At 37.3% G+C, this 72,089-nt stretch overlaps 2 protein-coding genes across 2 annotated transcripts; both read right to left on the reverse strand.

The window, feature by feature from the left end:
- Nucleotides 1-322: 322 nt before the first annotated feature.
- On the reverse strand, nucleotides 323-35,238 carry LOC139744614 (uncharacterized). Its single transcript, XM_071655044.1, has 11 exons — nucleotides 34,922-35,238; nucleotides 30,994-31,335; nucleotides 29,242-29,373; nucleotides 28,644-28,718; nucleotides 27,150-28,289; nucleotides 26,742-26,944; nucleotides 25,025-25,186; nucleotides 23,688-23,693; nucleotides 17,081-17,263; nucleotides 2,010-2,078; nucleotides 323-391 (listed from the first exon to the last, which is right to left on the reverse strand). The coding sequence occupies exons 1-11, from the start codon at nucleotides 35,142-35,144 to the stop codon at nucleotides 323-325; spliced, it is 2,604 nt and encodes an 867-aa protein (XP_071511145.1). The 5' UTR covers nucleotides 35,145-35,238.
- A 13,829-nt stretch (nucleotides 35,239-49,067) lies between these two features.
- On the reverse strand, nucleotides 49,068-62,289 carry LOC139744615 (uncharacterized). Its single transcript, XM_071655045.1, has 7 exons — nucleotides 62,208-62,289; nucleotides 57,133-57,291; nucleotides 54,359-54,639; nucleotides 52,651-52,741; nucleotides 51,967-52,107; nucleotides 51,159-51,258; nucleotides 49,068-50,637 (listed from the first exon to the last, which is right to left on the reverse strand). The coding sequence occupies exons 1-7, from the start codon at nucleotides 62,287-62,289 to the stop codon at nucleotides 49,068-49,070; spliced, it is 2,424 nt and encodes an 807-aa protein (XP_071511146.1).
- Between the last annotated feature and the right edge of the window lie 9,800 nt (nucleotides 62,290-72,089).

Here is a 72,089-nt window from a genome sequence, read left to right on the forward strand (position 1 = left end):
TGCATTCTCATGTTCTCATTCTCTCCCTTCCCTTATTTCCTTTCTTCACCTCCTCCCCCCCCCCCCCCCCCCCCCCCCCCCCCCCCCCAACCCACCCACCCCCTTCGGTGGCTTGTCTATCAATGTCTAAGAACTTTTCAATGACGTTTAACATTAGTTAGTTTCCCTCTCCAGCATTGAATTCACTCTGTGGGTTTGTTTGCTTCTTACTCTTGCATGATTATGTCCATCGTTTTTCTGGTCCTCTGAAAGAAACCAACTCCGTGAATAGGAACATGCTTCATTAACTTTTTGTTTCAGATTTATCCGGAGAGTGCACGTTTTACTGCCAAAACCCCTGGTCAGTTTCGCAGCTGCTGTCGCCTTCTGAGTCGTTTCCGTCACTGGGTGTCTATTGGAGAGTGAGAGGAGATTGAATAGAATGACCAAGTTTTGTCAGATAGTTATGGATGACTTGTAAATTTTCGTCTGATCCAAACAGGTACAATATGTAAATACCTCGTTTACGTGAACTCTTATTGTCAGCATTGCTAGTGTTAATCATGTGATATTATCTTTAAAGTTCAGCCAAATTTGTTCGCTTACGAAACTCCGCACTGCTGTCATTAATACGCAAATATGCGGTGTTGCATGTCGTCACTCAAAATAACTTACCTTTTACAGGGTATACACTGCGTATGATATCTGAAACTGAAGTTAGCAACCTACTTTTGCGCAAATTTGAAAGCACCAAAATAAGAAGGCTAATTCCATTTATATTTTGCGTAGGCAGCAGCGCATGTGGAGAAGATCTCGAAAAGCGAATGTTTTCAGCAACAACATGCGAGTTGACGTCAATACATCTCTTTTGGGTTACCCACGTCATTTCCGAAACTAGGCTTTGCTGGAGATGACTGTTTCTATACCATCATGATACACAACAAATTGAAATGTTTCGTCTCCCTTCTACTAAGTATATTGTTTGATACATTTCTTCCAATTCATGCTAAGCATTTTACCTCCTAGAACTCATTATTTTTTGGAATGGAACACATTTCTTTAACTGCAGTGTATTATGTAATTATGTTTTGCTTTTGTTTTTGACTTCTGAAGTTACTGACATTACGTCGTTAAAAAATGTAGGCCTTGATATCAATGAGAAGGATATATTGATATATAATGTAAAAGCATGAAACGCAACGTTGCTGTATTTTACCTTTTTCTTTTCTTTTTCTCACCTTAACTTTCTCTTTGTTCCCTTCACTGATCACCATTGCGATATTGATATACTTATGTTAGAAAGAATCAATTGTACTGGGTTAAGACTGCAAATCCAAATGAAATTCCTGAAATTATCCTGAACAAATGGAAAATACGATACTGAGAATATACTGTCTAAATCGAGTCGGAAACGTGATACGAGTATGCAATTAAAAGTACAAACTATTATTCTTTGGCCGACTGTCGCTTCAGCACGTGTCTGGTAGCGATTTGCAATAATTCACTTTTGAAGTCACCCGTATTTCCTAATGTCATGTTCGTACCCATTGTGACTTAGGTTTGAAACATTTTCGAAGTTGAAACTAAAGGTGTGCCCTGACATAAAAATCTCAAAGGTGCATAGAAAGCCACGGCCCAGTCTTGATACGTGAATTTGGCAGACAAATAATGTCAAAAATTAAGTTGTGAATAAAAATGGGCGAACTGCATTAATGATCAACAGCAATGCAATAGAGATCAATTTATTGGACGGGATCTTCAAGACGTATTCTGTAGTGCCAAACATGATGTCGTCATCACAGCATGGCACAACACAGATTCTTTACTGAGAAAAAATATGGCTATCAAAAATAAAATTCACGAAACTGTCTCATGTACAGAGGTTGGTAGATGAAATGGGTTCAATTAATGTGTGCCCTTTTTTAACATAGCATTTGCTTTGATTTTTGTTTTGTTTGTCAAGCTAGGCAATGCTAGTTCATAATTGATAAGGTATAATAATTGATGAGATAAAAACACAATATGTATACCTCAGTGCCTCCTTGATAGCCACCCAGCAACTCGTTTAACGGCTTGTCACTGATGGTGATGCATTCCACCTGTAGCATGATGGAAAGAATAAACAAAAGGCTCATATATATATATATATATATAAATAAAGAGAGAGAGAGAGAGAGAGAGAGAGAGAGAGAGGGAGGGAGAGAGAGAGAGGGAGGGAGAGAGAGAGGGAGATGGAGAGGGAGAGCTTACTTCCAAAAGGAGCTAAAATCATCATTTTTCAATGGATTTAGCGCCTTTTGATAGTAAGCTCTTTAATTATAGATAGATAAATGTTGATATTCTCCAAAGGAAATCGTTTCATAGGTAGCATACTGAACATTTGAATCACATGTTTATACCAATATAGAATGGCACATCCACATTCAATGCAATTGGTTGACAAATCGCCCTAAATAAGTAATAAAATAAACACTGTATTGATCAGTGATTTAGTAGTAGCCATGATAAAAAAAAAAAAAGTATGGGCGTATTTAGTCGAGCAGGACTCGAACCGACGACCTCTCCGGACAGGCGTCATCTCCACTAGACCACCAAGCTTTCGCCCGACAGCAAGCGGTGGTTCCAATCCTTATAGCATTCAGCGGGTACTGCGTAATTATTCAAAATTTGTAGGTTCGAATCCTGCTCGAATTATACGCTCATGTTTCTTTTTTTTAATCATGGCTAACTACTGACTACTAAAACACTGATCAATTCAGTGCTTATCTACGTCGATGTAGATCAAATTGTCAATCAGTTGCATGAAAAGCACCTCGACGGAAGAATTTCATGAATTTGAACATCCACCTTCGTTGCAAAGAAGTGTTCATTTTGATACATTTTCTTTTACAAAACTTTCATTGATTGGCGAGCGTCAGTACGGATTGAGATTACACATGATTCAAATGGCAATGCTTGAAACGTTTCCTTCTTATTTCAAACTTTACAACATCTTACATTGGAATTGGGGAAGTATGCGACTATACACTCAACGAAAAATATAAGTGCCCCCCCCCCCCAGCATTTGGGATATATTATGTAATTCTCGGGAATTTCTTCAGGGACAATGTGCTTCTCCCTATTTAAGAGATGTTATGCATACTTTTTAAACAATACGCCTTTTCAATAAAGAAGGAAGACTGACCTTGTCAAGTACAACTTTGGAGCCATTGAATAACAACTCTGACATAACATCTGTTTAATAAGGAATCACATCGTCCCTGAAGAAATTCCCGAGAATTACGTAACAATCTAAAAAGGTCATTTGCTAACTTGCATAGGTAATGTACAAAATATACTTCATAATGTGACTGTGCACCACAGAACAAACAAAAAGTCGCACCCCTTGATTTTAAGTGTGGACTCAAAAAAGCGAAATGGTTCAACCAAGTCAATCTTGAGTTTTTCATATTTTCTAAAAGAGCTATCCTTCTTCTACATTATTCTTCAGTTTTATATCTTAACATGAATGGGAAAGTGTGTTTTTAGCAGTTTTCCAAAATTCACTCCAATTTCACTCTGAATTCACTCTTTTTTGCATTCACTCCTTTAAGAGTGAATATTTTCACTCGATTTTTTTTAGAGAGTAGGGGAGTCTATATGAATTGTGTTATACATCATTTTAAAGCTTAGAGTCTGCTCTTTCAGAATCTGCCCTTAACTAAAAAATCCATGTATAGCGACGTTTTGTTTGTTTTGTGGTGCAGGGTCACATACAACCTTAAGTGCAACTTTTTCCATGCATTTTGACATAAAATGCATTTTTTTTTTCCACACCAATAATGACATCTGGTGGCAGTGATATGTCATTCATGTTATGAGTAATAAGATTCCCTATCCACTCCGGTTTGAATTATGGAAATCGGTGAAACAATTTTTTAGATATATCCAAAAATGTTAGGGGGAACTTACTTTTTTGGTCGAGTGTATATTATTTTCATCTATGAAATTGGCGGATGTCGTCAATCAATGCCACCAGATAGCCATAACTGCATGGTGAAATAAATTGAAATATCATGCTGAAGGTAATTGATGCCCCCCCCCCCCCATTTTGAACAAGAAAGTGTGGATATAATATGACAATTACTGATTCTTACTCTACAGTGTGAAGCCTGAGAGGCAATTGTCCAGAAGAATGTCCTTGGCAGGTTACGCGTATTGAGATTGGCACGTGTAAGATGGGGCAGACAACACAGAAATTCAGCCAGGTTTGCTGCAGCTGAATCTGAGACGAATATTCCCTTTGACAAGGCAGCCGAATTACCTATGTCAAATTCGCGGATCTGTAACAGAAAGAGAGAGAGAAAAAAAAAAGTCACAAAATTTTTAAACACTACCGACCCATTGTCCATCTTTAGTTTTTGATTGTCTCTTTCTCTCTCTCTCTCTCTCTCTCTCTCTCCCTCTCTCCCTCTGAGCAATTTTCTGAGCATTGGTAGCGTATTATACACGTTACTAGGACTCCGTTTACAGTCAGTGAAAAGGCCGGGCCCGGCCGCGGTCGAGCCCAGCCTTCATTTCACTGTAAACGAGCAAAAGGTACAATGCAGTACCAAAATACGCCGCGCATTTGACCAAGTTCTGGAGATAGTTTCGAACGCGGCTCAGCCTTTACTCACTGTAAACGCAAACTGGGCTAAATGGGGTACCAAATTGCGACCGGCGCTCTCCCGTTTTTTGTTTTGTTTTATTTTGTTTTTTTGTTTGTTTTTTTTTTACAAGTAGAGCGCCACTATACGACAAAATATTGAAAGGTTAGAATTAAAAGCCCGGGCCGGGCCCGGTACTGTAAACGGACAAAATTGCGGGGCTGAGTACCGCAATTGAGGCCGGGTTCGGCCGCGGCTCGGCCCGGCCCTGTACTGTAATCGGGGTCATTGTTAGAAATAAGTTATTTTGTTACGATCTTCGCGGTGGAACACATCGCAATGATAATAATCAGTCTCTAGCGTAGATGATAAGGATTCATCACTTACAACAACAACAAAAAAATCAAACAAACAAACGAACAAACAAACGAACAAACAAACAAAAATCACAACGTCTGGTATATTGAGCTACATTATTGAGTAATGCTACGCGACATGGAATTCTTGCAGCAAAGTTAACATTCTCTATGACTAATGGTCAATGACAGCAGCATGAAACAATTAATGTAAAGCCTGGAGAGAATAAACTTTTGACAGATGATAGGAAGTCGTATCATAGTAACTGTATGACTCGGCGTCCGCATATAGAGTCATAGACACATGAGTAACCTTCGCGTTACGGTATAATGCTTCCGTCTAGATCCAAATAATGAGTTGTGACTTACGAACGCAAATTACTGCTCCACCACCTTGCTTTTTGATGGAATCTTTGCCAGCGGATGTGATTACAAACACCTATCACATTTTCGCAAACAGAGTCCTCCACTGTCATTCTCGGTCAGGTTGTCTCTAAGTATCTTTAGGCACCACAGAAAAACCTGATAGAGAGATATCTTCGTCGCGACGATGTCGCATTGTGCATGTTTGATGATTTGCATATGAACAGTCGTCACGTGCATATGAATAAGCAACCGTGCATATGAATACACGTACTTTCTATTCATACCTTTGTTTATTCGTCCCGACGATAAGCGACGATAGAGAAAGGATTCCCTTTCACTAATCGTCGCTCTTCGTCCCGACTTACTAGCTATTTTCAAAGTTCGGCTTCTATTGTGCCTTGCGTTTCTTTTGTTAAAAACGTCGCATATCGTTCCCGACGAATCATTGTTCAACCGTCGGGAGACGTTCTGACTATATGGCTTCGTTTCAATGCCGTTCGTGTTCAAGTTTATGTTTTGTTCAGCTTTACTTGTCACAGCATAAAGCCTGTTATCCGTGTGATCTAAAACGTCGCATATCGTCCCCGACGAATTACCATTACTGTACCACCGAAATTCCGTCTCTGTTCCATCGTCGAGCAACGTCCAAAACGCGTGGCTACAGCTAATCCGCTGGGTGATATGATTCGCAATGCCGAGTACGATAATGAATGGGAAGTTTTGTGTTTTCACGAGAAAAAAAAAAGTATTCTCGCTGCTATAGATAATTGTGAATAACAGGCTGACTTTCCGTCTTTTGTGCAAATGGTAGTTACGGCGATGTGAAAGGAGACTTGACCGCAGTCGATAGACATTGAATTTGTATTATCTTGTCTTTACGCGTAGGAAACACGGCGGAGAGATTTTGTCCGGTTTACAAACGAAAACTTGACCATCGTTGCAAAACTTATTTGATGGTCGCCGTTCGTTGTCAAACTCCGACAACTTCTGTCATATTTTTTGCTGTAGAATACATTGATTTTTTTTTTTTTTTTGTTATTTGACACAACATTGAATCAAATATTTGTATTTTAACAACGTGTTTACCTATTTATCCTGTTGCGGCATTTACTTCAACTGGTCGTCGGCCTTCGCGTGGTTGTAATCATTGTTAACATTTATGTCGTCTTGTAAAATTTTAGAGCGGGCGGAGAGATTCTGTCCAGCGTTCAAACGGGAATTCGACTGCAGAACTTGTTTCAGCTGTCAATCCCTGCTGACTGTTCTCACTGTTTGTTATGCTAAAAAAGGGATATTGATTTCATGTTGTCAACATACCAAAAATGTCAGCTGCATTCGCCTTTTAACCTTACTGTAAAGGCGGATTTTTTTTTTCACCCACTTTGCGCAACCAGAAACCAGCGCAAAAAGAAAATTATGCGAATGTTTTCACTTGCCATTATGTTTCAGGAGATGATGTCTTGGTTTCGGTAAAATACGAAACTCTCTTTCACGGCCAAGTGCGAAGAATTGGTCACTAAGATGGTTGATGGTAGCTACGACGACTTGTAAGGAAACTTGACTGTTATCGAATTAATTGTTAAGCTTCAGGTGGAGAGATTTTGTCCGACTTCCAAACGGGAACTAGACTAACATTCTTATACTTATTTCAGCTGGTTGTCTTTCTTTGTTAAACTCCGTTGACTTCTGTCATTTTTGTAGCTGCATAGAATACATTGATTTCTGTGTTCTTTGACACATCATTGAATCAAATCTGTGTATTTCAATACCAGGTTTACCTTTTTTACTTTGTTGCGGCATTTACTTCAACTGGTCGTCGGCCTTCGTCATGGTTGCAATATAATTGTTAAAATTTATGTCGTCCTGTAAAATTTTAGAGCGGGAGGAGAGATTCCGTCCAGTTTTCGAACGGGAATTCGACTGAAGAACTTGTTTCAGCTGTCCATCCCGCTTTTGTCGATCCCTGTTAACTGTTCTTATTGTTTGTTATTCTTAGAAAAAGAAACAAAGCAAAGAAAAAAATGCTTTCATGTTGTCAACATACCATAGAATGTCATCTGCGTTCGCCTTTTAACTTTACTGTAAAGGCGGATTTGTTTTTTTTTTTTCGCCCACTTTCCGCAACCAGAAACTAGCACCAAAGGAAAATTATGCAAATGTTTTCACTTGCAATTATGTTTCGGGAGATGATGTCTTCGGGAACACACACACACACATACAAAATAAACCACACACACACACACACACACACACACACACACACATACACACACACACACGGAACTCTTTTTTTCACGGCCGAGTGCGAAGAATTGGTCGCTATAAGCCCCTTTTACACTTTCACGGATTGCATCACGGATGACCACGGATCGTCGGTCAGGGATCATCCGTACTATTTTCGGCATGACCGTGTTGACTTCGTGAAGTCATCCGACATTATCCTTGATCATCCGGCATGTCCGCCGAAAAAAAAAAAAATGAGCTTGCGTAATTTTTCATCCCGGACATCACGGATGGAAATCAATACAAACTCTTCCTTGTCGGCACCGTCTACTCTGTGTTGCATCCGTATTCCTTCCTTGTAGGCACCGGCTACTCCGTGTTGCCTCCGTGAAGACATCGGAACGTCCGTATTAGCATTGGCTCCATCCGGGATGAGAAATTCGTGTATATTTTGCCAATACAAGCTCAGAAAGTCAATGAAATTTGCTCACATCTTCACCCATCAGTACAGCCAATCGACTCCTCTAGTAGGTTTATATCGCATGAGAATCTTCAAGTGACCCACACACATCTTCTTGCTGTTTTTTTTTTTTTTTTTTTTTGGGGGGGGGTTGATTTGTCTTAGTTTGTTTTGCTTTGTTTATGTTGTTATGTTCCCGCAAAATGAGATTTTGCAACAAAGAGATATGCCTTTATGATGTCGACAAGCAGATGCGTATGTAATCTGCTGTAGATTTTCTGGTGTGCTTGTTACATATTACTTAGCTCTGGAAGCATGTCGCCCAAGAATGATAAAGTATCAAAAGAAAAAGCAAATGTAATGTGTCAACTTTTTGGGGATATCCGCGTAAACACCGCGAAGGGACCCAGTTGCATCCGTGCTCTTCCTTGATATCCGTGTTAGCTCCGTATCGTTTCCGCTGTGGTCCGCGTTCATTCCTTGTCTGTCCGTGTAGGCACCGTACTTGTCCTTGTAGCTTCCGTACTTGTCCGTGTAGACAACCAGTTGGGACTGTATTCACACCGGCATTGAAAGGAAAATCGATATTTTGCATGCCGGAACACCACGGATAACGATCCGTGGTCATCCGTGAAGCAATCCGTGAAAGTGTAAAAAGGGGCTTGTGATGATATTAAAAGATGGTAGCTACGAGTTGTAAGGAAACTTGACTGTTAGTGATATAACATTGTTTGGCATCAGGTGGTGAGATTTTGTCCGACTTCCAAACGGGAACTAGACTAACATTCTAATACTTATTTCAGCTGGTCGTCGTTCTTTGTCAAACTCCGTTAACTTCTGTCATTTTTGTTGCTGTAGAATACATTGATATTTGTGTTCTTTGACACACCATTGAATCAAATCTTTGTATTTTAACACCGGGTTTGCCTTTTTATTCTGTTGCGGCATTTATTTCAACTGGTCGTCGGCCTTCGTGATGGTTGTAATATAATTGCTAAAATCTATGTCGTCCTGTAATACTTAAGAGCTGGAGGATAGATTCTGTCCAGCTTTCAAACGGGAATTCGACTGCAGAACTTGTTTCAGCTGTCCTTTCACGGCTGAGTGCGAAGAAATGGTCGCCAAGAAGGTTGATGGTAGCTACGACGAGTTGTAAAGAAACTTGACTGTTATTGATATAACAATATATTGTTAAGCTTCAGGTGGAGAGATTTCTCCTATTTCCAATGGTTTGTTTCATTACATATTAAAGATATTTTCTTTCAGTTACATGCATTCTTTCAAACGTTGGGGTAAGTTTACAATTATGAATGAGTATCTTATGCTTTGAATTGCACCATGTGCCCATTTCTATGCAAGAGCCAAATTTTCCTTTTCTTGAACTTGTTGGACACCTCAGTGTCTATATAGAATAGTTATTTCAGGCTAGAGAGGCGCATCAATTTTGAACTTTGTGTTGGAAAGGCTATTGTCATCTTAAAGACGACTTATAATGTCGCTCAAATCGACTGGAGCAAGCCCTCTTACGATGCATGCTCGGATCTACAAAGACTTTATGGTCTAGTGCTCCGACATACCCAACAAAGAGACGGGACGAAAAGCATCGATGTCTGTTTTCTCTGTTCTGTCCTCACCCTTTCCTCTATTCTTCTATCATCCCTCCTCTTCCATGATATCCCGCCTATCATATAGGCTAACACTAGAGGCGCCTGCCCCCGGGAAAGGCCGAGACTTCACCGGCGTCGGCGGGCGGGTCCTCTACCTGCTTGCCGACGGGAACGGCGTAACCCTGCGTGTCGGTGCAGGAGTATAGGCAGGCGATATCTTTTCTTAAAACGTGTCCCCTTTCTTTCTCTGTAAATATCTCGTTTGTAAATATATATATATATATATATATATATTATTATTATTATTATTATTATCATTATTAGATTTTGTGAATAATTAGAAGTACAGTGTAGGTTTTTATAATTGAATTTAAGTGTATATTTAAATTGAATATATTTTTTGGAGTAAATTGCCCACCCGGCACACCCGGCACACCCGGCAGAGAGCTTCACAAAACTAAAAGAACAACATCAGCATCGGTGGTACACAGGATGTGGTTGCTTAGGCGACGCTTTCTATTGTCGGGATGGGGATGATGATGTAGGCGACGCTTTCTATTGTCCGGATGGGGATGAAGAAGGTTCTTTTATAACGTGAAACGTTCAGCGTAGCAAACTTAATCTCCTGAAAGTAGATAGCGGGAGTCCATTCAAAAAGAAACTGCCGCGTACTGTTGACGTGCTTGTACATTATACGAAAAAGCTATTCTTGCTTGTTGTGATGACTACACGCTGGCACAGAGGTATTCACACTGTTGCTGATCACTTGATGATCTGACAATTAACCTACATGTTGCATAATATTTTAAATGGGCAAGTGGAAGTTTGACGGAAATTTGTATACATTGCTAACCATTCTCCTTTCGTCCGTGTATATGAACTCGTCAACATAGAATGAAATTTGAAGATTTGGCGCCTAATATATTTGAACCGAATTTTGGAATATAGTGCTTCAGGTTCTCTTCCTGCAGATGTTAATCCCACAATGTCGATCAAATTATAAGACAGTTAATCTTTCTGAAGCGGTGGACACACAAAATTGTCATGTCAGTGATCATCCTAAGAATGATGTGTAAAGAAGACGAAGTTTAACCTTGCCTTTGGTTTTGTATTGTTTTACCGCTTAAGTTGCAACATGCGAACACAAGGTTTTACTGTAAAACGAGGAATAATTGCGTGCATGATAATTTTGCAAATTTCCCGAGAACCAAGAGATTAGCATGCAAGTGGAAGTTCTTGCCTACACTATATGCATTGAATGCCAGCGACAATAAGCATAATTATTATTTATGCCACGGATACTTTAATGATATTAAGAATCGCAAATCTTCAGTATTGCAGGGATGAACCATAAAAATCAAGCATAATCATGACTGTTTTATGCCAAATAACGTTTTTTTTCTTTTTTTTTTTTGTTTGGGTGTTTTTTGGTTTTCCTCTTTTTTTTTGGGGGGGGGGGGGGGGCGAGGGCATCGTGGCACGGTGGATATTTAAGCTTCACGACTCCCAGTCGAAGGACCCGAGTTCAATTCCCTCCCCGCAGCGATTACGTCCTATTCCGTCCTATAGCAACTCTATATACGATAATAATGTCAGGCGGGCCCTCTGATAGCTAGAGCACTGATAGCATTGAAGAGGCTACTCTAAATAGAGAAGACTTTTTTGCAATTATCATCGTTGTTATCGTTATTGTTATTATTATGATTATTGCGGGGTTGGTTTTTTTTTTTGGGGGGGGGGGAGGGTACTATTGCTACAATATCATTAGTCTTGCATGAATGCGGTTAGGATATGTTCTACCTCCTATCTCTTTGTAACATTCATCTATCATCTTCACAACAAATTTCAAGACATCATTATGTTTGTGTCATGTACTGTAAAAGTGGATATTTTCGCGCGACTAATTTTTCGCGTTTGGCTGGGTAAGAAGAGATTCGCGTGTTTTTAATTCCGCGGAATAAAGACATCACGCACAGGAACATACAGCAAGCAAAAAATATTCACGTGCTTTTATTTTCACGCTAGTTTCTGGTTGCGCGAAATTCGCGAAAATTTCAACACCGCGAAAATTTCCACTTTTACAGGTAGTAACTAGTTAGTAGGGATATTCATTTCACTTTGAAATACTGCGATAGTAATTGACATAATCAGACAATGATTATTTTTTTTTTAGTATGGCAGGAAGGGCTCATCGTGAATCCAAAACCCAAAGAGAAGTGCGATTTGAAATGGCTGAGATATAGGTGCCCGCCTTTTACAAGAATCGCTATGTTTCACTTTGTTTCTGGACATCTCTACCATTTCAGAACCGATCTTCACCAAATGAAATTTGATTTCCTGTCAGAATTGTATGCTCTTTAATATTTCTTTCTTTTCAAAGTATGTTGTATCTGTAAAAAGGCTAATAGCTGAATCCTCATCTCAACCAATTATACTATTTCATGCTTAACACCTTGAATATGCTTCTCTGCCCCTCGAAAAAAAAAATGCGGACAGTTCATCAGCATGTAGCACATTGATTTGAAATAACTGCAATACTGAGGCTGTACTTTTTTACATGTTTAGATTGGTTTCTTTTTGATAGCAGCGGAATAGTGTGCAATGAAAGCCGATTTATGGATGTTATCATAATAAGTTATCGAGTCTTATACGATACACTGTTACCTGTAATCTTTAATTATAATTTTGCGATTTTCGTCTTTTACGTTAACTTTCAGTATATATATTATGTATCAAAATGGACATGCGCCATTTTAGATATTGAATAGAGTTATTCTTGACTTTAGATATCAAATAGAGTTATTCTTGACAACGGTTTGTTACATTAAACATATTCAAAGTGCTTTTTTTCAGTACCATGCATTCTATCAAATGTCTAGTAAGTTTACAACTAAGAATTAGTATGCTTAGAATTGCACCATTGGCCCATTTTTATGCAAGAGCCAAATTTCCCTCTTTTTTGTACGCGGTGGACACCTCAGTGTCTATATAGAATATGAGAATGATAGTTATTTCAGGCTAGAGGGGCGCATCAATTTTGAACTTTGTGTTTGAAAGGCTATTGTCATCTTAAAGACGACTAATGATGTCGCTCAAATCAACTGGAGCAAGCCCTCTTATGATTCATGCTCGGATCTATAAAGACTTTATGGTCTAGACATTCCCAGTAGTATACGCGAAAGAGACGGGACGAAAAGCATCGGTGGTACACAGGATGTGGTTGCTTAGGCGACGCTTTCTATTTGTCGGGATGGGGATGAAGAAGGTTCTTTTATTATGTGAAACGTTAAGCGCGTGGTCATCTTAATCTCCTGAAAGTAGCTAGTACAATATAGGAGTCCATTCAAAAAGAAACTGCCGCGTACCATTGAATTGTATATCAGAGAGGCTTACAACCTGTTTCTTTTCTCGGACGAAACGCTAAAGCAGTCCTGCTTAGCGACGGCGTTCACGCTCCATCTCACGCACTACCTTGAGAAGGAATAGCGATACCACGCATGATACATGAAAACATGTTTAAAAGGCGAGAAAACTAATGAAGTTTAAAGTTGACTTCTCCTTCCTCTTTCAATGAAAACAGAATAATTGAATAGATCTATTGAAGCGGATTGTCACTGCTGCGAACGATCGCCATAGCATCGTTAGTCTTGCGAGCAAATCGAAATCCTAATACTTTTATTTTTGCCTGATAATATGAGTAGTAACCCTTTAAAGGACTCGTAAATTCGACGTTTCAAACAGTATAGTAAAACAATGAAATGTATTTCAAAAACATTTGGATGCGTTGGGTGTTAGCATTTAATAGCATCCATCTGCATTTTATTTTCCGTCCGTATTGCACACAGAAACGCAAGCAAACATTATACTGTGAATACGCTGTAAAGCATCGTATCATTATTAAAAGTGTATTCATTCTTCTTTTATTTTCAGCCTGCTTGAAGTAGTAGTCAAACCATGTGATCAGTTAGGCAGCCTATGTATAAAGATAGTCGTTACTCAATATTCGTTTGATTTGTTACTGTGTGGTTACGATTACGAACGTTGGTTATGAGTCCGAAACACTCGTTCATATTGAACTACATGTATAAAGGTCAAAGCTGTTTCGATAGTATAGCTCGGTACGAGTTCAAAACGCAATCGAAATCATCAGAATGCTATCATAGGCGGAAATTATACCTGTGGAAAACTTGTATTAAATATAGGTCAATAAAGATTGCCACATCCAATCTCCGTAAAAAGTTTTGATTCATGCCATCCTCTGAGCATTTTGAGATATTTTGCTTGTGTTTTGATTATGTTACGATTTAGGTTTGAACTATGAAAATTGAAAGGTTTGGTTACCTCAACGATGTCGCAGTTCCATTAACCATGATGTATGGGTAAAGGGAATTCATGACTTTATAAGACTAATCCTTGCTAAATTGAAGATCAATTCTTTAAACCATCACTTATGTCTTGTAAATAGATACGTCTGTAATCATAACCAAAATGCCTTAGGAGACAAAAATCATCAAACGTTTATAAGCGTCATCCGACAAATTTACAATTGACAATGCGAATGTATGATTGCCCCATTTGCATGTAGCTGTAAGCTATCTTTACGTTGAAGTTAACTTCCCTCCTTGAGAAAAAGAAAAAAAAGTCGGGTTTTCGCCAGAGGTACTTATTAGGAAACGGTATAAAAACAATTATCAAGAGATAACCTATACAAACATGAAACAAACGCATATTCTGTTCGTTATATGCATGGATCTGTTTATTTGTTTGTTTGGTCATTATTTTAATGGCATTGATCTTGTTTTTTTAATGGCATCGGTCTTGGTCGGGGAAAGATAACAAAAAAAAAAAAAATGTATCACTCTGTTATCAGATCAGGATGATTGCGAGAAGGGTGTACATGTATTCCCGCCTTTTTTTTATACAGGCAAACAATAAAAGCTTTGTATGCTATTATAAAAGCCTGGAGGCAAAAGGCAGTTTCAACGTTCAACTTATAGTAACCATAATTTATCCAGGGCTCGACACTAACGGTGGCCCGGTGGCCCGGGGCCATCAAAAACGCACATCGGGCCACCAAAATTTCAGAAATGAAGACTTTGGTGGCCTGATCGGGCCACCAAAAAAGGACGGATGTTTACCTTTGGGCCACCAAAAATAAAAGTTAGTGTGGAGCCCTGGTTTATAGGACATAAAGTAAGTTAGCGTCTCACTGACTGTGGTTCTTTTGTTTTGGCAAAACATGAACACAAAGGGGGTCTGAATTTTTTTTGTACATAGTACTTGTAGCAGACATTTATGCAGATTCTCCAACAGCATCGCTCCATTACGTCACTTCCTGCTATCAATGGAGAAGAAAGGATGATGGCTGCTTGATTATCCATTCCTTGAGATTGCAGGAAGCTCACCTTTCTTGTGTGTGTGTTTCGTTGTGTGTGGTTCTGTGGTACTCTGTTACAAGGCGTGAAGTTCCGAGTCTTTTCATTCTGATTACACATTTCAATACAGGCAACTGATTCGAGTTTCGCAAAGCTGTTGAGGCAAATTCTTTGAACACTTGACCTCTGAACTGTCAGGTACACGTACTACACGAAAAACATTCTTATTTAACAAACACATTTTGTGTAGCGACAAAGCTTTCTGTCATTTTCTCAAATAGGCCCTACTTCTAAAAGTGCTCAGATGAAGAGATTTCACAAAGAGAACACGAGTTAAAATGGGCATCAGTTATTGTTCCGATTTCTCTCCCTGCCGGCAATAACTTATTCAATAAGTCTTTGGACTGGGAAAAGTACACATTATATTCATTTGGCGAATTAGCGAATGAATTATTGCACGAATTGTCTTTGCGAAAAGGAAATTAACCTTGTATATCTCCAAAGATAGATTTTGAACAGCCTGTCACATAGTAGGGAACAGCTGATTATTATCATTATTTGAATGAATTATCTATTGATGAAGCAAATAACCTTTGTCAATGTACACTCGGAGAGCTTTCGTAAGTTCGCTATTTTGTGTTTTAGCTGTTATAAAATATCTCACATTATATATATACATACATATATATATATATATATATATATACACATATCGTACTTTGTGTCTACACTTTTCAAACGCCACTATTCCATTTTATTCTAAAAGTCGGACTTATTGTGCGGCATAAACATTTTGTAGTCGCACACGTAGCGTGCTGTGTTTGGATTCCAAGATTTCAATAAACTGCACGAGAAGAAAACCCTAACTGCACTGGGGGGGGGGGGGGGGAGATCTTGGGGGGGGGGGGGCCTTGAGGCCCCCCCCCCCCCCCCCCCCCCCCGTCTTTCGAGCTACCAAAATAGCCCAGTCTTTTTAGGGTTAAAACGAGTTTTCCCCGTCGATATGATTATCATTTGGGCCTAATACATTCATTTAAGACGTGAAATACCTACAGCCAGTGACGTCGTTGGTTGTCTTAAAAACCATTTTGCTGTTAAGATGAAAACTCTTGACATAATTTACGTATTTACATCATAATTATGGACACAACGCACTTATACCCACACAAACACACTTTGAGAACGAATGGTACATTGAAACCGAGGTTCGTGCACTCTCGTACCTCCACTGCAGGCGTCATCAAACCGTATGCAAATATTCAAAATCACTAAAGAATAATAAGAAAATAATGATGATAGTAGAAATAACGATAATGATTTGATACTGTATCATTATGCCATTTATTTCTACTTAATATTTATTTCAAGCCAAGATCAACATATCATCAATATATGTTTCCTTGATTATAAATGAAATGAATGGACATGAATTATATTTGCCAAACTCTTTGTTCGTTAACCCGACACATGTATGTGTGTCTGTGTGTCTTTGTTTCAGTAACGATATCCTTTTTCTTCTCCTTTTCTATGGTAAAAAAAAGTGTGTACAATGTTTACTTCCTGAGAATAGTACAGCGCCACTTCCACATCGTTACCGTATTTAGGGATTCCCCACTGACCTCTCTTTCACTCTCTCTCTCTCTCTCTCCATCTTTCTCTCCTCCACCCCTAAAGCCACCCCTCTCTCTATGCTTGTGCAAGTTGTGTTTCATGGCAAAAAAAAATGCATAATCAAACCTATTGGAGAGAAACATTGTATTGTCAGTTAAGAAAAGACTCGGTAAAGTCCATCCGGATAACGGAAGAAACGCAATGCACTCGATTTTCATACATTTTTCATTGCATGAAAAGTGTTCATACCTATGCTTTCGTTTATACATTGAAAGTCATAATGTTAAGGAGGATTGGAGTTACAAATAACTTTTGTCAATATCAAGTAAAATAGGATTAATTTGGTAAAGGAGTTACTACAGTACCGTACAATACAGGCTCTTTTTCATTTCTCGAAAAAAAAAACACCCCACACAAATACAGCCCTCTCCCAACAATAAATCACTCATATCAATTACAGTCAAGTACTACATACCTGGCATGATGATGCTAAGGTGGCGGCTGTTGAGAAGAAGCTATCGGGAAAGCAGGGGCACATCAGGATGAATTTCGAAAGACGTGGCATAGTACACACCCATTGGGCCAAGTCTTCTCCTACAGAGGAGTGCATTAGAATATCACCATCACTGCTGCTAAGAAAGAATTCCAGATCTTCAATCTGAAGAAAATAACGGAATCGAAATGTGAAACTAAAAAAGAGAGATTAATGAAATGGTGTGAAAATGTGAAGAGGGAATAATTGAACACGAAGGGGAAAAAAACGTTGTAGAGGTAGATAGAAGACTACCATGTGATGTAAAGGTCGGATACTTTCAAGCTATAGACGTAAGATCGAGCTATATTATTTTTTACTTAATCAACTCACTAACATGATTATGTTGCGATAAAATTAATAACGACGTTAATGAAAGCAGTATAATGTATTCTCCTTTATACACAGGAGTGTACAGACCCATCCAGCTGAGTCAGTGGATGAAAGATGGCTTCGTCATTCCCTACAGTCCATGATCCTCATACTTAATGGCAGTTGATATCACTTGACTTCCTACACTGTTCTTGGTCAGGTTCGGACCGATACATGTATTGTCAGTCACAACGATCCAAAATTAATGTACATCGAATGAATCAAAGTAAAAATGATAACGTGAAACATTATTAATAATGGGTGAAATTGTTAAAAGAGTGAAATGGTCTTTGTGGACTAAAAGAGGCGGGACAGCTAGGCGAAATAGTCGCAAAGTCTCCTTGAACACAGACAAGACATGCAAGAGGAGTAAAGTCGCTCGATATCTTTTTTTTTTATTAAGAAAGCATTCGCCAAAGTAGAGAACATAGTTTATTGTTGCCTAATCTGGGCGGTGAGTTGGCTCAGTCGGTAGCGCGTCTGCCTCACAATCACGCGGCCCGGGTTCGAACCCGAGTCTGGACTGAGCAATGTTGTGTGTAAGCATACCGTCCCCTCCAGCAAGAGGCAAAACGCTCTGTCCCTCGGATAGGATATTAAATGCAGGCCCCCTGTATGAGCAGGCAACAACTCATACACGTAAAAGATTCCGCTTCATTCATTCATCGCAAAGAGCAGGGTTCTTAATCCGGTGAAGTGGTTCCACCTCACATCCAGCTGGACCCCAAGGAAGACCAGCTTAGCGTAGCTGGATATGGGCTATCCAGCCATCTTCTCACATGGAAATGAACAAAAAACAAACAAACAAACAAACAAACAAACAAACAAACAAACAAACAAACAAAACAACCAAGAGGGATATGTTGTAAAGTGGAAAATCTAACATTGAAATGTAGCTATCAAATGCAAGCAGGGTACAACGTACTGTCTGATTTATTGCATATCGTTATTCAAAATATTATATTACCGATTTAACCAGACTCCCCGACTGAACTGAAAGAAAAAGTTTGATGCATAGAATAGAATGAGGACAGCAAAATTGTTTTTCAAGAAAAAAGAACCCAACACTTTCAAGCAAAAACCAAGTGCATCAAAGGAAGAAAGCAATGAAGTAACACTTCTAATTTCCTTCTTTCTACTACATCTACAATGTTTGTCTCCACATGAAGCAACTTCCACATACAAGCACGCTCACGCTGTACATTGATCACTTCTGTCTGTCTGTAATTGCAGTCAAACTCGTACAGTGCGCTGCTCCCTGGCAAGTTGCGATCTGGGTTCCTGGTGTATACATCTATAGTACACTTTCATTGTTATTCAAGCAGTTCAAAGGATCATCTTATCAGGTCAACTTTATTTTAAGTATATTTTGTCGATATGGCTGCCTGACGTATCTTGCTAAGTCGACTTCCTAAAACTCATGTTGTCATGGTGACATAATAATCTTCCAAGTCTGCTTCCTGAAAATGAATAATTATCATGGTGACACAAATCATCTTGCTATTCAAAAGTCGTTTCCAAATGCAAGCACAGGTGTAAATCTACCGAAGGTACTTACACAATTTCAACAAGTACCCTTCAAAAAAATGTGAATGTCGTCATAGCAACATGAATCACATAGTCAACTCGACTTCACGAAGTCGTTAAGGTGACATAAATCATATTGTTGAGTATTATGATATGTAGTTACAAATGCAGTCAATTCTGTCTATAGCGGCTACCCAAGTGAAACAACAAAAGTGGCCGCTATAGACAGGTCTGTTGCCATTTCAAATTTCAACGCTTGCATTGTATTATTATCATAAAGTACCTCATGTTATTCTTAAAAATGAAGTAAGTTTGCATGTGCATCTATTATAATGGGTTATTCTACAATTTACTTCATTTGATTTGTTTTTTTGTTTAGCCTATTTCTGTTCTTTTGATTTTTAGAACAGCATTTCGGGCCTGAAGAATTCCACTGGTTCATACCGGTTTACATGAACGGGGTTCACGAATGAGTGTGAGGGGATTGATATTGTGCGAAGCTGACGTAACCGACAAACAATACTCAGACGAGTAGGCTTACCCTATCTCCTTTGTTCAAAGGTATGTTAATCATCAATTAGTCGGCATTTTGGTCAAATTCTACGATGTTATTAGGAGCTGTGTCTTGGCCTTTGTAGCATCTATTTAGAGCGGCATTACATGAACCTAGATCTAGTCAAGTTAGTGGTAAGACGAGCTGCGTTGATTTTGTTAATCATGTCTCGGTACAATTTACGCAATGACAGTGAAAGCCAACGTATAGTCATGGCTGATTCAACGGTTCAGCTAAATTTTTGTGGCCGCTATACGCTGGTAGATATTTACCACGGGACACAAAATGAGTGGCCGCTATCCACGTTGGGAAGATGACCGCTATATAAACGGTCTAATACAGAAATGTTGTGCCTAGGCTTTTTCATTGGCCGCTATAGACAGGTTGCCGGTAAGACGGGTTTCATTGTCGTTCATTACAGCCAAAATGCCATTTTTCTTGACGAAATGACGTGAAAATGACTATCGAAACAAGAGGTTGGAAATACTACGAATAAAGGAAATCACACTTGTATCGACCTTTGCATGAGGGCACTAACTTGTAACTTGATAGTATTATGGATAGCGAGTTTATTGAAAAACGTGTGAAACATCAACGATGTACTTCACCGTGAGGGATAAAGAAAATTGTATCTCCCCGCTTTCATCTTTCTGTTATGCTACGATATCGAGTGGCTGCTTACGGTGTTTGTTGTCCTCTAAAATGAGTTTTGTTTTGCTTTGTTTTTTAATGTTCATATGATATCCCAAGATCATCAATTTTACCAAATTGGATTTTGCCGTTCGAGAATTCGATGAATATAAAATACGTTGTAATTTCTTTTTTTCCTGATATCAAACTTTCCGATGGTGATGTTAATATGAAAACACACAAGGTATTATTCCCTAAGAATCAGAGAAGAATGCATCATGAATGTACTGTTTATTCATTCTTTTATTTTGATACAAATGATAAAACGTGCTGGCTCTCATTTTGGTATTTGTGACCGTACATCACAAAACGAACAAAAAGTCGCACATACTTATTTTCCCTGAGGACTGAAAATAAGTGCATTGGGTCAACCTAGCCGATCTTGACTTTTTCATATTTTCTGAAAGAGCAAGTCTTCTTTAACATTATGCTAAAATTTTGGATCGTAAAATGGGTAGGAAAGTATTCGATTATTTCTTCAGCAGTTTATCTCGAACATTTTTGGTAGAATAGTGTGATTAGGTGTGTCTTGAGAGTCCCCTTTTCATTCCCGAGAAACCTTGTACACACTCTTCACTTTCAACTCTAACAACTTTTGAAAGGATAACGTTACTGCTTTGAAAGATGGCATTACTTATGAACAGAATGTGTTAATGAGGCACGCTCAATTTCAGTTTAATCTGATAATCCCTTCATTGTTGTTACTCCGGTGGTTTACGTCCTGTTTTCTGTCCAATTCATCGCGCAGCCAGCACGGTTTGGTGAAGATAAAGCGCTTGAATAGACACTGTACAGCTGTACTTCAGAGCCTCTTTTCTCAGTTCACACTCTTTTCCTGAGTTTGTGCTTTCTTTCCAATATTTAGATACATGTAGGTTAGGAGAGTCCATTTGATTTGAGTTATGTATCATTTTAAAGCGTAAAGTCTGCTCTTTCAGAATAATGGTCTTAACTAAAAATTCATTTCTGGCGACTTTTTGTTTGTTTTGTGCAGGGTCACATTTGGAGGTGGGGAGTAATGGATAATGACGTGCAGTTAGTATTTCTTGCGGCAATCGTGCATGTGCAAATACATCTTGTCGAAATTGATTCCAAATCCTAACCTCGCCACTGTGTACTACTACGATGGGAAGTTATACCAAAAACCAATTGATTTTCATTTCCGTTTGCTAAATGACCTAGTTCAAAAATGGACACTTTGTGCATGATTGTTGTATCCCTGGATTGCCTTCTAAATTCCAACCGGTTTAATGTTAATCATAGTTAGTATTTGGAAACGACTTTTGAATACCAAGATGATTTATGTCACCATGACAATTATTCTTTTTCATGAAGCAGACCTGGAAGATGATATGTATGTCACAATGACAACATGAGGTTTGGGAAGTCGAGTTAGCAAGATATGTCAAGCAGCCATATCGACATAATACTGTCATTGAAATCTGAAACATGACATTATTCCTGGTTGAATAACTTTAGAATATTGATCAGTTAGATAGGACAAGGATTTGAGCCTCGGGCATAATTGCGCTTGAATGAAAAACTAGAAATCTCAAAACGTTATGAACAAACTATGGTCAGCTGTGGTTGCTGTGAGGGAATGACATGCTCACTTTGCCATTTGCATATTCGTATTGACTGTTCAATAACTGTCCCCCTCCCCCGAAAAAAAAAATAGTGAAACTTCAAAATGTCATAACTTCCTTATTTTTCATCCAATTTTGATCAAATTTATAAATACCGTACATCAATTCAAAGAAGAAGAAGAAAAAAAAAGATTGTTATTGTACTCATATACCCGCTTCTCTTTCCATTTTTTGTGAATTAGTAGAATCGTCGGATTGTATGTAATACCTCGATGACTCGGAACTTGTATTCATTAGGTTGCTGACATGGTGATACAAGGTCTGCCGTGCCTATAGAGTGATTTACCACATAAGCCAATTTGTTCAGTACCTTTCACCCCAATTTTATCATTAGGCAAGTCTGAACTAAGGAACACGATATAATATGTTGTAATGAGTAACTTTACATTTCGCATGACTACATCCTTGTAAATAAACAGCGTATAATCAAAATAAATACATTTGATATCACAGTTTTATCACCCCCCCCCCCCCCATTGGTCCGTTAGATCGGGACAGCAACGTCCCAGGATCAGAGGAATGTTATATTGCAGTATTTATACAATTATACGAGACAGGTTCATTTAATTTATTTCATTTCATTTATTAAGTTTCCACACAAATCATACAGTGTTGTGTTAAATTCATTCAGAATAATGTAAAGTGACACATAAATCATAAGTTATAAGTTTAGCATATTAGTATAATACATACATAGCACAAATCAATTGAAATCATTTTAACCCTAAAAAGGCCGGGGGAGGGGGTGAATCAACCCCCCTCGACATTTTTCGCAACTACTCCGCCGCGCGAAATTTTTTGACCACGCCATTCGCTGAATTTTTACTTTCAAGTCTCACGCATCTTTTGACACCATTTTCGCGAAAATCGCGCATACTGTTACGACGCTGCATGACGTTATATACATGCCAGTCAGATCGAAAATGGCTCAAAAACGTGATATCGTGCGTAAAGTCTACGCAAATTAAGTTTTCTCTACTTATTCATAACGATATGATTATTTTCACTTTCATTGGCTGAAACTAATTAATTCTAGCATAATTATGCTTGAAATAGGTTCTGTCATAAATTTTGCGGAATAACAATGATAAAACAAAAGGTCGAAAAACAACGAAATACATAAGAAAGTTACAAAACAATAGAATACATAAGAAATTGATTTTGATACCATTTTTCTTCAAGTACATTGCAAGGAATGGTAAAAAGAATGTTTTCACGAAAATTAGGATTCTAGGAGCTACAATTTCTGATTTAGAGCAAAATGTATGATTTTATGCATATATTAGCATAATTAATTATTATGACAAAAATTTACATATCTGTTTGTATAGTTTGGTAGATTACGCCACAGGTAATGCATGTGCCAAATTTCATGGCGATTCCACTATCGAAGGTCGAGATCGGGGGGGGGGGGGTTGAATCAACCCCTCCCCGGCCACAAAACACCCCCCCCCCCCCCCCCCCAAAAAAAAAAAAAAAGCCCCAGCATGGTTAGGGTCTATGGTATACATTTATGACTGATGAATAAAATTGTGTGTGGAGAGAGCCTACATAGAAGCAGATGCTTGAGGGAGTAGAATATCAAACACAGGCTGTTACGCTCACACATACACACACGCACTGCACACACGCAACTGCACCTAGACAAGCGTGCGTGCACACACGTACAAACACACACTCACACAACAAGGAGAAGAGAATGAGAGAAGAGGAGGAGAAATCACAAACAAGACCCCCATAAAGACAGTATTAATGACAGTACCTGCAGCTGCAAGAGGAAATAAATATGAAAGAAAAGAATTAAAAATAAAACTATGTAGACTTTTTCTACAATTATGCCGACTAATCTTTATCAGTATTTATTTCAAACCATCTGCTAAATCACAATGTCAATTGACATTCTCACCAGAGTATTGCAAAAGAATTAAAAGTTTATTTTTTAAGATGAAATGGAGTTCCTGTTTAGGTGCATTTCACGGAGTGAAACCATGATTCAAAGTATCTGGATTTAACTGCTAGTCAGTATAATGCTTAGGGAGCATTATAACTCATGTTTGATAGATAGTCGGTTTTCGGATACTTGTACTAGTTACGAGTATACCAGATAGCATTCATGAATGCATACCAACCGGGAGTTGAATGAATCAAATATGACAAATTCATACTTTAATGTAAAATCAAATGTAACATCAAAAGTATTTGAATTGGAGAAACTGCTCTAATCTACAAATTGAACTTGTATTTCTTGAAATCAGGTTATTCAAATAAACAAGATGGGTGTGCCAATTCAAATGATCGTCAATAAAAATTCCAAAGAACTTTAAGCTGAGGATACAGTCAGTATGTCTCAGGGTTTACAGATTAGCAGGGAAGTTATATTTCCCCTCTCGTGTTTCATGAATTAGATCTTTCCACCTCCAAAGGTATAATGTCTCTTTGGGTGCAAACAAGGGGTTGTAATCTGTCCGGTGGACGTATGCAGCAAGGGATGTGGGCAGCCACACTTCACAAGGCTTTTTTTCACAACGCGGTAGGGACGAATTGCTTACTAGTATACGGCTGTTTCATCTGTATAGCCCGGGTGGCTCCCCGTGTAGATCCTTACAGGGGAATTTCTCATTTTCATGCTCAAAATAATGTTTTCATATTACCATAATTATTATTTTACCAATGAATTATGATTGGACAAAAAATATCTGAAGTGATCATTTCAAATCATGCTGAAGTGCATCAGTTCATACAAGTTGACCTTGATCTTACTCAAACTTGCATATTATAATTTAGATCACATTATATTCTTCGTGATGATTGAAAAAAAAATGGTTAATGATCTTCGCTCTTTACAAGCACAGATGACGGCCACAAAAGATATTCTAACAAACCTACGGCAGTAAACATGGTCATTACATATACTTTTAGATGTAGTTTGCTTTCTTTGTTTGGAAAGATATTTCTGCAAGGAAACAGTGTTTGCACCTACTTATTTTCTTCACATTTCTTTTCATCCAGTTATTGCCTCTATGAAATATCTTAGTAACATTCCATTATAGTCTGTGCATAAAACATACGTGTTGTAGTACTATGTTAATAAGTTCTTACCTGACAGTTTGAAGCCCGTGCGCGGAGGATCTTGTAGAATTCCTTGTGAAATTGTGAGAACCATAGTCGTACTATACGGAGTACACTGCTGGAACACATGCCCTCCGCCAAGTCACGTGACACAGTTCTTCCGCACTCCACGTGGTTCATATCAAGCGATTGCTAACAGACCAAACATGAATTTACAGTAGAGGAGAGTAATTATTCACAGAAGAATAAGATTGATAAGATACTCGCAGTTGACTGGAGGTTTGAAACTCACGAGCAAAGAGGATCATTTGATACACGTTCTATTCATATCGTCATTTCACTTATCACAACTCGGGAAGGAAAGAATGCATTTTCGATTTTATATATTATGAGAAAGGCAGAGGGGCGATGAATATGATTGCATAAATACTCGTGTTATGTGCCCTAAGTAGATGTATGCCCAAAACATATAAGTATATGTTATAATCATACAATCATATCTAGTTTAACATCTCCCTTAGATACGCGGCGTCTCTAGTATGACCTAACTTGGATGATTGCTACAAAGAGCAGTATGACAAGCTTTGCGCACTGTTCTAAAAGTGGATAATCGTCACAATAGAAGAGATTTGTATGGGAGGTCGCCTAATGACTACCTCAGTGCCACAGTGAAAAAAAAAGGATCTTGTTGTTTTGATTTACAAAGTCTTAAATAACCTCTTACCTAATTTTCTGACTTATCGAGTGAACGTAAAAGTATCTAATTATAATCTCAGGAAGTCGGGATTTAAAATATCGTTACCAAAACCAAAGACCAATTTTTGCAAAAGTAGTACTGTTTACATAGCTGCTCAATTTTACCGGAAGCCACGAGAACATGTACTATTTCTGAAGGATATCGATTGTGTTTTCTTACTTGATTTATGATTTTTTCTATTTCTGAGTAATAATTTTTGTTTCTGTCTGACTGTTTTTGTAAAGAGTGCTGTGTATAGATGTATTTTTCTCTCATTTTTTGTGTCGTTATACCGATTTTGTCTATGTATTATCCTATACGTTGATTGTATTATCCTATACGATGATTAATTGTACCACATTTTGTTCTTTGTACAGTGTATATCATACGGACTTGCTGAAAAAACAGCCTAACGGATGAGTGCAAGCATTTTTACCCGTGTTTAAATTAAACAAACACAACACACACAACTGCAACTTTCGCAAATTGGTCTGATTCTTAGTAAACAATGAAACTGCATTATATTCTCCGTGGAGTCCAATTATTTTGCTATGAGAACATATTGCTTGACTCCTCATAACTATTTTTCTTTCTAAAACCACGATGAAAAACGTTTCATACAATTTACCACCAAACTATTAATAACAAGAAATGAAATAATTTACATGGCGATTCAGATTGAACTCACACATTAAGTCGTCATATAACTGTCTCATGCGAGGAAGGCAATTATTTTACATAACAATCCTTATTTTACTTAAATCGTTTTTATAATTATGTACAGGATTTTTTATTTCAAAACGATTTCCCTAATTATTAGGACTTATTCCAGATCTGAAAACCAACTTTGAGTACAGCTGTTGAGGTTGTAGATTGTGCTGCAAATTTCGCACAGGGGAAACACACACACACACACACACACACATACACATACACACAAGGAATCTTATTTTCGTTCGACATAATATTTTCTGAAATATTTCATATCAATATTCAAGCTCCGTCACTCACAACTTGGTTGTAGCGCACCATGAACACCACTCCTGACACTGTGTGTTCTGGTGCAAAGGACCTTAGTGTGTATTTATTCCATCCTTCTCCCACTGCCCTTGCTGCCTCTTCAGTGTGACATTCAAACGCAACGTCAATGCAGAACTCCTGATTAGGATACGACTTCACCAGGCCCTTAATGATATCCAGGCCGAGTTCATTCCCTGAAGCCGAGGTGAAGTAGAGTACGTAGCGAAAACTCCTCAGGTCGACTAAGAAGTTTGTTTTTTTCACCTCGTCGTACTTAGCACGATCATTGTGGAATAAATACTCAATATATACCCCTGCAATGTATTCTTGAAAACAGTTTTTTGGGGAAAAGAAACAGTTTGATGTAAACCAAGGATGAAGTGTTGACATCGCGCCAACGTCCCCTTGTGATGCCATCTTTTTCTATAGTCAAAACACCCACTTTGCAGCATGTGACCATGGCATCATGACACTCTTTGAATTGTTCTTCAGGAAATGAGAGATTCCTGTCAAATAAACCCTCGAACGCTATCTCACTTATTTCTAGAATTGCCTTACCAGCTTCCTTTAAATGTTCAACAGTGTTCTGATTCTGTAGATTTTCACAATTTTTTGATGCGTAGTGTTCTTTCAGGAAAGAGATCATTTCTCCAAAAATCTGGGAGAAAGTGCGCAATTTTTGCATTTCTCTTCGTCTTTCTTCACTGAAGTCATTCCATAGGAGGCAAAGCATTGCACAGTAAATAGGAAACGGGGCCATGTTTGACCGGATGACATCATTTTCCTGCATAAAGCTGATTAAACTTTCTGCAAGATTGTCCTTCTCTCTAATCCGAAAGTATCTCCTAATATAAGTTGATAAATTATCCTTGTTAAATCCTTCGACGTTTAGAAAAGTGTAAGCTTCGACAAGACACTTGTCCATCATGAATTCATTTGTCCTCCAAGGGCGTGTTGTGACAATTACTTTGCATGAATCGTATTGCTCTCTTCGTAGAATGCGAATGACTTCACTGCTGCTCGTTTCACTTAATTTTTCGTCAAACTCGTCGAAACCGTCAAATATAATGAGAATCCTGCTCAGATTTGTTGAAATATAGTCATCTATCTTCTTCTTTGTTGCCGTATTTGAATGACAGAGGTACGTTTTGACAATACCACCAATACTTGTTGCGTTCTTGATATCTCGAAGAGGTATTAGGAGTACCATGTCCAAATCCTGGAGAATCCTCCCGTGGCACCAGTCCCAGGCAATCTTAGAGCAAAGTGTTGTTTTACCGACACCTCCCTCACCCTGAATCAGAAGTCGCTTTGAAAGATTTCCATTTTCATTGTTTGTCAGAAGATCGTCGTATGTTATCGGTGTCTTTCGCTTGCTGCTTTGGTCTATTATACTTAAATTCGTATAGATATCATCCAATTCAACACATTCCATAAAGTTGAGTGGATCCACCATGACCTTCCTTCGTGACACACGGTAATGCGCCTTCAGATCTTCCTTGCATTGCTGTACCTGTTCCTTTGTAAGCGATGGTGGTTCTTAGAAGAGAAACCAAAATGATAGACAAAAGCAAAAACATGGAATCAACATTATAAAATGAGTGTACATAAATGCCCGCAGGCAGGTAGGAATAAACTGTATGCAGAGAGAGAGAGAGAGAGAGAGAGGGAGAGAGGGTGAAGAGAGAAAAAGAAAGAAGGCCTTGATTGTGATATATCGTTCTTTCTAATATCTGTGTTACATAATACAGCTGTATCATTGTACAAAGAATGAACTTAAAAGAGATGAGATTTCGTAATCTCGAAAATATAAAAGTCGCTGTGCATAATGGAAAACTACACTTTTTTTTAAGACAACGAATACAATTGTGATTATCTATATATTTTTCTTACTCAGCATTAATTCTTCTTCCTCATGAAATCTCTCTGGTATGTTTGGTCTTCGCCAGCAGGGATTCCAGCCACATCCTGAAATATCATCATCATCAATAACAACAAGAGCATCACTATAAATGAACATATTCGTGTACAGTTTATCAGGAGCACAACTTATTTTTAACACCTTTCTCGTTTCCCCTCTTTTCACTACCAGATTATCAGGCCAACATCATTTCAAGTATATACGCTTTCGATGTGTGGTCTGATGCATTCCCCCCTCAGCATGAATGGTACTACAGATTTGTATTTCTTCTATTTGACATAAGGTAATCATCGTTGATAATAGATTTGCAAGTTCTGCTCACATGGGACAATAGTTCGGTCACAATAATGTTGATAAATATTAGTAATAATTTTATTTTTTGTATCGAAATTATTTTAAAAATTTATATATATATATATATATATATATATATATATACATATATATATACCAAAGAAACATACATCTACACGCACACACACGCACGCGCGCACACGTACTGACACACACGCGCATAATCATTAACGCAACGAATGCAAATATCTAACCTTGAAGAAAATAAACCAATACCTTCTCGGGGTAGGTTGTCCGGATGTTTGCTTAGCAGATATTTCCCCCAAAAGACAAATATGATGACTATTGCCACAGGCACACCAATTGTGAGTCCAATGATCAGACCCAAATTAACACGTTTTCCTGAAACTTGACAGAGAAAAACAATCGATGAAACACGTTTTCATTCATTACGCAATTTAAAGGACAGTAAAATAAGCACATATGAATACTTATATACGCAATACAATGTTAATATTTTAGTATATGTGTTTGAGTGTGAGTGTGTGTGTGTGCGTGTGTGTGTGAGAGAGAGAGAGAGAGAGAGAGAGAGAGAAGATTTATGTTTGATAACGAAGAGGTTGATTGCCTGAATACATATCTGACCCTGCATCACAAAACCAACAAAAAATCGCAATACATGGATTTTAATTAAGGGTAGATTCTGAAAGAGATAATTCTAAGCTTAACAACTGTGTATAACTTAATTCAAATGGACTCCCCTAACCTTTCTAAATATAGGAGGAAAAAAACACACACACTCTGGAAAAGTTTGAACTGAGAAAAGAGGCTCTAAAGTACAGATTCTTTTCAAGTGCTTAATCGTTTGAATATCAAGCCGTATTCCCCGTGTAGTGAAAGGACAAAATACAGGATGTAAACGATCAGAGCAACAACAATAAACACAGAATTATCAGATTAAGCTTTCAAAACAGTAACATTATTCTTTCAAAAGTTATAAGAGTTGAAAGTGAAATGAAATGGGACATGTAAGACATACTTCATCACACTTCTCTACCAGACATGGTTGTAGAAAAAACTGCTTTAAAACACTGTTCCATTCATGGTATACGATCCCAATTTTAACAATAAGACGAAGACAAAGAATAGCTCTTACAGAAAGTATAAAAACTTAAAATCGACTTGGTTGACCTGTTTCAGCTTCTCTTGTAAAATTAAGGGGTGCGACATTTTTGGTGGTTTTGTGATGCACAGTCACCTATTATCATCATTATGATGACAAAAGAATTATTTTAAGGACACTCTTCTAATTTAGTCACCCTACCAGACCGACACCCACGAGACATACGGCCAAAGAGCTCGACACTGATAAAAGGTCCAGGTCCATGAGTCATAGAACAGCTCACGAGTCATACAGCCTGTCAGCTTGACATTAGGTAAAAAGGTCAGAGTCAGACCTCATAGGCAAAAATAAAAATAAAGCAAAAACGAAAACAAAACACTACAAAACAAAACAAAAACAGTGGTTTGTGAGACCAACACTGCATGATTGTGATAGTAATAAATGTCGGACTCGTGGATCTTTTTTAATACCTAAACTCATGGGCCTTCATACTTGCCTAGAAGTGTCGATATCATGGACTGTGCGACTCGTGTGCTGTATTATAGCTCGTTGGTGTCGGACTTGTGACACGTACCTCTGTCAATTATTATCCTAAGTTTCTTTTTCTTTTTCTTCTTCTTTTTCTTTTTCTTCTTCTTCTTCTTCTTCTTCTTCTTCTTCTCGTACTTTTTGTTCATTGAAATTGGTTACATTTCTCATGAATGCATCTTTCTTTTTCTTTTTTTTTAAAGAATTGAGACCAGTAAAATGGACACTGTTTGTGCGGAAAGGTTACTTTGCTCAAAATGTGAATGAGCGAATTATACTTCCCCGTTACAAATCTCAATAAGAACATCGGTTTAAGTAGTATCGATTGCTTGCCAGTTATTGTTTAGAAACATATAATTTGCAACATTTCACGAAACCTGATGAAGGCAGAACTGTGATTTCTCTGGTCGACGTTCCATTCAGCGATTCACCGGTAGCCACACACATGAAGGTTTGCTGTGTTCCATGTTTAGCTGAAACAGTGATTGTCTCAAACCTCTCGAATGTGCCGTCAGAAAGTGTATTCTGTTGTGAAACCACGGAATACAGTCTCTTTCCCGACCCCTCAGTCCATAGCATGGAAACGTTAGGTTTGAATCCACTAACGACACACGTAAAATTTAAAGAAGGGATGTTGGAGGGAGATTGATATGTACACCGGCTTTGACGAGATTGACTTCTATCAGCACACTCCTCAATCGTATGTTCTGATGCCATCGCTAGGAAAAGAAGAAAATTATTTTTGAAATGACGTTTATGTTATAATATGGATCAAAATCTTTACTCGGCAAATAACTGACATGACATGATATCACCTGATAATTTTCGTAGATGTAACTTTGTTTTATTTTATGTTGTTTTGTTGTTTGTTTTATTTATTTATTTGTTTTGGATTTGCTATTTCACAAATAAGACTACAACCTAGACAATGCTCAGAAGAAGAAACATAATTATGACAATATTGTTTGGGATGAGAGCACACAATTAACAAAACTCACCTGTTTACACTTGAATTCGAAATTTAGGATGATTACATCTATATAGCTTTTGACTTAATACCAAAAGTACTGTTAATATACCTAAAAATTCATAAGTAAAATGAAAAACGCAAATAGGAACAGCGTAACAAAGGTAGACAGAAAGAAGAATCATCATTCATAGTGTAGTTATAAAGCTAGTAATAAAATAAACATGTTTCCAATTATGCGAAATTCAAATGTGAGACAAGTGACTGAACCTGTCTGAGCAAGTAAGTGAACATTTTGTTTGTCATAGAAAACTCAGTCTTCAAAAGTCTGACTTTGTTTTAACTTGGTGGTTGTTATGGTAACGCCTTTATAGAAACTGCTGTTTTAGGAGAAAAAAAGGCCTTAACATTATTTGTATCAAAACATTATTCATGATTGATTTATACTGAACGTTCACACACTGACTGTCCGCAGTCTACATCTATTTTGTGTTAAGGCATAAACGGTAATGTTAAATAGGAGAGTTACTATGACACCACAGTGTGAAATAGTCCCCCCCCCCAAAAAAAAAAAAAAAAAGAAAAGAAAAGAAATAGAAGACAAGGTCCCTTTGCTAAAAATAGTTTTAAATGTAAATCTTCCTCTCTGACACAAAATCTTATGTTTTTTTTTAACAAAGTTGTCTCTACTGTCTTGATTTATCTGTTTGCTGTGAAACTTGTGATATGAAAACAGTCTCAGGTATGTCATTGTAGCAAATCTAATAAATAGTGTAATGCTTTTTCAAAAAAGAAACTAAACGAAAGGTTGAGTGTGCTTGTGAGAAAATGAACAATACGTAAACATGCTCTGAGTAACAACGTTATTATGCTTTATGTGTCATGTTGTATTTCTTTCAAGCAAAAGGTTTGATTGCAATTAGTCTCAGTATCCATCACAACGATTACTCTTGAAAACTGCCAGCATTTCTCTATATCTGTCGAGGTATCAAATTCTAATAATAGTTTTAGATGATTTTAATTTACAAAGAGCACCAGACTTTAAATTTCTTGGTATAAAAGTTGACAACAAACTTTCCTGGAAAACACGTATCGATCATATCTGTAAAATCATTTCACGTAATATAGTTGTTTTGAGCAGATTGAAATGTTATATTCCTCAAAAGTCATTACTTATGTTATACTACACTTTGTTATTGCCTTATTTGAATTATGGAATTTTAGCTTGGGGCAATACTCATCAGACCTCTCTTGAATAGAGTGTTATTATCGCAGAAAAAGGCCCTCCGTGTTATTTGTCATTCTTCTACACGTTCACATACAAATTTACTGTTTGCCTCTAATAAGTTACTAAAAATAAATGAGTTGTTCTTATTTAATTTAGGTCAATTTATGTACATGTTTAACAACAGCTAACTTCCATCTATTTTTGATTCGATGTTCCTTAAAAACCAATCATTTCACTCTTACCCCACTCGACGTTCAAATGAATTTCATTAACTCTTTTTCGAACAATTTTAGCGAAAAATTCATTTATTTACACTGGTCCAAACTACTGGAATCCTCTGAACCACGACATAAAAACAGCTCGTTCTTTGTATTCATTTAAGCGGAAATCAAAACTTTTTTAGGCAACTTTACAATAACATCTGTCATGAATCGGATTAGTTTTACAAGTTATTCATTTTTATACCCCTTTTATAAAATCCGCATTGTTTCCTTACACATTGTTGCTCGTACTGGCGTGGGGGGCGCTGTGGCATAGGTGGGGGACGCTGTGGCATAGTGGATAAGACTCCCGACTCCCGATCGGAGGACCCGAGTTCGAGTCCCGCCCAGTGCTTACGTCCTTGGACAAGATGCTTTTTACCCATAATGTCCCTCTCGACCCAGGTGTATAAATGGGTACCTGGCAATGCTAGGGTAATAATAATAGCAAGGCCCTCTGGTAGAGCAGTGGTAACACTGAAGAGGCTACCCTGGGTAAATAAGACCTTATCATCATCATCATCACCACCGCCAAGTTCTCTCCGTCTTGTCTTGTTTTTGCCTTATTCTTGTTTTCCATTGTCCAAACTCCATGTATCGCTATCTTCGGTGTGCTAGTCTTACTTCCTGTCGTAGCCCGTCTTTTGTGCTTAACTAGCCTCGTCGATGTCCCAGTGTCGTTTTATGTCTGTTTATATGTTAGTGCTGTAATTATGTTTTTTTTTTCTTTCTGACTGACTCTTTGTGGGCTTCCATTTCCATTTCTATTTGGCCAATTTTTTAAAACATTTTGTTTCTCCCTATTTTTTCGTTTTTTCTGCTGTTACAATTATTTTCGCTGTTGTTGCTTCAGACATTTTTGTTGCTATTCTGATGCCGATTGTTACAAATATTTTCACCGATTCTTTCTTTCCCGAGGGGCCCACGCTCTACAAGCTTTGTCTTTTTAGTGGGTCCCTCCGTTTTTCGCCTTGTGTACGTTGATATTTCACTTTATTTCAATTTACTTCAGGCATCATAATGTATCTTTACTGTAAGTATACAAGTACTGTTTTACTCTGTTAAACTCACTTTTTTTTTCTTGATACGATTTCTATCACTGAAGAAAGAGTGATGTATGTTATGTTATTTTTTGTTGTCGAAAAACGGAATAAACTTGAATTTGAATTTGAATTTGAATAAGTGAATGTGACGCTGTAATATTATGACGAACTGTCACTGACATGTCGTTCTTTCGTCTCCTTCTTTTCAGTCCGCTTGAGTGTCTAAAGCTTCTTCTTTTTCACATTTACCGGTAACCTAATTCATAACAATAATTTTCCCTCTCACAATTACGACATGAATAGAGACAGTTGAGTATCTGAATATAAGAACGACCCAAGTCCATTGAAGACCATTTCGAATAAACTTTTAAAAAGACTTCATATTCTTTTTAATAATAATACTCTATTTAACTGCGATGGGAAGGCAACATTGTATATACAAATTAGAACATATTATTTTACTAATTATGACAATTAACATTTACAGTGGATTGTGGGGAGGCCATTTTGCGTTATGGACTTGGGTCGTTCTTTGAATCATATACATGATATTCTGCTATACGAGATGAGAGAAGGATGAGAGAGGACGCTATAATATGAATGTAAAAATGACCCAAGCTCTTCACTCTTACATTCATATAACATTTCACTCATTCATTTCAGGCACTTCCGGGGATAATTAGGATTTATCATTTATACACGAGATGAGTCCATGTATAGCTAAGCTACAATTTTCATGTCAAAGTGAATTTGGCCAAAAATTGGACTTGGGTCGTTCTTATATTCAAGTCTTCAGTTGTTACTTACATCTAATGGTCATGATGGTGGAATTTCTCAAACTTTGAGAATTCTTCAGCAGCACCTGACAGTAGTAACGACCCTCATCTGCCATCTCTAAGCTGCTTATGACGAGGCTGAATTTCTTGTCGATATCAAACCGTTCCTCCAAGCTCTCAAAATTGTCATCAAAATATTGAGCCTTACGCGTCTTCTGTTCGGGGTTTAAGAAGTCCTCCTTTTCCCAGTACATAGCCAGAGGCTCCTCCTTGATGTCACAGCGCAAAAGGATGTCTTCTCCTTTCCATCCTTCAACGTTGGGGGCAGTGCCTACCACTGACGCTAGAAGGCAGAAATTTGAGTTCGCGTGATTGCTTGCATGGATCGAAATTCATACATATGGCTTTCTACTCTAAACCTGTTGTATGCATGATGCCTGTCTTCATGCCCCCCCCCCCCCCAAAAAAAAAAAAAAAAAATTAATAAAAAAAATTAATAAATAAAAAAAATAAATAAAAAAATTGGAAGGTGCAACAAAGAGAACAGATCATTTTTGTATTATTATCATTATTTTTGATACCCCAGTTTGTCTGGTATTACTAGCGAAAAGTTGTTCACTCATTGCCCTTATTTAACTACGCTTTCAATCATAAAATTTCTTCTCCATACATAACTTAAAGGTTTGAAACTATGAATGATTTGAGTCTTATTTTCAAGGTGAAGTTAAAACTCTTTTGTCGGAAAGAATGGAAAATAGTAGGTAATCTTACCTTCAATCAAAATAATCGATGTTCTCGTAATGAACTTATATATAAATATTGTTTTCTTCTCTCCATTTGAAATGGTAACAGGTAAAGCCTAACTAAAGTCGATAATGATCATACAGATAAGATGTAAGAATATAATACGACACAAATGACATTATAAGCACATAATCATGTTACCATTCTACTCTTGAACGATTTGAAATCAACCAGCAGTGTCCTCAATAAAAAAAAAAAAAAAAATATATATATATATATATATATATATATATATATATATATTCAAGAAAATGACTTACACACATTTTCACCATCCTGAAACACTCCTCTATAAACCATATAAATGTCATCTTGAAATTTAATCAATAAGTGAGTTAATTAATGCAGGCACCTTTTTGCCCGAAATATAATCACATCTTATAAGCAGGAAAATAGTGCTATTAAGCCACACTTTTCAAGATGGTGACCACCATGGTAGCAGACAGAAGGGTGTCTGAAAAAAAAAACAAAGCTAAAAAAGGACAGTGAGCAGACTCTTTCATCTGAAAAAAATATAGTGATTTTGATTCATCATATAACCCGTACTCTTCTGGAAGATATGAAAGTGGAGATGAGATAAACATTAATGAATGTTTGAAGCATTTAATGCATATTTTTTGCTATTTTTTAGTACTGTTGGGGTTAGCACTATTTTCATACTAATTCTACAGACCATGACATTTTCGTCAGTTTCTTCATTTTTGTTGAACTTATTTAAAGAGAAAAGTACCGGAATCATTGGTTTTTAGGAGTTTAGCATTGTGCCTTATGACCAATAAGAAAATTAAGCAACGTTCAGAGTCTGCACCAGCACCTTAAAGTTTCATTAGTGTGTTAGCACTTTATTCATGCTGACATTTTACTTCAAAAGGAGAGCTTCCTTAAAAATTTATTGGTAGTTAAGTGATTGATGAAACATATTGAAAATATAAATCCTCATTATTTTAATATGTGTGATTTTATTGTCGAAAGTGTGTAGTAAAAACGTTCATATGGGTTAAAAAATATGTACGGATAGCTGGATAGTTGGACATGTACCATTTCTCTTAGTGAATCTTACACAGGGTTAGATTAGTAGTGGAACAAAATTTGAAATTGCCATTATTTCGTGCAATTGTGTCTTTTTTTAATAAAATGTAATTTTCTATGCTTTCACAACCATATTTTGGAGGATTAGCTATTGACAGTACAAAATGAACCAAAAAAAAATTCTAAAATCGATTCATTCACCTCAAGGTTCTAAAGCAATCCCCGCCGCTGTTAACATGGTTAATGCAGCAGTGCTCCCATGTAGTTTCTTACATGACAGAGACACATATACATCATTGAAAGCATGTTATCTTTATAACATAAATTCAAGTGTCATTTTTAAAATCCGAATGAAATATAATGCTATCGTATAAAAGTCATAGTTCCACGTTGTGGATTTCTCTGCGGTTTCTCAATGTCGATCAATAAACGTTGAAAGCAATAAAAGCGGAATTGAAAGCATGAATTCTGAGAGTTGTTGATTTTGTTAAAAAATCGTAATTTCATTTTGAGTCAATAGCTCCCTTTATTCCACTACTGAATGTACCCTTTAAACTCAGCATTTATGATGCATTTTTATAAAGAAATTTTCATTATGGAGAGAAAAATGTCTTTTGCTGCATTCGGTTTTTACACATTCCAGAATTGTTCATCACACGCTTGTTTTCCAGATTACTTTACAAAAGGAAAGTTTCCTTGAAATTAGTTTGGAGTTTTGTGATTAATGAAACAATAAAAAGCATAGATTTTTTTTTTAGTTTTTCATGTATGATTTTGTCATCGTAGCTTTGACATAGAAACAAATGTATTGTTCCGAAACCATCTTTGTGATCCAAATGTGTTCTACAATGTTGCATATGGGTAAAAGTCACATAATCATACATATCAACTTACATTGTCAGTTATACAATCTACTTTTTTTTTCTTCTTTTTCTTCTTTTTTTGGGTCTTATTCAGCATATTTCATCTAGCATGTATGCCCTGTCCGAATATAAGAAATGTATAAATGTTCAGACTTCTAAAGAGATCTTTCACTATTTTTGGAATTGTTCTCTTCATGGATTTTTTTTTTTAAATTAATAGTTCGTCATTCATGTTGTGATAACAACTTTCCTGCACGATTTCACATTCCTGCATTTAACAATGAATAGGGGGGGGGGGGGGGATTCATTGAGACCTGTACATCATCCGAACTAATTCAACACTTTTTTTTTTTTTTTTGGGGGGGGGGGGGGTTAATTCGTCCTCAAACAAAAAAGGATTGTAGAGTACTCGTGGTGATGGTCTACTTTATGGTATGAGACATAACCCCCCTCCCGACAAATTATATTACTCCTATCATATATGACAGCAAATGCTTTGTCTTTTTAAAACTTGAATTGTTTCATTAAAATCTCCATACTCTACGGTGTCTTTCAGCGTACACGATTCACCCTGTGCTCGTTTGAAATATATGCAAAGTATGTCTTCATAAGTTCACACAGATTAAGTGATACAGAAATGGTAAAAGAATAATATATCTCCTCTTAATTGCCCGTCACAAAGAAGGGAAGCTCAAATCTTACATTAATTTTCCATTTTGAGCGAAGAGGTACCGACCCCCTCAATTGATTGCTGTAGGCCAATATTTAGGACTGATACCTGGTAAGAATTGAGGAGAGAACACACTCATTGTTCAAGTTAAATTTGATACGTTGAACTGAAGAAACTTTATTATTTAAGTCAAGAACACTAGTGCTTTGTATTGGCTAAATTTCAAACGGTTTAAGTGAAAAAGATACAACAATAACGAACAACTCTCTCCATAATATTGTTTTTTTAGACATTCTCAGAATTTTGTAAATTCTTTGAATGATCTGTCGTTTTGAACCAATCAATCATATTGGAAATTACTCGCTAACACTCATATTGAGTGCAGATTCACGAAAAAAAATTGCACTTACCTTTTATATAATGGTCACAGAACATAGTAGCAGTCAGTGTAAAAAGGAGAAAGAGGTCGTATATTTTATCCATCACTGGTAGTCTCAGAGATTGATATGATTCATAAAGAATAAATTCAATACCCTTTTGGACTGTAATGTCCTAAAATACTATCAGGCAATTACAATAATCACATTAAAAAAAAGAAAATAGTGGAATACATCCCAAGTAATAAACCATTGCGGGAGACAATCAATTTCGTCTGTGAACGCGTGGAAGTAGATGTGACGCTCCTGCCCGCGACTCAGCCGTTTGCTTGCTATTCTTGAGTTGTTAAAATTGTTCATATTCCCACATTATGTAGCATACAACATTCTGTTGGCACTGTTTGTTCGTAGGAGACATAGTCTAAGTTTCAATGAGGAGTAAACTTTTTTATCTGCTTGTATCGTCTTTGATAACGATTTCCATACAATGCGTATAAACCGTTATTTGGCCTTCTATTTCTGCTTTCTATTTCCGCGGCCAAAGGCCAACCTGAATGTAATTAGGGAGTGCTACCTGTACAATCTACTAGTAATTAAAGAGAGATCTTACAGTCTTCAGATCCATGCATGGCCGACATGAGTTGTAGTTATGATGAAGTGTCAGTTGAGATAACTGCTACAGAACGCGCCATTCCTGTGTATTCCCGTTATGAGCACGTTACAAATTGGCTACTTGCGAGTGGTGTACATCACGAGCTCGACACCCGTCATCAGTGATACAGCTCAATTGTCAAACAGCCCACAAACTTGACACTAAAGTGAATGAGGCCCACGAGCTATACTATACGCACAAGCTAGACACTACGCAAATAAAGACCACGAGTTAGGCACTAGGAAAATAGGGCCCAAAGAATTGGACACGAGCTGGTACATCTTAGAATATAGGTAGAAGTGTCTAGGTCATTGGTCTGTTTTACCTGGTGTCTAGCTTGTGAACTGAATTAGTCTAAGGGTGTATGACTTGTGGGTGTATCACTCATGGATCTTATTTTTTATGTTTAGCTCGCCTGCCGTATAATATGAATGTGGGTATTTAGCACTACTATCTTGGAATGACCCTGTTGGGATGACTCCACTGCATGATCACACGCTCGCACGCTCGCACGCACGCACACACACAAACACACACACACACACACACACATATATATATATTACTATTATTATTATTATTATTATTATTATTATTATTATTATTATCATCATTATCATTAATATTATCAATATATTATATATATATATATTTATATATATATATTTATAACATACATTATGAGTATATGTATGATATATCCTTACCTTTATCTGATAGCATTGGGAAATTTACTCATGTAATGAAAAAGGGAACCACGTCCTGGCTTTTACATTGATGACAATATTATAATGCAAAATCTTGACAGTTTAACTCTTTAAGTGCCACGTCGCACATCCGACTCAGTCGACGGCATGCCAACTGGCATATTCTGCTCAAATTCACAAATCCGCCAATACACTGATACAATTTTCATCAAAGCAAAGGTAGGTATTTTTTCTACAACTTTGCTCACTAAATATCCAGCCTAACTGAAATCTATATAGAGGTTATATAGATTTGAAAAACAGAATGTTTTCAAAAAGCACGATTACGTTGGTGTCTCAGAATAATGTGGCAAACAGGGGGTTTCCACCATTGCACATAGAGAGTTAATGTAATGTTTAATGCCTCATCAGTTTTGTCCTTATTTTTGTAAGCTTTACGATAGTAGTGTGTCTTCGATAGAATTATCATATTTTTTTTCTTTATATGCTCATATCGACATAAAAAGAAAGAAATGAACGACAACATATTGAAAAATTGACAAAAGCACAACACGTTGCTTCCAGTTAGTACCGGTGTTGTTCAGGTAATATCCCAAACACCAACAACTGCGTTAAATCGACAGATACAACAGTACGACGCAGTGTTTTCGGTGATCGCGTTATAACTGCTCGGCGGGGAAAAATGAAAAAAAAAAATGTAAAAAGGGCACGCAGTTGGATACTTTGGGCTACAAAAGTTATACACAAGAATAAATACACCACTCTCTGAAGTACGTCAGCTTTGATATTGATCCCAGGCACAGATATACCCATGTGTCGGGTTTTCTTGTACTTTCAGGGTTTCCGAAGATTTGAGTATATGAATATAAGAACGGCCCAAGTCCATGGAAGACCATTTTGAGTAAACAAAAAAAAAAACTTCATATCTTTTTTATTTGTCCTATAATATTCTATTTAACTGTGATGGGAAGGCAACATTGTATGTAAAAACTAGAACACATATTATCATGACGATTAACATTTACATTAATTGTGGAGAGGCCATTTTGTGTGGTGGACTTGGGTCGTTCTTTGATTCATATACATGATATTCTGCTATAGAGATGAGAGAAGGATGAGAGAGGGCGCTATTATATGAATGTAAGAATGACCCAAGTCCTTCATTCTTACATTAATATAAGATTTAACTCATTCATTTCAGGCACTTCCGGGGTAATTAGGATTTATCATTTATACACAAGATGAGTCCATGTATAAGCTACAATTTCCCATGTCAAACTGAATTTGGCCAAAAATTGGACTTGGGTCGTTCTTATATTCAGGTCTTCATTTATTAATCCGTATAAATAAACAAACAAATATAATATATAAGACAGCGAAACTTCTGAGTAACAAACCTCGGGAATGAGGCGTCAGATGATCAGATTAACAAACCCAATTTTCGTTTGGGGATCAGCGAACGTGGTGGAATACGGAATGTGTGTGATGGAATAACGGACCTTCGGAAAACAAGCATCACCCATAATTACTGTACCATATATATATATATATATATATATATATATATATATATATATACTATTCTGACGTGGGAAATTCAGGGGCTAATAAAAAAACAGACAAAAATTAAGGAAAGTATAATTTAAGAGTTTGTTCGCAAAAACCGATGAGTCCATTTTTGAAAATTTTGAAGTACGGTCCCTGTCATAAAGTACAAAATAATACCTTTTAAATGATATATTGGTCACTACATATAAAGGTACATTTTTGAAGTTATTGTCAAAAGAAGCAAAAATTGTCTTATTATTCTCTTTATTTTTCTTGACCTTTAATTGCAAATATCTCCATTTGGCAAATATGGACTCATCGGTTTTTGCGAACAAACTCTTCAATTCTTTCTCTGGTATGCCGTCATTTTGGCTGTGTACGAATTTGACGTAAATTACATATTGGAAGTGTGATATGAATCGAAAGAGTACAAGTGATGCAATTTATGATGACAGGTGAATGTAACACTGTTTATGGTTGTGTAGACATTTATGATTAACCTTGTTTGTCTTGGAATAGTTTATCAGACTTCAACAAATTTGATACAATTCATACTGTCATCACGTATTAATGTTTTGTCGATATTGCATGAAGCTATAGGGGAGAATATTTATGAACAGCAAAATGTGTCTGTCTCCACTGAATCTAATAGGAATCGGTAAACCTCTTCTTTGCTTGTTTGTTGCGTAAGTGTGCTTTGTTTTTAAGACATCTACTAGATTGTTATTTGCAAAAAAGTGATTTTTAGATAAAGCATGTAAAGTATACAAATTTATCAGTAATTCATTCCATTATTTATATAAAATTATGTGCATAATTCACAGAAACACCAATGCATTTGAGTATCCTATAGGTGTAAAAAAAAATATGCCCTGACTAGGTCTACAGTGTGAAACATCTATACAGTGTAGAAGTGTCCAAGCATAAGTTTGTAGAACGATAAGACATCCACGAAAATGATGTCTTGGTATTTGAATTAACGCGATGAATATAATTCATACACTCTACCATTTGGACTTTGTGCTAAACACAGAGACAGACAGACCTTATCAATCACACGTTCAAACAGTGTGCATATTTTGACCTTTGTTCTCAATCAGAGCTTTAAAAGGCCCCTGATATCCAAATGCATGTTGATTTGTGTTGATTTATGATACCCTCAACATGACTTTTGAGGTGAAACGAATATCTAGAAACAATCCATATAATTTTAACGATTTTTTTTCTATTTTTCTTCAGATTACTTAGGAACGCTATAATAATATTCTATTTAACTGTGATGGGAAGGCAACATTGTACTTAAAAACTAGAACACATATTATTATGACAATTAACATTTACATTAATTGTGGAGAGGCCATTTTGTGTAGTGGACTTGGGTCGTTCTTTGATTCATATACATGATATTCTGCTATAGAGATGAGAGAAGGATGAGAGAGGGCGCTATTATATGAATGTAAGAATGACCCAAGTCCTTCATTCTTACATTAATATAAGATTTAAATCATTCATTTCAGGCACTTCCGGGGGTAATTAGGATTTATCATTTATACACAAGATGAGTCCATGTATAAGCTACAATTTCCCATGTCAAACTGAATTTGGCCAAAAATTGGACTTGGGTCGTTCTTATATTCAGGTCTTCATTTATTAATCCGTATAAATAAACAAACAAATATAATATATAAGACAGCGAAACTTCTGAGTAACAAACCTCGGGAATGAGGCGTCAGATGATCAGATTAACAAACCCAATTTTCATTTGGGGATCAGCGAACATGGTGGAATACGGAATGTGTGTGATGGAATAACGGACCTTCGGAAAACAAGCATCACCCATAATTACTGTACCATATCATATATATATATATATATATATATATATATATGCTATTCTGACGTGGGAAATTCAGGGGCTAATAAAAAAACTGACTAAAATTAAGGAAAGTATAATTGAAGAGTTTGTTCGCAAAAACCGATGAGTCCATTTTTGAAAATTTTGAAGTACGGTCCCTGTCATAAAGTACAAAATAATACCTTTTAAATGATATATTGGTCACTACATATAAAGGTACATTTTTGAAGTAATTGTCAAAAGAAGCAAAAATTGTCTTATTATTCTCTTTGTTTTTCTTGACCTTTAATTGCAAATATCTCCATTTGGCAAATATGGACTCATCGGATTTTGCGAACAAACTCTTCAATTCTTTCTCTGGTATGCCGTCATTTTGGCTGTGTACGAATTTGACGTAAATTACATATTGGAAGTGTGATATGAATCGAAAGAGTACAAGTGATGCAATTTATGATGACAGGTGAATGTAACACTGTTTATGGTTGTGTAGACATTTATGATTAACCTTGTTTGTCTTGAATAGTTTATCAGACTTCAACAAATTTGATACAATTCATACTGTCATCACGTATTAATGTTTTGTCGATATTGCATGAATCTATGGGGGAGAATATTTATGAACAACAAAGTATGTCTGTCTCCACTGAATCTAATAGGAATCGGTAAACCTCTTCTTTGCGTGTTTGTTTGCGTAAGTGTGCTTTGTTTTTAAGACATCTACTAGCTTGTTATTTGCAAAAAAAGTGATTTTTAGATAAAGCATGTAAAATATACAAATTTATCAGTAATTCATTCCATTATTTATATGAAATTATGTGCATAATTCACAGAAACACCATTGCATTTGAGTATCCTATAGGTGTAAAAAAGAAAATATGCCCCGACTAGGTCTACTGTGTGAAATATCTATACAACGTAGAAGTGTCCAAGCATATAAAGTTTGTAGAACGATAAGACATCCACGAAAATGAGGTCTTGGTATTTGAATTAACGCGATGAATTATATACATAATTCATACACTCTACCAATTGGACTTTGTGCTAAACACAGAGACAGACAGACCTTATCGAGCACACGTTCAAACAGTGTGCATATTTTGACCTTTGTTCTCAATCAGAGCTTTAAAAGGCCCCTGATATCCAAATGCATGTTGATTTGTGTTGATTTATGATACCCTCAACATGACTTTTGAGGTGAAACGAATATCTAGAAACAATCCATATAATTTTAACGATTTTTTTTCTATTTTTCTTCAGATTACTTAGGAACGCTCCACCACCCCCCCCCCCAAAAGAAAAAATCCTTCCAAACCAACATTCCTGTTGTGACCTCATCTGTCAATCAGTGCTTAAGTGCTGAGATGTTTGAATGCACCTTCCTCTCGACTCAGCATAACTTGCAGGGAACATGCAATGATTGACAGATAAGGTAATCTGATGGATATTGGTTTATTATATATAAAATATATAAATAAATAAACAAGTTTTATATATATATATATATATATATATATATATATATATATATATATTAACCTACTTCAGTTATTGCTCACTTATACTAACTTGCATTGAATTGATATCCAATTTCAATCACATGCATTATGAGTCCATGCCAGGTAGGCACACGTAAAGACATTTTATACAAATATCACTCACATTGTCTCCTAATCCACAGATGAGATGATATGCATTCCAACTCTGAATAACAAATGGGGACAAGATAACTTGAGTGACTCGCTTGTGTCATTAAGACCGTGATCACCCTATAATTCAGATAGGTGTAACCCCAGGATAGGGTGGTATTGTAGTATACAGGTGTGGTATGATTGGAGGTTAGAAGGACAATAGGATAGGAATTAGGAGGTTTAGAGTTTGAGGAAAGGTAGGATAGCAAGTGACACTATTAAAGTAGCTCAGTTGCCACTCAGACAGCACCAGATACTGGTTTGCAAAACCCAGCTGCAGCGAAGAGCGCAAGCCGGAGGCTACAGGCAGGTCTGCTGCAACTGATGAGGGGACGATAGAACACTCATGTAATTTTGTATATATCTATCATTAGTTTGTATTTGTGGACTGTGTATAAATATGTGATAATATTGTATTTATTTTGTTAATATGTGTGTAGTATCAATGAACAGGTTGGAAAGGAGTTGAGGTCTGTCTGTATGAACTAGTGCTGATAAAGTTGAGTTGATCGAATTGTGCAAAAAATATTTTCACAAGTTATCAATCAAGTGGTTAAGTATTCGTAATTACTTTGAGTGAATATTAGGATTTGGTAATTGAATTGGGTTAGTTTTAAACTGTTGTTGCTTTTCTTTTGAGGAAGGGTCTGGGTTATCAGACACTGTTCATTTTTAGTAATCTGTGTTTTCTTAATATACTTATTTTTTGTTAAAGAAATACAGAGATAACCAGGAAGGTTATAAATCATAGAGTATTAATACTTATAATTGATTTAATAGGTTAATGTATGTCAGAGGTCTCTGTATATATGTTTGAGTGAATTCTGGAGATTAGAATATTTTAAGAATAGGTATATTTGTAATTTCAGTGTGCTGGAAATGACAGTGATATTGCGTGATGACGAATATTAATGAGATGATAAGATTAGGGGAAATAGAATGGTATGTGCAAATGTACAGGTAATTAGAAATACTAGTGATTATGAGTAATACTAGTGGAACCCCTCCCCCCCCCCCTCTTTTTTTAGGTCATCAGGAAGAGCTGGGCTCCATCTTCTCCTCTCCCCCTCTTCCCACACCTTAACCCCTATGCTGTCTTCCTGAACCCCAAGTCATGGACATGTAGGTACCGAAAGCATGTGATCCATCTACACTCTACACACGCCGGGTCATATGTACGCAAGCATAGAAGCAACAGTACACCAGCAGTCAGCCTACAGAAACCGATGGTCAGACCTGTGCTCGTGCCAGTGCTCCTGCATCGCCAAACCGTACACACTTGTATGTTATGTACCAATGGACAGGTATCGCCGCACTACAGATTTTACCGCTGTGATGACCCCCGCGTAGCCGATTGACAAAGAGATTGGTATCACACTCTAATTACTCGGGGGGGGGGGGGGGGGGGGGAACAGGATCATATTACATTGGCCATCCATAACCCCCCCCCCCCTATCTGCATTAAAATAGCTCCGTTGAGATCATAATTTTGATATGTTATTACCAGATATTTGAGATATTATTGCAACCTTCTTTCAAAGTACCCTAACATTCAAACTTGTATCGTGAATTATTTTCACTTGTGAATTGGTGGCATTTCATTTCACGAGGCCGAGTTGGTCCTCGAATAAACTAGAAGCTTAATTATTGTTATTACACTCAACCCTCTACACCATGTGTCATTCTGTTGGAGTAATATTTACATAAGCAGAACTAAATCAGATCAGCCGTAACAGTGACTGAATCTGACAGTCCCCTTCCCAAGAATTATTAAAACTTATTGCTATGATAATGACCGTCATCAGAGAGATCGGTTAATCTATAGATTGAGGATTGCAGATGTGTATGGTGTATCAGCAATAAACATATAAATACTGACTGATCTGGCACGTTTGTAGAGGACATTATATGACTGTAAGATGCCCACCAGGCACACCGCATGCCCGTATGAACGCTGCATCGTTTCAACAGTGAGCCTTGAATACATCACTAAAATGTGCTGCTCCTGAGTGTCTAGTTCGATCAAATGGACACTCTAACCACCTCTCAGAGAACTAGTTTCATATACTTAAGTTGTCGTTTCTTTTTTTTTTAGAAAGCATGAACAACTTTTTTCGAGGTTCTCGTCGCTTAGTGGAACTATGATATTAAAGTATAACGGTGTTCAATATGGTGACGACGCAGTTTATTCTTGTAGAATAGGAAGGATACCTTAGATGCAGACGTGAGAAATCCTGTGAAACAAAGAGAATATAACAGGGTTTGGGACTAACACCGATCTAGGGCTTTCAATAGGTCAGTCGGTAGAGCACCCCTCTAGTAATCCGGAGGTCTCGAGTTCGAACCCCGATGAAAACCCATTTTCTTTGCTCAAAGTTTTCGCTATATATAGATAAATATAAACATAAATATAAATATAAATACAAATTTAAATATAAATATACATGTAAATAAATGAAAAATATATATATATATATATATATATATATATATATATGTATTACATGTATATACATCATTTATATAATGTAAATGCTTAAAACCTATGAAAAAAATCCTTTAATGTATAAGGTGAATTACGAAAGACAATGCATCACAAAATCAGAAAACATTGCCACATATACGTGTATGATCTAGTGCAATTTCTTTTTATTTTCATTATTATATTTTCATGAAAAATATACATAGACGCATAATATTTGATCCAGTCAGAGTAGATATAGTACTGATAATAAAGCTTACAAATAGTATATTACAGATGATATACAGATAATACTATGTACCAGATAAATAGCGCGACGCATAAAATACACTTCATATTTTTGATATTGCACACGAAGAGTGTACAATTCGTATACAGTATCATATTGCAAAGTAATGTTTCATACAGGAGATCAAGAATAGTTCGCATCACCTTCATTTCATTTCATTTCATTTCCGGAAAAGTCAACAATTACACCAGAGAAAACCAGACTAGAAAGAGAGGAATATATCTCCTCAACTACTGCCCTATTTGACAGCTTCTTTTAATGAAGACAAAATGATATGTAAATGATTTGAGACGGGGAAAAAAGTATATATATATATATATATATATATATATATATATATATATATATATTATATATATATATATTATATATATATATATATTATATATATATTTATGTACATTCTATTCTTGTCGTCATATCACCGACCAAATATCTTCCAAAACATTGTACAAAAAGTGACATTTTCATGTACTTTTGGCACTTTGTGTTTGTCCTTTCAACAACAAATACATTTTAGTTCCAAGTCATAACGGATAATAAGAATAGCTGTGTGAATGTCAATTCCATCCCTTCTTCTCAAGTCGGACCAAGGGCCAGCCCTGCAGTATGATTCTCTGGGAAAGAGCTTATCCTAATACGACTGATTGGCCTATTATGAGTATAGCCTAGAGTTATAACTATTTTTTTGCCACTGTAATTAAGACCTGCGATTTTTGATAACAGTCATTATTTGCAAGAGAGCTTACAGTTGCAGCAAGAGCCCTTATTTATTGCTCTCTTTATGCCCCCCCCCCAAAAGAAAGACTCAGGAGTTGATAATATCATAAACAAAAAGCAGGGGGGAGGGGGACTGTTGGCAATAGTCTGACCTGCATTGATCACATCAATTTGATATTTGTGGGCATATATCATAACTTCATCTCTTTTGGTTCATCTGCCTCATCTGACCTCAAATTCGCCCAGTCGTTGGAAAACAACAACAACAACAACATATACAAGGTTTTGTTTTTGTTTTGTTGTTGTTGCTGCTGTTGTTGTCGTCGTCGTCATCGTTGTTGTTGTTGTTGTTGTTGCTGTTGTTCATCTGCGTAGAACGCACCTGTGGTGGTGCTTGTTGGGGGAAACAACTCTTTTGCTATATGTATAGCCAGTCTGACACTAACTTTGCTCGATCGTTAGGTGGCCGTCTTAATCGACTAGCCTGACAAGTCTATTCGATATTCTCGTAATCATCGTCTAAGAATTTAGCCAGTTGCTGCTGTTTTAGGGTGGCGGGGTCACTCTGAGATTTCTTCCCAAGTCCTTCCCCGGCCCGGTCGTTGCTCGCGCTCTTCGATTTCAAGCTCTGCCGTCGGTCTTTCGGCGTAATCGGTCGCTCGAAGCTCTCGTAGGCGTTAGAGTCCGTATCGCTAGCATCGTCGTCATCAAATCCGTCGATTTCTTGGAAGACCACGGCGGGATACTCGTAGCTGGCGTCTCGGACGATGTCGGGGACGAGAGTGTAGTACTTCGGATCACGAACCATGACGAAACCCTCCGGACCCTGATCGACAGCTGCTGCTGGAGGCGCTGTCTCACGTTGAGCCGCAGAGGGCAGCTGCCAATTGTGTCGCGGTGACATGGGTCTCGGAGCGAAAGGGGATGCAGGTTTGGGCCAAACGGCTGGAGGGTTTTCATAATCTGAGAGGTCGCGATGGGCTTGCTTGACTTGCGGACTCTCTGGCTCCAAAAGGTCGTAGTTGTCCTGGTCCTTTGATGTTTGCAACTCATTGTAAACGTGATATTTCGCACTGTCTTGTTTTTGAATAGTCGTGTGCAAATTTGTGGATTGCAAGAGATCATAGTTGTCTTGGTCGCGCTGTCGATGTTCGAGGGCTTTGTAAACATGTTCTCCAGTCTCAGACTGCTTGATGTCATGTGATGTTGACGTCGACGACACGTGATCAAGGAGATCATACCAATCGCCTCGACCCTTTGTTTCTAGCTCTTTGTAGACGTGCTGATCAGTTTCTGCTTGTTGATGGCCACCCGCCGCTCGCTTCGGACTATCCTGTAGCATCAAATCTGGTCCGCTGCTCGATTTGTTCAGCTCTTCGTATCTGTTAGCATTGGGGTCAGTCTGCTGGGGAACGTTCTGTAGAGGTTGGTCGTACTTCACACTACTCTTCCTCCGGGTGGAGACTTCGTCGAAGATAACTGTTTCCATGGAGGGGAAAATGGCGTTGTCCATAGCAACGTTGCCGATGAGGTCTGTGATGTGGTAGGGTCCCTCCATTCGGATGCTGACACAACTCTCCGTGCTGTTCCTGGACGGCAGCGAGTTGCTCCTTACCAGAGCTTTGGTCCGCCCTATGACACCAAGCTTGGGTGCCTTGGGATTAGATTGTTGCGTCTGCAGGGTGGCAAAGTGGTAGACGTTCTCGTCCGTTGGGGACGTGCTCTCTGGAATCTCAGAGTACTCGAAGCTCCTGTCGCGGCTGCTCCGGACCCTCTTGAAGGAGGCCAGGGTAATGCTGCGTCTCTTGCCCTTAGAGGGCATCCCATACGACCCATCCAATCGCTTCTCGAAGGTGTCGTCTGCAACCCTTCTTACCGACAGAATGTCCATCTGGTAGGACGAGCCCTTGCCGATGGTCGACAGCGTTGTGGACTCGGTTGCTATGGTTTTGCTGCCGTCGAGCCCGTTGTTGATGCCGACGATGGTGGTTAGGAAGTCGTAGCCGGTGTTGGAGACCTGGAGACCACCGTTGCTGCTTGTGATATGATTTTCCTCTGCCCGTCTACAACGAAATTGAGAAATAAAAACATGCCAAAAATGATATATCACGTCAAGACCCTACCTACATTTTTCAGGTTCAGTGACATTTAGGCCTATTTCCCTAGCGAACGATAAACATATACAACCCCACCCCCCCCCCCCAACATTGCAATGATATAAGATTTTCGGTTCTACTGTAAGTCAGGGGAACCATACTAAAAACGTGAAATTCCATACAATTGTTTATGATTTTTCTTTTTGTCATGATTATCAGCAAATGTGTTGTTCCCAATGACGGATCATGTCAGATGGTGGCAAGATGAATTATTTCAACTTCCTGCTCCATAAAACAACGACAACAAGAGTGAAGATGTGAGCACAAATGTATGCAAAATTCGGTGTAACAAGAGAAAAATTGAATTTGTAGCCTACTGTCAAGGCCGCGGTCAGTCTGCCACAATCCTCGCAATCGACTTGATAGGTTAGAGAGAGAAAGAAATATTAACAAGGGCTGCTTTTTCTTTTCTTTTCTTAATGTCTCACCTTTTCTTCTTCCAGAAGCAGCAATGGATGGCAATGCTGAAAGTCAGGATGAGCGCGGCGCCCAGGAGACAACCAGCTGCGAGAATGAGAACCCGACCTTCTGGAGAAATAAGATATCACAGTGGCATTGAGGGACTGAGAAATATCATATATACATACATAAATATCAATATAAATACAGGTGATGATAGAAAGTTAGATTAATAGATAGAAATATAGATAGATAGATAGATAGATAGATAGATGGATAGATAGATTGGTAGATAGATAGATAGATAGAGATAGATAGATAGATAGATAGAGGTAAAGAGATAGATAGATAGATAGATAGATAGGTAGATAGATAGAAAGATAGATAGATAGATAGAGGTAAAGAGATAGATAGATAGATAGATAGATAGATAGATAGATAGGTAGATAGATAGATAGATAGATAGATAGATAGCCACAAGAAGAGAGGTATGACAAACATCGACCTCAAAAGTGAAGCGTGAAAAATCATATTTTTTTAAACAAGCATATCAGTGAAGGATGGATAACTTAGAGAATGATTGACATATCCTAGCTGCACGTCCTCCTTGCTCTGTGCTGTGTGCTGATACCAACTACTCAATCCTCCATATCCCTCCGTTATCAATGTCATGATAACAGTTACTATAATAACTAATGTACTTGTCAATTAAGCATAATTTCTGCAATAATATAGTTATAAAGAGAATGGCTATACGGTAATATAAACTAGTTATGAATATAAAGTTATTGAATCAATTATGAGTGAAAATGTAGAGAAATAATATTTTATTCTCACCTCCCATGCCAGTCGAATCGCTAAGAGCACTTTCTGTCGTTGTGTTGTCGGTGTGTCGAGATGTATCAGGTGACGTGGAAGAACGCGAGGTAGGAGATCGTGTCGCCATTCCGAGAGTTGGTGACGGATCCCTGCCTGTCACTGATGGTATGATGACATAGAAAATCATTATTAGCCATAACAAAATGAAAACGTTTATCTTTTATTTATGTATTTATTTATTAATTTATCTATTGTTGTTTATTAAATTCATTTGACGTTTGTCATTTCCAAAAACGATTATTTACGCAAAGTCATCCTCCGCATCGCCAGTCTCTTTCAAATCAGTATCTGTCAATGATATTCTATGATGCCACTAAAGCCAGTGTTCGAGGCATCTTAACGCCTTTCAAAGTCTCATTGTTATTTGTACTGTTTTGACTTTTGTTCTTAACCTTTTTTTTGTATTCTTTTCAATTTTGGGGGACATAAATTGCCTTTTTTATTTATGTCCCGCCTTACAACCTGCACTGTCTCTTTCGTATGTTTAGTTTTTGTCTTTTATTATTTTAATACCTTCCCTCTTTTTTTTGCTTGCAAAAATTGTCAATGTCAACGAAAGTACTCTCCTGCACCATTTTCAAAATGGAATAACTTTAATTCAGCTCAAACGGCAATAACGTATTACGAATTCTTTGCTCTTACCATCTGTTCGTTGTTCCGGAATTTCTATGATTTTGACGTCATCGATGGCAACACCTGATCCAGGCCGTTGATGAAGAGCTTCGAATGTGATCTACAAAGGTAAAAAAAAAAGTTTAAATTATGTTAGAAGACTATACTTCCCTGAAATCACGAGCATGCCGTCACATTGTTTGTATGTGTGTGTTTGCTGCCCTCAATGTTTGCTAGCCCTATCTTTTTAAACGTCTCATTAGATTGTGTAGGCCTATTTATGGGGAAAATAACATTGCCTAAAGTAGATTGTTCCTGAAGAAATTCCGGCATATACATGCCCTATAAAAGCGAGAAAAGTATGCAAACTATGAGAAATCAGACTTAATACTGTAAAGAGTTAGAATGATATTAGAATCAAGTTCCCTGAAATCACGAATATGCTGTCACATTATTTTGTATGTGTGTGTTTGCTGCCCTCAATGTTTGCCAGCATTATCTGTATTTCATAATGATTCATATTTATGGAGAAAAATAACATACTATATTCTGTCTTCTTGGCATAGATAGCAAACGAACGCCACTGAAGCTTATCAAATATGTTACCTGTGCAATGTATCAACCTGTGTTCTTAATGTAGGGCGCCTACCTGTACTTATGAATAATAGTTAAGATAACTGTTAAACCTTCATGATTACTAAGTAGCTGACACATCGCTCACTTCTTCGACATGGATATGTACAGTGTTTACTCCGGGACCAGTGAACTTTCATATAGCAAACTTCAAAACCAAAAAGTCGACGTAGATTGACCTCTCTTTTCCCCTGCTACCGGATACCCCCTTATCAGACCTATCTGTTGATTTCCGACCAGATCTTTCCTGCAATGGTCCAGTCACGACAACTACATTACCATAAGTACAAAAACTGACACATTCACATACAGATAATCGTTACACATGTGTGGAATGCAACTTGGTCATCGGACAACTGTACACTGAAAGAAAGTCAATTTCATCTTTTTCCCTATGCATCAATCATGAACTAGCTCTAAAATGAACGAGAGACGTTGAAAATTGACGATTATAATTCTGTTATGTAAAGGCCTAAGTAATCACTATATGTACGTTATGTCTGCCATTGATACGTACAGATTTCGGATGAATTTGTCAATGAGGTATTGCCTGATGTGATCTTATATCACATAGAGAGCTATGCCTACCAACGCTTGCTAGCGGTACCTTTGACTCCAATCAAACGGCTATAGCGATTTAAGAATAATGTGGACTTACGCCACAAAAAAGCTATTCGTATATGTGATTCAAAAATATCCTTTCTCCTTCACTATTATAATAATGAGAGTATAGAGTTGATATGTCATAATAATTTATAAAAAGTTATGGAACAGACTTTTAGACAAAACAATATTTATGAAACTATTTTTTTTTCGCTTCACGAGAATTCTAACAGTTGATATTCTGGTAGTGACTAAATGATCGGTGTTTTCTTTGCAGACTCTTTTGTAATTTTCAATGGCTATGCCGGAGGAGACTTGAATTGGACGCAACGACGACCAGATATCGGATGGCTTCTATAATAATTGGGGACACCATTGCAAGGAGAAAAGAGAGGTAGAGCTAGGCTTGGTGTAGACGAGTGTGCATGTCGATGCTTGAAACGGTAGAGGGCGGGTATGGGGAGAAATTGTGCATATAACCACAGACTCTTCAATATCTTACCAGTCCTGGTTCACTGCACGTGAAATCAAAAGCCGCAACCTGCCACCCGGTGGTGAAATCTTGCCTCCGCCACATCATTTCTTCATCACACCCCTTCACAGTCAAGGTCGGGTAGGTGTCCTGGTTTCCTTCCGGGTCGTCCGATATCCACAGGAAGTAGTAAAAGGTCACGTGACCCCGACCGGTGCTGAAGTTCATGCTGGGCGAGACGATGACGGTGGTGAAGTTATTGAAATCAGCCACGCTGGTGCTTTCCAGCGATTTCGTGCTGGCGAGCCAATCTGAGAACAAGATATAGAAATAATGTTATTTTAGAAAGTAGATCAACGAGGATGTGCTTTTTCCGTGATCCGCGCAATAAGTTACAATGTGGTATTATAGACGCTAAGCGAAGTATTTTTTTCTCTATGTCATGATAATATCATAAATGTGATAATGCCAAACAGTTATGTCACAAATGACATGACGTACTGTAAACAACGATATCATTGGGTTTTCCAGCCATTAACTTTGTATACTGCACAAGACAAAACAGAACAAAACGTTTAATCTGACTATTAAGAAGACACTTAAGTGCCTCGGAGTACTACCGGTAGTATGATATGTTTTCTAAATATTCATTCAGTATGTTCTGTGCTAGATCACTGATTCCACATGAGACGATTATGGAGTTGGCAAAATAAATCGATATCAAATCTTCCATCACAGTACAACGTGATTATAGACACAAACGAATGTTTTATAAAGACACAGCAATTTGTGTTTATATTATATTTCGATGTATGTAGAATATCATGCAAAATGATTTTTCATGTTCTGTTTTGTAGACTGATATTCTTTGTTGAAAATGACAAATGAATGAAATGGATTTTGTTATGTCATTGTCAGGACTATATTTGGATTAACTGTCGTTAAATTTGAACCCTCTTTCTTAAAAAAAAATGTGAGTGCTTTTATGTACACATAAAACATTGGTGTCGTGCCACCAAATTTATCTTCTCGTGGCCCGATCCGGTAACTATATAAGATTGTAAATGGATTGTTACGTTTGCTTGTATTTTGGGCCATTATATCTTTTTCGGACCACCAAAATTTCACATTTAAAGATTTCAGTTGCCCGAACGGGCCACCAAAAAAAAAAATAGTGTCGAGTCTTGATAGAAAATAATGTACGCGAACACAAGTATATTCGTGACACTTACATCGATGGTCACGGTCACACCTGATATATACGCAGAAAATAGAAAGCAAGTGTTATAGTCTTTTCAAGGTAACCACCATCATGGCCACGTTCACATGTTAAGTCGATCTAACCCCGAACGCACAATTTCCTGTCATTTCTTTTGCCCCGAATCCCTTGGATTTATCAGAGTGTCTCGCTTGTCTACATAATTTCCGCGTTTTGTCTGTCTGCCCCCCCCCCCACCTCTCTTTCAATCTATCTATCTCTCCCTCACTGTGTCTTTCGTTTTTTTCTTTCGGTCTATCTATCTATCTATCTATCTATCTATCTATCTATCTCTATTTCCATCTTTAAGTCTTCTTCTGCAGCAGAACGTAGAAATATCGCAAGTTATTGGATAGACTTCTTGATCAATTTACTTTACGACTGTTCCCTTGTAATGAGAATAAATCCCTGCGTTGACAGCGTGATATGTACACTTCAAATATATCCTGTATATGTGGTGAACATATTGACGCTTATCTCTGCTGAGCCTAAAATTTGGCGTTAGTTAGGGACGGCGGTGATAATATTTGATGAACTTGAGCATTGCAATTTCTGGTTATTTTTCAATCTGTTCCTTACAAAAAAAAGGAATAATGATAGGATGTGAATTAGGGAAGCAAAATTAAAACTACGTGAAAGAACCAAATCACATGCAGAGAACATTAACTTCATACTTCTCAACTAAAATCACTTGATATCAACCGCCAGTTCTGCATGATGTGGTTGCATAAAATAATACAACTACATTGTATCAATGAAGAACGCTATTCTTAGTTTTTCGTTTTGGTACTGCTTGTGCAGTGATATTCATTATAACGTATTCAATATAGGCTTCAAAAGGGCCGGGATATATATACCCATGTTTTTCTTACTTCCTCAAACCAGTGATCACAACAAAAAGAGTGCAATTGGTTTCTTCTGCGTCATATAAAATATTCAGATGACACACATTATGTTTTTTTTTAGTCACATCTCGACAATGCTCTCAGAGGCGATACACTTGATTGGGCTAGCTGAACTACAATCTGACAGAACAACCAACAGGAAAAAAAAGAATGTGGTTAACAATACCAATAACACCGCATTGAGACAAGGTGCACCGTGAAATTCCCTACTGATTTTTTAGACGTTATTCTTTCCCTAAAAGCCATCTTGGCACAAACACTCGAATAGAGAAACAGGAACTTTGAAAGAAATTTGACCGCATGAAGAACGACATTACTCTTATTATGATACAAAAGTTTCTAATTTTGAATTTGAAAACCCTTCCTTGGCAAGCAGCATTTAAAGGGTCTTTAAAAATATTGCGAGTTAGTAGAATGTATGGATTATATAGATACGTATGAAATAAAGAAATAAAATTAATATGGTATACATGATATAGACTTAAATTTCGTCTGTTTCGCATTGTGATATTGAGATCAACGAACAATTCAGCTGTAATGCAGGTATAATTATGTAGTCATACTCTTGATTATGACCTGTTTGTTTCTTTCCTATACAATTCAGATTAAATTACATGAAAGCACCAATGTTCAATTCTTACCTAGATTAGATTCGGGGGTGTGGTCGGATCGTGGTGCGTTTCTCCCCAGCTTGCCCCCCATGCTCAGGGTCCACAGCTCCAAGTGGTGTACGCCGTTAAGGTCAGGTACGATCTCGAAGCCACAGTTCTCCGTATTCTCGAAACTGCAAGAGGCGAGGGCTGTGTAAGAAACAGGGAAATATTCATGTTTGAATTTGTATGATATAAATTAAAATCTTTCAAGTAGATGATATCGAGTGTCTCGTTACAAGATATTTGCAGAACTATCTTTGCTTGTTATTTTGTTCGGAGGGTTTAGTCGGCTTGGAGAGCGTTGTTCTAGATATGTCTAGTCCCAGATTGGTCTCTGAACATGATGATCACTATTGCAAGTGACGCTCTCATGGCGCTATTTTGCTGACCCTGCTTTGTTGTAGGGTGGACGAGAGTTGACAAATTAATAGTAATGATGACAGCGATTGTAAAAAATAATGATGATAATAATAATGATACAGGATGGCCATCCAAAAGATGGAAACAAAGCACACGACATAATTATTATCAAATGTAACAACATCAGCAACAACAAAACAAGAATGAAATGATTTGTTGATCCTATAATGGAACAGTCTCTTGCAGTCGGTGGTGTCATATTCTTATTTGATCCTCTAGCTATCTAAAAACAAAACAAAACACAACAACGATAATGATAACGACAGCAAAACTCGGAGAAAAGAGAAAACACACACACACGCACACACACACACACACAAAGGAATTTTCAGAAATTTTATGAAAATTTCCATCAATTGTTTCGAACAGAGGTTGAGACCCACATATCCCTCTGTGGACAGTTTGTTCTCTCTGAATATAAAGAGGAAAAAACTATCACGGTGGATTTTGTTATTAGACAAAATATTTAGATTCCCCTAATTAACTATTTCTGCTACTCGTGGACTCTTTTATTTTTTTGAGGAGTTTTTTTTTTCCTCTCTCTCTTTCTAGTCGATTTAATCCCCCGCCACAGCCGGCAGTTTCTAATTTGTAGTTTGGATTATCCACCGTTAGTCTTTCCTTCATCTAGGCGCTCATTTTCTCGTGCAGACAAATTAAGATGGAGTGGAATATGGAAAAAGAGGAGTTAGTATAATAATGCGGCGCACATGCTTGTAGAAGCCTCCGCGCGCTTTCAGCGGTGACAGACGGACTCAGGAGGGATAGACTTCGGGGGAGATAAGCGGGTTGTTCGCAGAGACGGGCCGGCACGGGCGTCGCTTCGGATTGGGAAGATCCTTCCTTTATTGGGGGGATGCTAATAAAAGAACATCCCATGGTCGCTTGAAAGAAGGCTGTGGTAGTATGAAATAGACTTATGATAATTATATTTACGCACACAGACCTGTAAGAACTTGTAACTGTATACGTATCTACATAAAACAATAGATAATGGTCTTGTGTTATGCGTATATTGATGGTGTAGTATCGTATATGAAATAAAAATGTATACACAAAGAGGCACACAGACCCTGCATGCTCCTAACCCTAACCCTAATCCTAATCCTGAACCTAATCCTAACCTTAACCCAAACTCTAACCCTAAGCCTAACCCTAACTCTAATCTTTACTCTAATTATATATTACTAACCAGTATCTAGCTGAGGGTAATCCCTGATACGACCCTGTCATTATATTCTTCTCATCTTCATCGGCGTTCAAAACTGTGGGTCAACCCCGGCTTTCCGATTGGTACGCGTCAAAGCAGGCCAATGTATGATGCATTAAAACCCTGCTGTGTTATTCGCTTTGATAAACTTTAATGGAATGCGATGATTTTTTAGTCCCCCAAATATTACATTTGCACCAAATTATTCCAACAAGAGAGTCCCTTAACACGGTAAATTATTGCAAAATAGATTGAAGTATAGGGATAAAATGGAATGTCTATAATCATAATTGTGAAGTGTATAATGATCTGGTCTGGCCAATACTGTTGTCATATACAGCTTACGTGCAAAACTGCAAAGCTCAGGCCTATTAAATACGTCACAAAACCTTCATGACATCACGGCTCTACCAATGCCCCATGACGTGACCTTGCATTTCCTCACGGACGTCACTTGTCACTGCTTGTCGGAAAGATGAACCTTCTTGAAACAATAGATGATGTGTTCTTATATAGCCTTTGTGCATTTCAATATACACCTGTACATAATGTTGTTGTTTTTATTGAATATAGCACGTGCACAGGGTTCGTGTGATCGATGTGCTCAAGCTCCTCTAGAAACTGATGACAAAAGCGCTAAGACGTATTGCTATGTCACCTTTTGTTGGTCATTTCGACATTCTGGCTCATTTCTGAAAACGCTAAAACATTTATCATCCTTTTATTCAATAGCAATTTGGGATTACCTTGATAATCTTGAGTCGGTATCAAAAAATAATGTGTACAAACCCGAGGGCACTCATGGAACAAAGCCCATCAGCACTCTTTTCCGCGTACCTAGTAACAGGAAACTAACTCCAATCATTATGCTTAAAGGCACTATTTCCAGTTTGAAGAAAACAATGCAAACTGCATGATCCGACATGCCATCAGAATCTCTGGTATATTGCGTGAAAATGAAGCTCTGTTTAAAAAAAAAAATGAAAAAACGGGAATATATCCAGGATTTGCCAACTTCAAATTTACCCACACAGACGGCAGTGTCACAACCAACTGTTAAGTCGACGGTTGATAATCATCGTAATTTTTGGTCGGATATAATTATCTTGAGTAATCGCATAAAAGAGAGACGAAAAACATTTTCTTTTTGTGCGCTTGAGAGTTTTTTTTTTTCATTCCTCCAATCAGCAGAGCGAAGTTCTGTAAGCAAAGTTCGACAATGTTATTCAAATTGAGCCACTAAAGTGTCAATCAACAAACAGCGTCTGTAATAATTCAAAGCAACTTATCATGAGGACTACAGGTCAACGTGGAATTCGTATGGTCATGTGACCTCATCACACTTTCATACCAATTTTTGTTGTAAAGGAATATAAATAATGCAATGGGTTGTATACAGCTTCGCAAAAGAAAAAGAAGATTGGAATAACAAATACCAAAAATGGTATTACAAAAAAAATTATAACAAATACTTGAGATCTCGGAAACTGACAGTACACATATTGAATAAACTATAATCATTGCATTTATGATCATCATTATGCAGTGACAAGTGCAATGAATAGATACCCTATATGGTATATCCGCAAAGACATAATGTGTCAATCTGCGCTGGTGTATCATAAGTCTATATTATGTTAACCTGAGTCGAGCAGCATCGACAGTATTTTGAATGGAACAGCTGAGTGCAAACGCAAGACAATAATGCAATAAAGAACGTGATTCTTATATAAAACAGAACAAAGCTGTTATTCATGCGGAAACACACTCTGTGCAGGTCATGTATTCCAAATCATCTGTGCAGGCGTTCTGCGCTTTTTCAGAATCTATAGAATGATAGTTTATGGTTCCATCAGAAATAGACAAGCAAAACAAAGTGACTCTGCTATTTCAACATCAAGCTGTATGATGATTTTTACGACTAAGTTCACTGACGTCATCACAAAGACAATGTTTCTTGATTGAATAATTGTATCCTAGACGTTATCGGCAGTTGGTCTTTAAGCCTTTTGCTTAGTTTTGTTTTACCTTACTTTCTGCGAGCCTGGTAGCTACAGAGATTGGTAATATCCGTAGACTCTGTCGATTGGTTCAGGAACCCAAGCTTTAAAATATCCGATCCCATCGGAAATGCTGTTGATCAGATAATGTTAACCTTGGTCGGTTCGTTTGCTTTTTGTTTTTAATCAATTCTATTTGCATGCTATATAGGCATGAAGTTCTAGAGACCACAATAGACATGGAAAATGGTATTGGTTATCTATCAATCTCTTTCCTTATTATTCATTTATATGATCTGATGTTTGTCTATTCAAACACGGATGAAATCTCTCACAACCTATCTACAGTTCGTATTGCTTGAAAGATGAATAGTTCTTCCTGTTCCTATCGGTAAGCTTCGCTTTGGAGAAACATAACGTCTATGTGCATGAATAGTGTAACTTTGCCAATGAGCATGATGAGTTCAAATTAGAAAATGTCAAACTTGCTGAAGGTAATAGAATGACGCATGTTTTCTTTCTTATCTTTTGCGTTTTGTTATATCTCTAGGGTGCTCACGGATGTTATTTCGAGCAACAGCTAACTTCAGGACAACCATAAACATCGAAAAAAATCTTTTGCCTTTACTTGTTAGTTTTTTTTTTGTCTTGCCATATTTGTTATCATTTCAGTATGGAAGAAAAGAAAAGGTCCGAATATTCACCTCTCCCCAACCTCCTTTCTCCCCAATAAGGGGGAGCAAAGGTCCCTTGGACCTACATTGAGAGGTCCAATACCACACAGCATCCGGCGTTTAGCTCGTCAGGCGTCACCGTTTATTGTGGGTGATGAAAGCGGATCTGCTCGAGTTATACAGGTCTGCCGCGCAGCTTTGGACTTCTAGTCCTATGAGATAGGCTTGAAACAAACAAGCCAAGGGAATTCGATATTATGTCTTCTTCCGGAGAAAGGAGAAATTGAAGTTTTCATCACGGACAGCGACGTGCACTTGGAACACAAAAGGAAACATTATTAACGACGATGCCTATTGCCGTATTGGGTTAAGCTGGTAACATACATTAGGAAGTTCACGTAAACAACAACGCGGGTGGTGATGAGAATCGGTGAATCTAACAGTTCAATTCCAAGGGTCAAACCACTTCCTTCGTATAATGGCGACAAAGTGCTCAACTCATTGTTCAAAGAAAGAAACAATACAACACAATGGAAGTTATTGAATGTTTGAGGAATTTATAATAAAGAACGAATACGGACGATCTAACTGGAGGAAATGGGCTCAATCTTCAAAATATTGAGATTTACCAACGCTGAAATGTGATGAAACCACGCATGGAATCATATGACATTGTCAGGCGTTAACATCAAACGAAATAACCGAAGTAGATTATGTTGCATGTCAAATTAAACCGGATTGTCTTATCGATGTACTTACTTCTGTTTGCCTGCTGGCATGTACTGGAGCGAACGGCTGAGAGTATACAGCAGACGATGAGATACCACACGGACATCATCATCTTCGTTTGTGTATACTTTCCACTGGGTGCACAAGTAGATGGTCCTCCGACAAGAGTGGTCCGTTTTGTTTCCTTCTCTACCAATTTTCCAAAGCTCACGAGAGGAGTGAGTATAGCCTACATACACCTGTAAATGATAAAATCATGTATAATGCCAGTGGTAGAACCAACCGGTTCGATGAACCCCGAAGATATGGACGATGCTACTTCAATTGCCGATATTTCATACGTGGTCCATGGTAATATCAAACAGGAAAGCACACACAGCGATGAAACTCGGTGGAAGGTATCCTCTCTCTAGATGGTGACGACGGTAATAGGCATCAATGACAGTCTACGACATTTCGCTGGACTTGCGAAGTTTTAATTGATTATGCTTTTTCCTGAGCGCTTTTCTTCCTTTTGGTGCAGCGATGATAAAAAAACCTCGGTTGTAACTAAGCAAGCTACAGGTGAACAACTGTGCAACAATGTGTCAAGTTAGAGGGCACAAAGGTGTTTAGTCACTCAGGTGGTGATACAATCGTACAAATATCAGCTTAGTTTCGGTCGGGCTACCTTTTTATACCATTCTATGACTACTCTGGAACTTCTAAACCGTATTGTTGCGGTTCCGCGGTATGCGTGTGGTTCTGATGGTTCATTGAGTGCGTGCGCGCAATGCGAATGGACAATGTGCACACAGCGCTGACGAAGGCTATTCTTTCTTCCAGTCGTTGCGACTTCACAAAAACAAAAAATGAATAAAACGACTACGGTTTTTAGTAGTCGTACGAACGAACACCTGTTTTGCAACGGTGTCACTGTCAACGTTGGTATGAAATGGTTGTTTTGTTAAGTCACATTACTGCCACATTACAAAATGCAAACGAGCTATTAAAACCAATTTCAAACTGTATACACTATGTGAAATCCAGCGCAAAGAGTTTACGGTAAAACAGATCTATTGACGTTATTAATACAGGTGATTCATACCACACTTCCGTGGCACAGTCCTAAACTTGCTATAAGCACTTCTGTTTTGACATTACGTAATACGAGAAGACATGGTTTTGAATATTTAACAACAACTAACTCCCTATTGGCTTCAGCACAGATGATAAGCAGTCTAGATAGAGGAGTATAATACGAAAATATTGCAAACGATTTCACTGGACCACTTTAATTGTTCGTCTTCAAGTAATATTGTCATATATCGTCACTGGCGTTCAGTCGACACGTCCCCAATGACATTAAAATAATGGAACGCCAAAAAAAAAAAAAAAAAAAAGTCGTTGTGGACGCCAACGAGCGAGCACAGCTTCAACATTAACTTAACCAAACAACAAGTAACCACTTTTCAACAGAACACCAATCAAACTCTAAATCTGTGCTTCATGACCAGACAATTTTAAGAAAACAAATCAGTTTCAAAGAATACTTATTATTACTATCTGTGAAAATGGATAGACTCTATATCACTCGAGAAAAAAAAACAAAGAAAAAAAAACTTATCCCGTACGTGCCGTTCAGACTTGTTCTTGCTTCATTTTTTCCCCCAAAAAGGTCCATTCAAATCAAGCAAATCTACTCTTCCTGTAAATTATACGTGGATTGCCTTTAAAAAATATATATTGTTATGTACCATGGGGAAACATAAAAGCAAAAACAAAATAAAAAAACGTCCGAACATCCAAACGTCTCAACAACAATTTGTAACTCGACATATTAGAATACCGTATTATAATTGAGAAGGCTGAAATAATTCTATCACTGACATTATTTTCTTTATGTTTGCCCGCAGTCCAGGCAGGATAACTCCGCTCACTTCCGCCTTCAAAAGCACCGTTACACCAGCGGAGCGTGTAACCTTGGTTCGTCGCCAGTATGACTATTCAACAACAGAATAAGAAAGAGATAAATACAGATGACGGAACGACGAATCAAATCCAAATGTCCCAATGATCAGTGAGGGTCATTGCCCTCTTCTCCAACTACAGTCATACTAGGTATTTGATTACAGCTATAATCGTGACGGACACAAAATAACAGGAAAAATATTCCTTTTTTAGAAACAAATAACAGCTTTGTTAGGTCATGGCGTGTGATGTAATGCGCCTCAGGTTGTGAGAAATAAATGAAAAGCATATTAAGCAACTCCGGTGCAAGGTAGAAAAAAAAATCTCCACTTTAAGACCGAATGTTTGAAATACAAACACACATACACACACTATGATTGAAATGAAAATGTGAGTAGGTATGTGCAGGTGCATATTATCTGTGTATTTACGTCCCCCGTATGTTTCTTTGCATACATGCTCGTATGTATGCGTTTATATAATTATTTCAAAGACATTGCTGGGAGATCGATTGTGAGAAATAACAAGACTGAACAGAAAATACAAGATGAAGTAATCCCATCTCAAAGTTTACTTCCGTTTTCCGCTCTTCTGAGATTTCTTTCTCTTTTAGTGCGTTTTTTATTCCTCTGTTGTAAATATGTATCCGCGATGAAAGGGCTAGCTTACGAGTTTTCCTCAAGGCTTATCTTCAACGCAGACTTACATCCGGGGTCTAAAGGGGCAGGCGCGTGATCAGATTACTAGTATCATACCCAACTGCGCGTCGGTGAAACTGAAGTCCAGTAGGTGTTTTTATACTCGCCCCGAAATTTCGAAGAACAGTATTCAACAATAGCCCAAAGTCGACCTATAGATTATTGTACATCCTCGTATATGTATTGATATATATACAATAAAAACATATCAGTTTGTTTAAATCTTAAATAGGTGACTGTTGTGAGTCGACCATTCCCCGACTTACTGCAGTAGAAAGATAAAAAAAGTGTTTTTTTTTTAAAAAACTTGTTTATCATTTCATCCATGATTTCTTTTAACCTCCATTCTGGCCATAAAGACCATGATAGGCATCTTTTGACAGAGCCTTGTGGGTGGAAGAATGAATAAATATTTTTCCCAAGCATAAATAAAAGCAATGAACAAAATACACAACTTTAATGCCATGACGAAAGAAAAAGAAATTAAGTCTGATTTCCGATTTTGAAAAGACTCATTAAGATGATAAGAAGGTCATTCAATAAAGCAATTTAGAGTCACATTGAACTATGATGATAGTGATAATAATTCAGTTCAATTTAATTCAATTGAATTCATTCCATTTATTTTCATTTTCCCAACAATACACAAGGCAGAATAGATAAGGAGTTACATTTTATCAATTGTAGGCATACATTCAACTGTGCAAAGGATAAATGATTGTTGACAACAAACAATAAAGATATGCATGCACACCGACAAAATGCAAAGTTATGTTTAGAGAAAAAAGAATTGAGAGGTCCGCTAAAAGGCATGCTTGTATATCGTGAACCACTTGAAGAATTCTTATGAAAATACTAGTTTACAAATACTTAGCATGAAATAATGTAAGACAGGACGGAACAACAATAACAATATCATAACAATAATCATAATCACAATACGAGCAATATCACCACTTCTTCCTCCTCTCCTACTATACGGCTACTACTGTTGCTAATAATGATGATATGGCATTTCCTTCTAATTTCGTTTACCATCCACTTTCCCATTATGTTCATTCAAATTCGCGTGTTTGAAACGATGGAGTGATTTTGGTTTCAACACGTTTTTCATGAAACCATTCTTAAACTTTGCCTTTAGGCACGGAAATTAAAAGTTCAATTTCGTGTTTGGGCTCGGATTTCAATTTCCATTTTCTGTAATTTCATTATGATCATTGTATTCTTCTTGCGATCTTTATCTTACAGCTTTATTTGTATCATGATGTGTCATCCACGTAAAGGTTTTCCAATTTCCAATATCTATTTTCATTTTATTTGCATTCAAATTCGTGTGCTTGAAGAGACTGAATGACTCTGATGAAATGATCGCAAGTTTCATGATTCCAAATTCGTTTTACACACCCAAATCAATGGCCTATAATATATACAAAATTAAATTGATATGTGGTATTCTCTACCATGGGCATTTAAAAAAAAAGGAGTTGCTTTTTTGTTTCAAAAGAACCATAGAAAATAACGAAAATTGTATAGTGTTGATTGCATAAATGCATTATAAAAGTTTATGATAAGATATCTGCTTCTTCTTTTGAGTCAAAACCAAATGGTGACATGTGAAAAATGAGGAGATCGACAGTAAAGAGCAATACCTGTATAGTGTCAGGTGCTCGAGAAGTTTTAGCCATGTTAAAGCAGGACGAAGGGGGTAAAGTGTATTGGACACGCCAGACAAGGTTCCAATCAATGATTTCATGTACTTGCACTGTCATCATTGGTTTCACCCTATCACGTGACACTCCTCCATGATTCAAACCCGGGACATCCTATCTATAAGAGATCATAATCAAATCAAGCATTTCGGTCACTGAACTCTCAGTTTTTTTTTCATTGCTTTACAACTCTATTTTGTTGCATTTGTATTACATTATAGTTACAAAAAAACCCTACCCCAAGAAAAAACAACAACAACTAACAGCAACATATCCCTTCAAAACCTTCTACTGCCAACGTGACTCTGATATCTGTGTTACTTCCGGATTCCCGGTTTCGTGGAATACGTCTCTTTATATATCTCTCTCTTTCTCTCTCTTTCTGTATCTATCAATCTAGCTACGTATCTATCTCTATCTCCTTTCTCTTTCCTCTGTACGATTTGAAGAGATGGCATCCATGGAAACGGTATGCTCATTAGATCCGTGATAAAATACCACCAATGCCCAGATCTGAATCATGAGCTCTAACCTGTACTCTGTATACAGGCACAGTGTTTGGCTCATTGCAATAACTCTCTAAAAAATCGAGTGAAAATATTCACTCTTAAAGGAGTGAATACAAAAAAAGAGTGAATTTAGAGTGAAATTGGAGTGAATTTTGAGTGAAAATGCTCATTTTCACTCATTATGGAGTTACCTCAGGGATCACTCGAAGATTTGGGAGTGATCCCTGAGGTCACTCCAAAACTTCATTTTCACTCAAAATTCACTCCAATTTCACTCTAAATTCACTCTTTTTTGTATTCACTCCTTTTAGAGTGAATATCTTCACTCGATTTTTTTTAGAGAGAATGATCACTACCGGATAGATTATTGGAACGGACTGCATGTTTCTGAACGGAGAAAAGGTTTACAATAATAATAGTAACAACAACAACAGCAGCAGCAGCAAAAAAAAAAAAACAACAATAACAATAACAATAAAATCCAGCCCTGTCATGGCGCGTACCTTTATAAATACTATAGGAATGTGAGGTCTCTTCAGTTTAACATTTGGCACCAAGTCTTGAACGGTCTCCAACCAATGAGCGGTGGCGGACGAAGCCGCCGCAAGTAGCATGTGCGACTGGCATGGCACGTGGCGCCTATAAGTTGTATTTGGATTGATTAATTATTTTTAAAGTTATCACTGCGGAGGGTACCGTTGTAATTCTTCTTTTTTTTGACATACGGTATATCAATCTGTGAATTTTGTGAAATGGATGTAAAGTGGTAAATGTTTCTCACGAAATGTGAGCCGTGTGAGGCGGTAATGGAAATGACCCATTCGAAATTTTCAAACTCGACACTGCACTACGATGTGAAGATTAATATTGATTGTCATTAAATGACTTTCTCACTCAAGAAAACGTAATCAAGCTGAGATAGAGCAAAATTTAGAATAATGTTTTCAGTTTAAATCAAGAAAAGGGGAAAAGCACAAGTCCTAAAATATCTCATTCAATATTTTTCAATTCAATTCAATCAATTCAATTCAATTCTATTCAATTCTATTCAACTTTATTTTCATTTCCATTAAATGAACAGGGAATATTATATAAAATGCATTAGCAGAACATAATGATTTATAGAACGTAAATTAACGAAATACAAGTGATCATGAGCATAATGAGTAACAATTATCATAATAGTATTTTTAAGGTATATATGCGTAGTGCAAATTAAGTAGGGATGGAAATGGAAATTTAGCTAAACCTGCAAATGTATTCGTTTCAGAATATATTTTCATTTAAGGGCTGTGAAGAAATTATCATCAATGTCAATATTAATGAAAAAAAAGATCAGTTAATATGAATATGGTCAGGAGACATAAAGGATGGGGCATATATTACCTTCAGTAAGTTCTCTTGTCATATGAAACAAGATAAAAATGGTAGATATCATCTCATGACAATGCTTTGAATTCTTTATTATGTATTATACAGAGACTGAGGCATAAAGCATTAAGCATTAATTTTACTGTTCCCGAATCTCTCCTGAGCATAATAGTGCCTGACATTAGGATATGACTAGCCATAAATCTATCATATTTTATTGTTGTCATGTATTTTGTTAGGATTTTCGTTTTGTGTGTTGGTGAAGCCGCGAAACACGTACTTCACTTTTATTCCATAGGAAATTCCCTTTCCTTTATAGGGATACAAATAATTGAAGTGAAAGTAAAAATGACGCACACGAAGTATTCATTTTGGTCATAAAGACGTGTCTGGCTTCCATCGATAGCGACGTTAACTGTTTGAGGAACAACACATTAAAACTATTCGCAATAAATACTATATCATTCAGGGGAAGCCCCATCAAATGTCGGGTCTTCTTGGGAGGAAATGCCGCCTCAGTTGTTATAGTTTGGAAACATTCCAAAACGTACGATAAGTATATTTTGTTCTAAATGGTTATGATAGATGACACTTTTACTTTTACTTCTCACTTTAGACTAACAAATCATTTTGAAACCAGCCGAGTGTGTTAATCTCATCATAGTTAAAATGTATCACGTGCAAGGGGAAAGAAACACTGAGCTTTGATGGAAGTTTGCGTGTACTTTTCATGGTTGTATGATTTTCCTTTACAAAACTCTCATTTTGAAAGCATTGCTGGGTCACTCTCTATTTATAGTATGAGGTGAAAATTGTTTGAAAACAAAATACACTGATATACACGTATGTCTCACACTGTGCCGACCAAATTAATGATAATGTAGGCCAAGTAAGCGTGTAAGCTCAATTGTTCTGAAAGGGAGTAATATGTGGGATTGAATGTTGTTTTAACAATATAGGATCAAACTGCGGAGAAAATTACGTTTGGTTTTCACAAGTCGATATGGTGCTGCTGTCATGTGCAAACATTATACTCTAAAAAAATCGAGTGAAAATATTCATTCTTAAAGGAGTGAATACAAAAAAGAATGAGTTTAGAGTGAAATTGGAGTGAATTTTTAGTGAAATTGTTAATTTTTACTCATTTTGGAGTGGCCTCAGGGATCACTCGAAGATTTTGATGTGATCCCTGAGGTCACTCTAAAACGAGTGAAAAGGTCATTAACATTCAACATGTCGTGAAGGTGCACATTTCGAATGCTATCACTTCTATTGTAAGAAAAAAATGCAAAAAGCCTGTTTCATTACCATTGTCACGAAAGTAATGTCTGGTGTCTGGTATATTGAGTTCATCTATCATGGTGTATTTTTAACGTGCACAATGACCGTGTCATCCTATGTTTCGGAATAACGACCCTTCGGTATGATGAACTTCACCAGAACGTTTGATCGATCATTACAGACGCAGTATCAGAGACATGCAGATCTGGACTCTTCAAATAATGGGTTCGACGCCAGCGTTCATCTTTGCACAAGATGTGTGACCTCGCGTGTTCCTTTTGAGACAGGTGTATCATTTGTACCTTCGTGGTGTTCGAAGAGCCTATAAGAAGACGTGAGCAAAGACTGACAATTCTAATGATTCTACTAATGATTGTATTTCTGGATGTCGAGACCACATTATCATCATTTTATTAATTATTCTCACCGACCATTACCTTTTTGAGTACAGTATCAGCAATGATATCATTATCGTTACCATTATTCCTTTTTTTTTTTATATGCATAGCACTTTAAAGTACAAACAAGTACCATTATTTGAAATGTCAGAAATTGGTAGAGGCGATGACTTTGATTGCACACAGGGCTGTTTCTGGGCGAAATATAAAATAGCAACCAATAAGGGATACACGTACTTTCTTTTATCAAAACATAAGACTGTTGCTATAAAAAACAAAAACAAAAACAGTGGCTATATACAATAGGCCCTATAAAATCTGTAATAACTTCTCGCAATTGAAACTAACACACGCACCTTTTTCCGTTTCTGGCTTTTGTACAACAACATCGACAACAAACACAAGGAAATGTTAAGGGGAAGACGACGCGGAAATAGACGAGATTGGAAGTTTGTTTGGCATTGAAAGTTGCAGTATCCAGGGAACGACCTGGGAATTTTGCTGGTCCTGCTCGGCCCGATGTCATTGCCAGGTGGTAAGATGACGTCAGGAGCTGGCCCGAGTGCGTCATTATTGACCAGGTACAAGTCTATTGGTTTCCCCGTGCACTTTCGATAAATTTCATCGCGCACGTGAAACGTGCCGAAAAGAAACCACATGTTGTTTACGCACAAACACACACCAACACCCACATACACACACACTCACCCACATATAATTCAATATCAAACATGTTCACGAATTCACGCTAGCATTATTACAAAAAAAAAAAAAACATTGCAAGAGGATTTTGTTTGTATCTGTTACGTACTAAGTATTGCCGTTGTATTTCATTTTTGACCCATTTATACCGCATTGACAAAGTTTAGCTGATAATTCAAAAGCTGGTTGTACGGAATGTCAGGGTAAGAATACGCCACAATGCTAAGAATCTGATTATATATGTGTTCCTTCATTGAGGTGGCAACATCATTATTATTTATTTTTCTCTCAAGCTCAAACTTTATGTGTTTGTACGTATGCATATATCTGTTTAATAATCGTTTCACGTGTTCATTCAGTTATACACTCAAATATTCACGAGCACTTAATTCATTAAATTGCGTACATTTATTTCAGTGTTATCTTAATGTTAATATTTCTATCATGATCTTTAGTTCATGCTTAAAGGGGATGGCTAGTAACTGATCAGTGGGAATCAGTGGGAATGCTGGAGGATGATTGTTCCAATCCTCGTAGGATTCATTTAAGAGTACATTATATATCTATTGTTGTGTGAAAATATTTGCTTCAAAATGGTCTCATATTCAAGTAATGTGCAGTTTAATGTTTCCAGGTTAGCGTGCCTGGTCAGTGACGGGGCATTAATCTGCACATTACTTGAATATGAGACCATTTTGAAACAAATAATTTTCACACAACAGTAGATATTATAATGTACTCTTAAATGAATCCCACAAGGATTGGAACAATCATCCCTCAGCATTCACACTGATTCCCACTGATCGGTTATATCAATAGCCATCCCCTTTAAGCATTGTTAATATGATATTAGTTATATTCCAGCGTGGAGTTGCAAATCCTCTGATCAATCTGGTAAAAAGATTAACCACATACTGATATACAATAATTGATAATAAACAATCAGTAAGCCATCTTGTCCAAAATGTGGCTGCAACTTAATGGACTTATCTTGAGAAACTTGAGAAAAAGGGACCCATAACCATCTTTCTTCAGGTCTTATCTTGATGAAACCTTACCTTGTGCACGTTAAAGGTATTATTATTTACCTGTTTGGAGAAGTGATTAAAGAAATGTTCAATTTATCACATCTGAAGCATGTGCGTAGGTCAGCTGCATCACAAAACATCTTACATATAAAAATTGAGCAATAAAACCTAAAATATAAGGAGATATCACTATTTTCGCAATAAACCATAACTTTAGACGGTTTATTCTAGAAACAATTTTATTGTAACCATTCTTCACATTTTGT

The sequence above is a fragment of the Diadema antillarum genome, unplaced genomic scaffold (genome assembly GCF_040938485.1).
Source record: "Diadema antillarum isolate AM-2024a unplaced genomic scaffold, OU_Dant_1.0 seq00001196_RagTag, whole genome shotgun sequence".
NCBI classification, from domain to species: domain Eukaryota; kingdom Metazoa; phylum Echinodermata; class Echinoidea; order Diadematoida; family Diadematidae; genus Diadema; species Diadema antillarum.

Excerpts from the sequence above, each read along its gene's own strand:
- LOC139744614 (XM_071655044.1), bottom strand. The coding sequence starts at position 35,144 with ATGTACTGGGAAAAGGAGGACTTCTTAAACCCCGAACAGAAGACGCGT. Across the intron at positions 31,336-34,921 it reads CACCATCATGACCATTAGAT|CGATGGCATCAGAACATACG; the intron begins GTAAGTAACAAC and ends TTCTTTTCCTAG. Across the intron at positions 25,187-26,741 it reads TGGTGCGCTACAACCAAGTT|CAATCGCTTGATATGAACCA; the intron begins GTGAGTGACGGA and ends TTGGTCTGTTAG.
- LOC139744615 (XM_071655045.1), bottom strand. The coding sequence starts at position 62,289 with ATGATGATGTCCGTGTGGTATCTCATCGTCTGCTGTATACTCTCAGCC. Across the intron at positions 52,742-54,358 it reads CGTGCAGTGAACCAGGACTG|ATCACATTCGAAGCTCTTCA; the intron begins GTAAGATATTGA and ends TTACCTTTGTAG. Across the intron at positions 50,638-51,158 it reads TGCTTCTGGAAGAAGAAAAG|ACGGGCAGAGGAAAATCATA; the intron begins GTGAGACATTAA and ends ATTTCGTTGTAG.